This window comes from Perca flavescens, chromosome 3 (assembly GCF_004354835.1).
Source record: "Perca flavescens isolate YP-PL-M2 chromosome 3, PFLA_1.0, whole genome shotgun sequence".
In the NCBI taxonomy this organism is placed as follows: Eukaryota; Metazoa; Chordata; class Actinopteri; order Perciformes; family Percidae; genus Perca; species Perca flavescens.
In genome coordinates, this window is record NC_041333.1 from 25432827 (window position 1) to 25502858 (window position 70032).

At 40.6% G+C, this 70032-nt stretch overlaps 3 protein-coding genes across 6 annotated transcripts in view; 2 read left to right on the plus strand and 1 right to left on the minus strand.

The window, feature by feature from the left end:
* The first annotated feature begins 11494 nt into the window (after window positions 1-11494).
* Window positions 11495-43513, plus strand: fli1 (Fli-1 proto-oncogene, ETS transcription factor). 4 transcript variants are annotated; one of them, XM_028573843.1, is made up of 10 exons: window positions 11495-11672; window positions 13537-13621; window positions 23276-23487; window positions 23809-23963; window positions 25080-25283; window positions 32209-32277; window positions 38912-38971; window positions 39292-39351; window positions 40113-40160; window positions 40306-43513. In XM_028573843.1, exons 2-10 carry the CDS (start codon window positions 13583-13585, stop codon window positions 40833-40835), a joined length of 1377 nt encoding a protein of 458 aa, XP_028429644.1. In that variant the 5' UTR covers window positions 11495-11672; window positions 13537-13582; the 3' UTR covers window positions 40836-43513. The 4 variants fall into 4 exon arrangements, with proteins under 4 accessions (XP_028429644.1, XP_028429646.1, XP_028429647.1 ...); XM_028573845.1 differs by having other exon boundaries at window positions 23812-23963; XM_028573846.1 differs by lacking the exons at window positions 11495-11672; window positions 13537-13621 and adding an exon at window positions 17881-18035.
* Window positions 43514-48869: 5356 nt separating this feature from the next.
* On the minus strand, window positions 48870-49991 carry kcnj1a.1 (potassium inwardly rectifying channel subfamily J member 1a, tandem duplicate 1). The gene has a single exon (XM_028574593.1). The coding sequence runs from the start codon at window positions 49989-49991 to the stop codon at window positions 48870-48872; it is 1122 nt and encodes a 373-aa protein (XP_028430394.1).
* A 14388-nt stretch (window positions 49992-64379) lies between these two features.
* Window positions 64380-70032, plus strand: part of kcnj5 (potassium inwardly rectifying channel subfamily J member 5) — a 27213-nt gene continuing 21560 nt past the window's right edge. The window contains exon 1 of the mRNA XM_028573825.1: window positions 64380-64631. The gene's annotated coding sequence lies outside the window, so the exon portion shown is untranslated. The remainder of the gene's footprint in view (window positions 64632-70032) is intronic.

A 70032-nucleotide genomic window follows, 5' to 3' on the forward strand; every position in this document is an offset into this window, starting at 1 on the left:
TGGCGCCAGAACACCACCCCTCCCCCACGACCCCCCCAACACACACTCAAACACTCCACCCAGTGGCCATCTTGACCCCCTCCCCAACACACACACACACACCACCACTCCAGTGGCGTCTACTGCTTGCTATTCCTCTTCATTAGGGCTCCAGAACGAGATGCTTGTCATGTAATTAGCAGAGGTTTTCTGAATGCCTGTGTAACACACGCTCTCATTAGAGAAGTGAGAGAAGGCTGAGAGGGGAGAAGAGAGGTGGAGAGGCAGGCCTGGGAGGCAAGTAGAGGGAGAGCTATCTGTAAGACAGATGGGGGGAGAGAAAGACAGGGGGGGGTGGGAGAGAGAGAAAGAAGCATTCCAGAAAAAAAGTGTTAATAGCAGCAAGAAAAAAAGAAAGTGACATGATGAGGGGCTAGATTTCTGATTTGAGTGTGCCAAGTAGGGATGTAAGTGACAACTAGTTGGTCTGGACAAAATGATAACGACTTGCCTTAATCAACTAGCATTATCATTAATATTCATAAAATTACGTAACCATTTTTCTTGCAGTCATTCGATTTAAATACAAAGAGATGAGAATCAATAACAAAAGTGAATAAAGATAACAGGACATACTCAAATGAATACATAAACTATAATGGCTATTCCTTCGAAGAATTACCAATTATGTTAATGTTTGTCCTCCTTGAGGTGGCATACACCTCTTACACACACCACCTAGGATGATGAGAGTTGGGGACCTGGTTGTGTTTCAGTATGTCCCTGGTCATTTGTTGTGAGAAAGAGGTATCATTAGCTCCACTACATCCTTGTTGTGTTCACACTGATAACAACATCAGCGCTCTAGTAAAACTGTCGGCTTTGTTCAGTGCATCCAGCCTGTGACGAGGAGTGTGGTTCAGGCTGCAGAGGAAGGCTTATCAGGGTGATGAGAGGGAAGAAGGAGCTGCTTGTCGGTGGCTGCTTTTCAACAGAGTCTGTCTTGTGTCCTGTGTCTGGTCTCCTTCCAGACACAGGACCTTCATCTCCCTACCACCAGACCTGTGCCATAACATATTTGACTACCTATTATGCTTTATTTTTAACCCAACCTGGTTAACAGGTGGTTAGCAATAAATTTGACAAAAACTTTTATCAAGTCCAAGCTCCAATTACGAAACAAATGCTACAAGATTTATTTATTTGACCCAGGTCTACACATTACCTGTATTCTGAGTAAATATTTCTTCCCAAGCAGGATGATTTAAGGTATCTACAAGACATTTTGTATAAGAATTAGGACTAAATGGCACTTTGATTAGATTGCATTCAGTACACACTTGTTGGTAACTTCTCGTTTCATGTGCTATAACCTGTATCTTTAAACTATCTTTTAAAGGCTTAAAATTTAAATCCATTGTATATTAGCCATTTAATATATGCAGTTTATCTAACACGGTCAGTATATTGTATGATTCCACTTACCATAAATCCAATAGTGTGGGTGTGTTTGCTCACTGGCACCTGTTCTCAATAGTTGAATGCCACTGGTAGCTGTGTAACTTTTCCAATGTTTCAGAGATATAGCCAAGGTAGGTTAGCTCAGCGCTCCACACAAATATAGTTAATTCACATGCATGCTACAAATATGTATGTGTGACGTGTGGGTCCGATATGTTGTGGACAACAGATAAGAGACGGATCACTTTCTTGAGCAGCTCTTTACTGTTCTTCACCACATCCATGTTCCCGACACTTCATCAGCTTCACATCAACACTTCCTTGTTCATAAGTCACATGGGACTGAACTGACCAATGAGACGCTAGGAGACTGAGGCGAATGTAAAGAAAACAACAGAGGTAGATTCAGCCAATTACCGTTTTAAAGTTGCTGCTAATATCTGCTAATAACAACAAATAGGGGTGGGAGATATTGACAAAAATGAATATCTCGATATTTTTTTTCAATATCTCGATATCGATATTCAGACGATATTTTTGAAATCCTTCTAGAAGTTAAAAGAAGCCCTGTTCGGAGGCTATTTTGTTGGTTCTCTTGGGAAAATGTACAAGCAAGATGAAATCATAACAATAAACAAAGGGCTCTGTTCTGTAACATATTGCACACAACCATGTCCTTATTGGAAGCAGTCCTGGAGCTGGGACAGGGCCGGGTCAGACTAGGTTCGGATAGTCCTACTTGGCTGTATAGTCCTTCTGACCGGGATTTATGCTGGGATCAGGAGTTGGATGTGATCTGACTGGCCCAGGTGAGGGAGAGGTGCAGTTCTGTGTGCTTTTTTGATGTGTTCTTCCCTCTAGTAACACAATCTACATGCTGGGAGAAAGCTGGGGGGGAACAGACTTTAAGGACGCCTTGTAAAAGTCCCCTGTATCCCGTATCCTGGTGATCGCGCTGCAGTTTGTTCACTATGGTTAGCAGTGAGCCAAACTTGTGCTAACGTTAGCATCAGGGGCTATGTAGACGGCAGTGTGCTGTTTTCGTTGTAAATAAAATGGTCAGTATATTACCGACAGGGCTCCAGGTCAGGTGAGCTGTGCTGGGAAACGATCCTGCAGTTGGTACTCCATTCATTGTGCACAAACATGCAGTCCTCCGCCTCTGGTCGTGCCGGAGTTATTTTCTCATTCTGCCGGTAGATAGCTAGCTCGGCGTGCTAGCGCCGACAACAACCTGGAGGGCTCGGTCAGGATATGTCCTCCGGGATGTTATGAGCCGCCTGGAAGGCTCTCGTAACGGCTGTATTGTATCGTGGTCCTGTATTGATTAGTTCAGTGTGGCTGTACGTACTTGTATAAATATACACCAACAGGAGAGCCGCTGCACTATCGCACACCGCCATCTTTGTCGACATGAGTGAACGTCATAACGCACAGGTAAGAACTAGTAGCAGCTTACTCTCGTGCAGGACGATCGTGATTTTGTACAAAAAATACAGTCAAACAAACCCCTACAGTATTAAAATCGCTACATATAATTGTTTAGAAGGTTATAGTGTGCGCTATTTGTTTTCTCTTTAACTTCCTTCAGCTCTTTTCATGTTTGGGGGGTCGGATTGTACAAATTATGAAATATTCGATATCCCAATTTTGCATATCGTCCATACAACAATTTGGATATTGTAGCGACCCTGCAGGACTAATATGGGAGAGATTCGGAGGGGGGTGTTCATTGGGGGAAGATGTTGCCCTAGTTCAGCAGATTGGTCAGGTTGGTGAGGAGGCGGGAAGGTAGGGGGAAGTTTTAGGAGAGGGAGGAAGCTAACGAGGTAGTCGGGGCCAGCAGCTCTTTTGTTGTTGTTTTTGGGCACTCTTGCAACCCTGTTATTAGCCTGTGTTCGAAGGTAATAAAGCCCGGTCCATCCGGTTAAACTTCGGCCACTGTCTCCTCGTCATACCTACCGGCTGGTAGGTATGACGGCTGGCTACCTAGCCAGCCGTGCAGCAGAGCCGTAACGCTACAATATTATTTTCTAAACGATATATTGCCCACCTCTAACAACAAAGCAACAATCTCATGTTATATATTTTTAGATGAGTAGTGTACTTGGCAATCCCAAATCCCAAATGTTTCCAACAATGTTCAAACCCAAAGAAATCTGTAATTTTAATCAAGGACATGGCCCTTGTCATTTGGTCACCATCGCCTGTGAATGGCGTCATATTCCCTTTGCACGTGTCAAGCGTTGTGATTGTCTGCTAGAAGCAGTTTTTTATCCAGTTGTAATCCACATGTTTATGATACTGAGCTAACAGCAGCTCGGCTCCAGCCCCTCCGCCAACATGCTGAACATTTAGCAAAACACAGATTTTTTACGTGAAACTTGGTCCGTTTGTTTTGGGTCCGAGGAGATCTTTGCGAATAATTTGGCTCCCAGTAAAATCTGCCAACGTCTTGATCTTAAGTTATCAGAGAAAAAAGGTGAGAAAAAGTTAACGGCTCAACTAAAAAGCGTCGGAGAAACACAGATTTTTAACATGAAACTGCTTTATTCAGTGTTTTTACTAGTTTCAATCACCTGGGTCCGTTTGTTTTGGAGAGAAGGAGACCTCTGCAGATAATTCGGATCCCAGTAAAAACCTCCGGAACGATAGGAATCCTTACCGGGTGAAACTGACTGCAATGATGGCATTCCTCTATCTTTTAGTATTGGTTTGATTCAGAGACCCTTAGCACTAGAAAGTTACTTTTTTTTTTAAGACATGAGGGACAAAAACTTGATGTAGTACTGACTTAGAGGATGGGTTGCTATGGACAAAATACACACGCAATACACTGGTATGAGCAAATTACGTTTAACCATGTATCCACCTAATTTAAATAGCTCCCGTTACTGTATTGTGTAAACAGTTGACTTAATTTAATATTTTAAGTGGTGTTTTCTTTTGCAGGGTGCAAATGCTTCCTGAGACCAATTTCCAGATACACCGTCTCTGCGACCGGAGCTTAGCAGTGCCCAAGACCATTGTGATTGGTTTAAAGAAATGCCAACAACCCAGGCCGTTTTTTTTTCTCCTATCCACGAGTGTATGTATGGAGGGGGCCAGACCTTACTCCGCAGTGCTGTGGAGTAAGGTCTGGCAAGTGAGACTACGCAGAGCCCGAAAGAGTTGGCACAGCAGAAGCAGGTGTAGGCACACACGTTGTTATGAACAAGATGGCACATAGGTCATGGGATGTTTTTTCAAGGCTGGATGAGTTTCGAACATGCTCAGAATGGAGAAAAAAGAGCCAAAGTCAAGAGTATGTCATCAGTAGGACAAATCATATCTGTTCAGAAGGAAGACTGTGTGGAGAAAATGCAGTGGTTGGTTGCAGTGCTTCCCCAAGGTTCTCAGCAGCAGGTTCTCTGCATGCATTTTTGACTGTAAGGTTGGGTCCAAGCTGTTAACAATGCGTTTTTCACCTTCTAGTGCATTGTGGTCACACAAAAAGGTTTCTAGCACAAGACTGCAGCTCATCATGTGTTTTGTAAGAGAAATCCAAATCTTTAGCAAATTGCTTATAATTCCCAGGTCAGTCAGCAGGTGAATCATTTTCTGCCCTCATCATGTTCAAGATTAGAGAAATGGTATTTCCAACAGAGTGTTTACCAAGTGAAAGTACTGAGATAACTCAGTCCCTCAGGTCTAGATTGGGGTTCTCTCTCCTCCACTTTCACTCTCTTACTCCCATTCTCTAGCTCCCTCCATCTTTGTCTCTCTCTCTCTCTCTCTCTCTCTCTCTCTCTCTCTCTCTCTCTCTCTCTCTCTCACACACACATACACACACACATGCACAAGCAGCCACGCAATCTCTGGCCCATCTCTCATCACCACTGTCTGGCAGGGTGGTGTTTCTTTGTTTCTCTCCAACTTTTCACTCCCAGTCTCATGCGCTGATTCCCATTTCCAACCGCCAGCCGCCCCCACTCACCCACACCTCACTCACCCCTACTCCCACCTCTTACTGTGCAGAAACAGGGTTATTTTTAGAGCTCAGTTGATGGTTTAAGGATGTTAAGTCCATATTGTGCCGTGGATTTTCAGGGAGGAAACAGGCGGTTTCTCTTTTTGCCCCCTAACCTTCATTTCATTTCCTTCTCTGCATCCTCTCTTTCCTTCTCAGAAGCCCTCTCTGTAAAACACCCCCCTATTAACACGCTTTCTTTTTCTCTCTTTCTCTCTTTCTCTAATCACCCGATTATCAACACACCATCGCCATGCTCTCACCTTCCTCCTCACGTACACAATTCTATCATTTTCTCGTTCTCTTTCTCGTCTTCTTTCTCTCTCTTCCTAGCAGCAAACTGTTTTTCTTCCTCTACATGCAATCTGGGCCTGTCATCATGCAGACTTCTCACCCACTCTGCTGTCTGTCTATGGATGAAGATGCTTTCAGTACGGCACCTCACTGTGCTGTGTTACCAAGCCTTCAGTTTGTGTTTGTGATGTGCGCAAAACAGCCCAAAAACAAAAGTGCACACACAATACCGTGTCTCGTAAAATTCTCAGACTACATTGGTAGACTTTTCTGTAAATCCAAACTCTGGTTTTGTACACTTGTCACTTGTATGCAGGCTGATTTTTGTCAAATAGAGAATTCTAAAACTAGCCTATACACCAGAAGATCTTGCTACAAGAATCTTAGAGGTCCACGTAAGCTAATAGGAAACATATTATTTTATTAATAACTTGTTTAAATTACAGTTATGTGAGATAACTTAAAGGTTCAAACGTTTGTAACTTATTGAGAAAGGTTTCAAGCACTAGCCTGACAAGACACACTGCTGCTCTTACAATTGTTTCATAGCTCAACTCTGCCCTCTATCACTGGGTCTCTGAAATGCTGATACAGTACATCTTCAACGATCATTTTATCAGTGGCATTACACAAGCCAAAAACTAAATGTCTGCGTGGTTTGGAATGAAATTCATGTGAAATTTTGATGTTTTTTTTTTTTTTTTTTTTTTTTAACATTTTATCCGTTTCTGTACTTTGCCAAATTGAAACAGAAATATTTAAACCTACTTTTTCCTCAAACACTACCTGACATACAGTTTGAGCTGTTGAGGTCTTCTGTCAGAATGCAATCAGAGAGCTGGCATGGCCACCTACTGGCTTCTGTGCGTCTCACCAGCCGTCTCAAATAGCCCTCACCATATGTTAACACTTTACTCCCCAAATACCCATGATGACAGCTTTGCTCTGTCTCTTTAAGACCCGCCGTGGAATGCTGTGGTTTTGCCTAGGCATTTGGGGTAGTGCCCTCACCCACACATAAACACAACCCTAAAAAGTGACTGTGACTCACTCTCCTTCTCCTTCTCACTGTCCCTCTCCTCTTTCATTCTCAGATGCCTCCCTATCCTTGTCTGCCCGTGTGAGGATGTTTCTTGTGTTGCGACATGGACATTAATTCTGCTTCACTTGAGTGTTCCAAAGAAAACAAAGTCCTACTGCCCTCATCTACGTAGCTGGTAATGTGTCAGAGCACGGCAGTTTCCTGTTTCACATCTTTGTTTGTGCCACAGGTAAAAACGGAGGGTGCCTTTGTTATCTTTGGCCCTAATGATCCCACAAGGCAGCTTAGAATAGGAAACAAACATCTTATCATGCAGATATTTGGACACAGTATATGTTGTTTTTAGATAAATCACAGTTACACGTATCAAATAACATTTAAAAAAAACTACTTAAAACTTAGGTTTCCTTAAAAGCTTAAAGACTTTTTAAAATAAAACATCACCTCAGCTAATCTACACAAAATGTTAATCATCCCTGCTTGTTCATAATGTCTCCCATTTTAAACAAAAGGGTACCAAAGTCCTCAATTGGCCGCTTCTAGCTTGAGCCAGAGAGCCCTCCAGTGGTCAGAGTTGGCAGTAGCTTTCCCTATGAATAGGATCAATAGGCAAGCTCCCTTTATTAGATCCAGATTTGACCGTCTGAAGGCACAGATGAATGATTTTTGTAGTCTGGTGAGCAGCCCACATCGAGTTCAGCCTGTCAGACATGTCTGGGGGGACGTGGGGGAGGAAAGAGAGACACAGGCCTCAAAAGCCTTGAGAATGCGGGACAGGGGTGAACCCTAAACCTGAGAGCTCAGCCCGGGCTAGCAGCCTTCCAGGGAACAACACTTTTCTTATTGAGCCAGCGGGCCAGACCCAAATGAGAGGTGACAGCATATTCATTTCACTCTGTGTTTTTCTTTAAGGGCTTTTTAAAATGCTGCTGAATGATGAGCGGTCAGTGGATTTATAGTGCAAGGGATGATTTAGGCTTTCTAAATGGCACTGCTTTCCTCCTGCTCTCGCTCGCCCTGCTTTTTTCCACAAGAGCAGTCATTTTCAGAGGCTTTATTTCAGCCTTATGTTGTTCATGTAGGGATGACTACCTCCTGGCAACCGAGATTCATTTAAAACGTAAAGTGAGCACCTTGTTTCCCATGCCCAGTCTGGACCAGAGGCAGGGTGTGTCCACACTTACAGCTGAATTGACAGAAGATAAGTGGTCTGGGAAATCCATGTATACACTGTCAGAAAAGCAAAATTCACCATGTTTTGTAGTGTTAGGTAGTGTAGTGTATATGGACACACTGTAGCTGTATAAAGCAGAGAGCCAGACACTAACCCAAATACACCCTCTTTTCTTTTGATTAAATGCATACCAGAACATATTATATGCAATGATAACATGCATTTCGTCTCGACACCACATGTCCTTCCACAAACCACCACTCTCCCAAGCTCTCATCTAAGCACAACCCCCGGGGGCAAGAATACCAAGACTGAACGGCTGAGGTCACATAGTGGATGTATCCGTGGTTTGCTCTGGACCTGATGAGTGGCAACACATCAGGAGGCATTGGGAGGTCGTTAATTTATAGGGATGCTATTACCTTCATAAATGCTTGCCTCATAAAATGACTGCCTTGCTTTAATTTAATACTTCCCCTTGCTAATTATCAGCACACACACAAGTGGGCTGCTGTCTGCACTCTGTGTGAGCTTTTTTCAATGGACAGGCGAGAGTTTTGATACGTTTCTTTGAATTCTGTTGTTGGGTTGTATCTTTTAAAGTTTGGCAAATAACAACAACTCTGTTCTTATCTTTGTCTTGCAACAAAAGAAGCTGTAGCTTTGGCATCATTGCAGTCTGTCATAGTGTAGAGAGGGGGTGTCTGTTGTGTTACCAACACATCTCCTGTTTCTCAATTAGGCCTCGGTTAAATCTTTAAAACTGTAATTCCATACATAAAAAGGATACAAATATTAAGAACTCCCACTCTTTTTTAACATGAGCCCTGTGCTGTTCCATGTCTGGCCCATGACTGCCTGGAAGCTTGCGTGAAAAGATTTGCTACTCTGCCCTGCCTTCTCTGGTGCCACACTGCCATTTTCTCTCTCCCAGAGGAGCAAAAAAAAAAAAAAAAAAAAAAAGAAAAAAGGGTCTGGAATGAGACCGATCTCCATCTTCAGATCATCTCTCGGTTGCTCTTTCAACTAAATAAATAACTCATTACAGTTCAGAGTAAGGAGCTTCATTTACTCTGGGCGATGTAATCGCAGATGTCTGTAGGTTGCCCACATCATCTCAAATACAAGTGTTTTTGGTGGAATCCCAAGAGAATGAGCTCTGAAATGTTAACATACCAGTGAGGAAAGACTGGCAGTGGACTGCATATGGGAAACTGTTGATGGCAGATTGTTTGGCCTCACTGCAAAATGAGATTAAGTTTGCTAAAAAAAAATTAAAAAAACAGGAGTACAGGAGGAGATTCTGTCAACAATATGAAAGCATATATATTCTAAATAATCCTGAAAGACAATCAACAGGGAGTCTTGTGTGAGCCCCAAACCAAGAGGCATAATTACCCCACAGCCACATTCCACATGTAATGTCAATACCATGGCAAAAACAAGAAGTCCCGGATGGTGCAAGACTCAAGAGTTGATGAAACAACCAGACAATTTGCAAATATATTCAGTTTTTTTTTTTCAACTCCTTAAAAAAACTCAAGAAAGAGTGTTGACACATAGGACAAGGCAATCAGAATGTTGACAGTCACAGTGGATCAGTTGAACTACCTTTGATAGGTTTAACAGGCACTAATAATTAATTATATATATATATATATATATATATATATATATATATATATATATATATATATATATATATATATATATATATATATATATATATATATATATATATATATATGTATATATATATATATATATATATATATATATATATATATATATATATATATATGATATGAATTGACTTAGTGTAGGTCTAGTACTGACACGTAACAGTTATATCCGAAATTACTCTTTGTCTTCTTTTCAGTGCTGTAGTAGATAGCAACCTGTTTCTTCTCATTCTTAAGTGAAAATGGGATTTAACTTAACATGTGATGTTTTCAATGCTGAATGAGTTCTGATAGTAAGCTCTTGACTTATAACCATCAAAAGCTGCTTTTGGTTCATGGGCACACTTCACTTAGTCTGGTGTCCTATTAAAACAGCTAATGGCTCTACCTTTATTAATATTAGTATTAATAGCTAATCATTTTTTTTGGAGAATGTAATAGTTGCTGTTCAAATGTGTTAGAAAACTTCTTCTACTGTATCCTGAGGAAGGCAACACAGCAGTCGCATGAATGCCATTTTTCAGTAAAACGGATGTTGGGATTTCCGTCCATTGTTTCTTGCTGGGAACACTATGATCGGTGTTGTTGTTTTTAATCATTGCATTAGGAAGCGGTGCCACAAACAGAAGGTCTAGCCGGTGATGAAAGAGACGACCTTTTTACCAGATGACCCCCAGCACTGTAACTTCCAAATGTTTCCAGACTTTTTTTCTGTCATTACCTCACTATTTACCAAAAAATAACACATAAAGTAGGCTAATCATAATCAAAAAAATATTTTTATATGATGGATGCGTGTTGCAAATGAGCACATGCAATAGGCCTAAAGTACAGCAACAGATCCCACAACTCACACTCATCTTTGGCATGTGTTAGGGCTTTCCAATGCAAAAAAAAGAAAAGAAAAGAAAGAAAAAACGTTACAGGCGACTTCTCTGTTTCACTTTGGTTGCTCTGCGTGAAATAGCGACCTTGATGAGGCTGTAAAATGCTATGGTTGGGCGACTTTCCTCACCGTGAATTGCCCCACATCCTATGGGGGAATCTTCGAAGATGAGGGCAGCAATGTGAAGGAAATGAAGTTAGTGAACTGAGTGGGGTCAACTGAGCAGGAAAAGACAAACCCGCTGCAGAGGAACTCGTGCTGCTGGTTGTATTCCTGCGGGAACTGTCACCATGAGGACAGACAGGAACATGAATGAATGTCTGCAGAGAAACTCCTGAGTGCATGTTGCCGATGGCTATTAAAATTCATTGTACTGATTTAAAGTCAACACAATAGCAGGCTATGTATTCCTACCTGCATGGATATTTTTGCAGAGAGCTGTAGAGGTGTGAGGATCAAAAAGATGCTCTATATGTTCCAGATATAGGCTACAGCAGATCAAGCCTGGTCCTTGTGAATGATCTTTTATTGGAGGTGGGGAGCGGGTCAGATAAAGTGCTTTATGTCGTTATAATACATCTAAACACAATTTCCCACCTTTTATTTGCGGAGAGAAGGTGAAAGAAAGTACAATTATATTTCTTAGAGGAATATTATGTTTTTGTAATGATGTTTGTGGGGCTTTTGAAGTTCTCTGACTGTCCACAGAGCAGTTTAACCACATACACCACCGCTGTTCCGATATCTGCAGTGTTGTGTGAACTTAATCACAAATGAATACTAACTATTGAGACATCTAAGACTATATGCATACAGACTTTTTTTCGACACTTTACCAAAATACTTTATAAAGCAGATTTATGACGCTCTTACTCTCTCTGCTTTCCCCTTATTTCATGGTTCAGTGGCCTCACACGGCAGGCAAGGGGAGGTTTTCTCTCGCTGCTCATTGGTCGCGACTCTCCCATCTCAGCAACATTTCCATGCATACACCCGGCGCTCCTTTTCAGCCCCTTTCAAAAATAACTCACTGTCATCATTATTAGAAAACGGCTTTGGCTTTGCCTGGACGGGACTAATTGTTTAGAATTGGCGAAGGAGTGATTTGATCGAAAACGACATAACGACCGAGAGAAAAACGACAGGTGAGTGGGAAAAATAACACTTCGCGTTTGCTGAAAGTCTTTTCTCAGACAAACTCTGCAGCAAAGGTGTCCATGCAGGAGGACTATAAATCTAACCACTTGTTTTATTGCTATTGTTGATGCGCAGTCACATTGTAAAAAAACAACAACAAAAAAAACAGATTGTACCTCAATTGATATAAAAAAAGAGCGGATGTTTCGGAAAGTGTATGAAAACTGCCTCTATTTCCAATATTGTTTGTCTTATTGCTTCACTCTTGACATTCAAAGTTTAACTTTTTTTTTTAAGGTCTGAGTTAAATATGGGTTTTGCAATAGAAAAAAATACTGAACTTTTGTGAGATCACCTCTTCGCTGTATCACTTTAGAGGGTTTCAGTCTACATGTAAGATGAAAAAAAAAATGGAATGCGTATTAGCTCAAAATCAGTTGGCTCTCGTTTATGATGGATAACAGCAAGGTAAGATGCTTAAAATGTAACACTAGAGGGGTCCCGGCCCACGGGGCTGTCTCGGAGGGAGGTTCACGCCGTTATTCACCAGTCCTCCTCTGCCTAATTGGCTGCAGATGCGGTGTCCTATGCACTTTTTACCGCGTAGAAATTGGATGCATTTGGGGAACTTTATGAGGCGAGCCCTGCGTTTGCCTGCAGGAGCCGAGAAGACAAAAAAGCAACAACCAAAAAAAAACAACCAAAAAAAAAACACATTGGTCCTCTACATTAAGCCGTGCCACGTTCATATATAACCCCTCTCTTTCTTGGCTAATTTATCATGGGGCAGGAATTCAATGAAAAGAAGTAGAAAAAACTTCGACGTGAAATTGTGCTGTAAAAAAAGATAAATTATAGTGCTGTTAAACCCCTGAGCGTGTGTAGGAAGGTATAAGTCCCCTTTTTTTATTGTATAATTTTTCTCTTTTTTTCCCCGTTGAATTTCCCTGTCAGGTATTGGCACAAGATCACAAGGGCGCGTCTGCATCTAACACTAATTACGCTCAAATGCAGAGTCGGTAAAAGGTTCACGGTTGTATATTTATAATCCTCCTGACAGGTCAGAGCACACATGCTACTGAACAGGAGAATGATGTCCCATAGGCCTTGTTAAGATATGCTGAACTTTAGTGGTGCGTCCTGCATGTCTATATACGTTCATTTGCTTTATCACACAGTCTATATAACAACCATTATGCCGCTGCCTTCCTAATAATTGCACAAGGAGGGAAGGGCTAAAGACACCGTCCTCTAAGTGCCCTTTCACCCTAGACTTTGTAAGCTGCACTTATTAAAGCGAAAAGTGTTTCAATATGTGGTAAGCTTTAGGGGAAAACGTGATGGGGGTTGGGATGGGGCCCTCTTCTTCTTCTTGCTGCCCATGCTCCTATTGGGCGACTTGGAGTCATTCATCCATGTTACCAGTAGGTTAGTGGTGTAGGCTATGCATTGGTTTTGTTAATGTACGCACAGTGGTAATTAAAAACCTACCCGTGTCTAATACCTCTGACCACTGTGGAGAAAAACGAGGCATCGATATGAATGAATCAAATGGTTATGTGTACAGTCAGACATACTTTGACTTTCCCTTTATTTTGATGGAAGTGGTTACACATGTGTAGAGGTTCACAAAACCCGCGGCACTGTGTGAATGTAAGCTGTCCAGCGCGCAGCTGTCAAGTGTGTCTTACTGACAACAAGAAAATGCATTTGTGTTTTTTTTTTTTTTGTCGCTTGAAAGTTTAACAATATTTCAGATAACCAATAAAATAATAAATAATAGGCTACATATAGAAATAAAACAATACAATCGAAAAAAAATACTAATGTTATTACGTTATTATTTATTCTCTATATTTTCCTTTTTCTCAGGGCCCATTGGACACTAAGCACCCTTGGGCCTGTCTGTCAAGTAGACATGTTTCAAACTGTCCCTGACACGTCGTCTTACGTCAAGGTAAGACACCACCGTCTCTTCGATCAGGTAATGTTGGAGGGACAAACTGGGGGTCCTTTCATTTTTTCTTTTTTTACTCAGGCTGTGATGTCCAACCATATCTCCTCGTATTCAAGTCATGCCAGTCTTAGAGTGTCTTAGAGTGTAAAAACAATCAGTGATGATTATCTATAATTATTTCTATTAGAAAGAAGTATTAGGTTACATGTTTACAGTTAATTTGCTGATGCTGATTTTAAAGGAGACAAATAAAAAAAGGCTTCTTCTTGCAAAATGATAATAGTAGAATAGAAGAGAAGAAGTAGCTTTGCACAGATGCCATGCTTATTACATTTGATTGCCACCTTGTTATGTAGTAAACGGCTGCATGTTTACGATGTAAAGTCACTTGTTGAAATGTGGCTATTTTGTGGTCTATCTGAAGTGCCAAGATCGATTCCGCTTTTGTCGATGTTTTTTTTTTGTCTTAAAAATGCTGCTGTTATGGCTCATTATTATGTTTGACGTCATGAATCTCTCTTTCTCTCTCTCTCTCTCTCTCTCTCTCTCTCTCACATACTCTCTCTCCCCTCCACAGTCCTGAGAATGTAAATAAAGCAAACAGCACACATCTGGTTTTCACATAAAAAAAGGGCATCGCGTCACACATGGCGCAGCGTGAATACCTGCAAATGCTACATTTCTGAGGCACTGACGCCATTAAATATTTTTTATATAAAACATTGTGTATGACCATGTAAAGTTTACCGTGTACTTAGTCAATTAATCTGGCAGCATGACTTTTGCTCACATCCATCATAATAATCCTCCGAGGGTGACTGCTCGGATTGTGCCTGATTAAAATGAGCCATTGTGCAGAGGCGAGCTGAAGTAATATCTTCATAATCAAGGAATTTTTCCAAGGGCGACCTGTTAATGTTTTGAAGACTTATTCCCCCTTTGAATAAGGGCTCTTTTCATCCAGCCACAGCGTTTGTGCCACTGCAGAAAGACTCGGCGTTTCAGGCCTCAGAACAATTCCTGATTTGTTGTGAGAGTTGAATAGCGCGGAATGTTTGAGGAGAAAATATGCTCTTAATTGAGTCTTTCTGCTCCCTAAAAAAAAAAGAAAGGAGGCCAATGAGGGACAAGCAGGTTAGTGGGACTTGAGCATGGAATAAGTTATCTTTCAATTTTACAGTGCTTGCATGTCATATCTGCTTTGATTTGCTGTGGAAATGCAGCCTAGATTATTTCTGTTTGTTCTGATTCCAATAATGTTGTTTTTCTTATTCTGCTCGGATTCAGGGTAGCGTGTATTTTTTGCGTGCAAGTGCTGCACTCACTGGCTCACTCACATTCAGGGAGATATTGGTCAGAATGTGGCACGCCTCAATACAAAATCTAAAGAAATATTCCTCATTCAAGCGAATCCACGGCCCAACATTTGGTTTTGTTTGGTTAAGGCCAGGCGAGACTGGAACTCTCCAATAAAAATAAATCTCAAATTAATTATGGCCTAGAGCGAGGGGCCAGACAGTTCGTGCTTATATGTGCTGCAGACTCCATTTTTTGCCCTCGGTATTTTGACCGAGAGAAGGAATGATCTGAATACAAGTCTGATGTCTAATAAACAGCAAAGTTAGCAGGCTCACATTGACTGGGGCTGTTTTTTTATTTGGAAAAGTCTCTCACAACACTCAGCACTGGAAGTAATTCCCCACCCCACCTTTGACTTATCAAATGAGGTACCCATGTGCAACCTACCATTCGGAGACTACACTATAAAAAAAAACAACAGAAAAAACAAGCATGTTGACTTGTTTTGTCTTGAATACAGTATACTGTTAACAAAAAGTTGCCTGATTAAAGAAACCTCATAAAGTTTATGTCCCTGTTTATACAGTATTCCCCTTTTGACAGATTGTTTTGACTTGTTTGGCTTATGCGAGAAATAAAACTCCCAATACTCACTTTCTCTAACCAAATTCTCCATACATCAAATCTTCCTATGAGCCTAACAATTGAAAGACGGCTCAACATCAACGCTGTATAGTGTCCGCCCACCTCTGGCTGCTTGCCCTAGCGGAGAGACAGAGGAGCTACTGGCTCATGGTGTAAGGAAGAAATGTCTGGCTGTCTAGTTTCAGCGTCAAGCCAGATGTTTTGTGGTTCACTGTATAAACCAACCTGCATCTGTTTATTGGCCTCCCAAAATGTTTGTTACCACTGTATTCATTATGGTCTTGGTAGGTCCTGGACCCCTAGTCTTCCTAATAGGTATGAGTGGGATGGCAGGTATTTTAATACAGAGAGGGAGTGCTCTTGTCTGAGGCAAGCTGTTGGCGAAATTTTGTTTGATTAGAATATCAGACTTGTCAGGTAAACACAAGGAGTTTGTGTCATTCGAAAAGCATCCTGGAAAGTATTTCATAACACTGCATGGACTATAGTAGAGGATAAACTTTCCTTTTTATTAATGGAACCTAATGACATGAATCCAAAGACCCACATCACAGTATAAAACAAAAAAGTGGGGTGTTTTAAGAGATGTGGTTCTATTACTGGTCATAAAGTCCTGTATGGTGAATCACCAACTCTCCTAAATGTGCCACTTTATCACTAATCTTCCTAAAATAAAATGCCTCTTTGAAAACCTCAGACATTGGAATGTATAGAAAAACAGAAAAATAAAGAAACCAAACCAGTCACTGAAGAGTTAAACAAGGTGTCTCCCTTAATTACACGAGTCTGAACTGGCCTCAGGCAGGAGAAGCCTTGACCCTTAGCAGGATCCAGATGTGGTGGTCCCAAGGGTGGGGGCCCTCGGCCCGACCAGACCCCCAAGTCGAGAGCAGACAGGCCGGCCCTGCTGTCAGTCCTTGTGGAGGCGCAGTCTCCGTTTGGCCACTCGAACCCCAACACTGCAAAAAATATTCATCATCATCATCATCATCATCATCATCATGATTTCAACTAAATCTTAGTATTGTTAAGCGTTATAAAAACTGGCAGTGTAATGAGATACATTCACTTTGGTTCAAAGAAAAGTCTTTTCCTATCAAATGTGATTTTCTTGATAGTGATGAATTGATCGCTAATCTACTCAAAATGAATAACTGAAACAGTTAAAATAGTATAATCTGGAACGTGGATTTCCTTTAAATCTAAGTTATCTACTCGTTAGATTTACATGTTGTATATATCACTGAAATGCTGAATGTGCTGTAAAAATGGACGTTTCTTGCAGTGTTATTGGTCTGGTCACGTTCTGAACTGGCTCCATGTCTAGCATCTGCACTAAAATTATGCTTGAATTGATGAGGGCAATTTCATAGAGCAGACGAAAAGAAAAAAAAAACCTATGTGGGGGTAGGGATTAGGGGATTTCTCTTTTGAGGGCTCAGGCGAGTAGATACATCATTGAATAGCAATGGCAAATTCAATAAGAACAACAATAATAAAAATAATATTAACAATTTGCATTTGAGCCCCCTTTTCAAATGCACTTTTTTTGTAATGCAGGCTGCTTTCATCCATTCAGTTGTGCGCGGAACAGCAGACGCACACGTGTAGAGCAGACCCTCAGACTGTAGTGCGGTTAGGAACTGAATGCTTGGGTTTTATTAATGGTGTCTCAGGAAAACTTCACAGAGAGTTGTAACATTAAAAAAGACAAGGTTGCCACAACTCCTGCAAAAGGTGTTCAGGTTTCTCTCCTGTCTTGATTTAGAGCATTGTCAGCAGTAAGTCTGAGAGAAACATCTGTCCACATTCAAAGATAAACTTCATTTAATGTATCACTTCCACTATGGAATTTAGGATAAAACATAGAATATACTGATTTACAGAGGGATGGAGGCATGGCGATATGCACGTCTGAAGTGTAGGCGTGAACCAAAAAAAGCGCTCTAAAACGTGGGATCACATAACTTAAGAGTGTCCTGCGACAGTAAACCTCATTATCGAAAACCTCAGTTAAATGTGTGCAGAAATAATTCATAAGTCGGACAAATAGAAAACCCTTCCACACCATATGTGACACAACTGGGAAAGCAAAACACGAGCCTATTCTACAGCAGGCTACACAGCAATGGCTGTGCGCAACGCAGGCAGTCATCCTGTAAATATTTCCGAGCAGAAAAACATAACAGTGGAGCGAACACTCAATTGTTTTCCCTGCTTATCTCTCTGGGACAGTATCCTGCTTTTTTTTTGAAGGCAGGGCTTTCGGTGACACACAGCTTCCTTCTCAACCTTCTCAACAGTGGTGACTTCACTTCCCAAATTTAGAGGAAAGAAAAAACTCAATCCGGTAAAAGTGTCTCTTTCTCTCCGCCGCATACCGGGGGCTGGAATTAATTCAGGACCGTGTCATGTTTGGGATATTGTCGGGGTCCGCTGAAAATTGGGCAAAATGGACGGAACTATTAAGGTAAGGGTGGAGAACGGGGTGTATGAGTTTGTGGGAGACTGCTTTTTCGGAGTTGCGCCTCCTTTTTTTAAGCAATGGGTTGAAATGCCCCTCTGTGTCGGTCTGTGAGCTGGGACCTCCAATCTGACGACGATGAGCGGCTTTTTTCTCTCGGTCTGAAAGCGGTAACCAGATTTCCTTCGTTTTCCTCTTTCTTTAAAAGTATCCCTTTCTCAGTAAGCTGTCTGGTTGTGAGGATACGCTACGGTGTGGATTCAAGGCTAAATCAGAATCACGCTTTGGATTTTGGGGACCAATAAGCGCACAATTACGCACCTCTGGAAAGGCATAGGAGTGGCTGTTTATTTCAGAACCTACGCTGAATGTACTTTCATATAGGTATATGTAATCCACGAGTTCAACGATTTGGTTTAGTCTGGGCAGCGGGGATTGAGCAATAGCCATGGCAAGATGTGCCGCTGGATACGATGTGTCGAGCTGCGCAACAGCGGTGTGGCACGTCGCCCGGCTCGGTCCGAAGAAACTGCCGTGGGTCAAAAAAGTGTGGTGGATTGGTTATTTACACAAGAAATAATCTATCTTTGTCTTTGTTGCTGTTCAATATTGTAACGTCTCACCCTCCCTTGCGCACAAAGTTTTGTGAAAGTGTAAGGAAAGCTGTCATTTGGTAATTGCATGCGGTAACTGCTATGTTTGCAACACTTAAAACCCACATGCTTTACAATGATACCTTGGCTTGCTCCTTATATAGTTACACAACTGTTTTGAAACGGTATGTTGGTAGTCAAGAGCGCTGGTCTATATTAACTTTGGCTACTGGCCCCCGACAGTCAAATTCCAGATGCATTATGGCTGCAGCCACCAGATGTTGAATGGCAAGTCCCTATTAGTTCACCCCGCGATGCGTTCAGTCTGTGTCCTCCGGTGTAAGCTCAGAAGAATGCAGCAGTCTGCATTTGCTCGTATTGTTGCTCTTTCTTTGAGAAATGTAAAGTAACGGGTTTGTGGCGGCTGGGTGTGGTGTGAGTTTTGGAAGAGTGTAAACGTTGGGCAGACAAAAATGTCAGGCTGCATATAGTCACTAAAGTCCCTTCATTCACCGCTCACAGCGCTGTGATTGTTTTGTTATGTATCGGGGACGAAAGCCATGCTGGAGGAGGACATTAATGTCTCAGCCTGGATGTTTGTAACAAAGCAAGAGTTTTGTGATAATTAATGTAATCATTATTGAATCCTTGGGAGTAAATGACTGGCTGCTAGCTGCATTCATGCTCGCTAAAAGAAAGGAAGGGCTCTCTAGCCATGAGAGCTTCCTGCTCCACACAATCTTTTCCTGACAGGTTTCCTCTTCCTCCTTAAACAAAGGACAGGAATGCCCCCCTCTGGGTTGCTCCTGCTAGATGGCTGTGTGTGTGAACGCCAAACAATCACACGTGAAGACTGGATGTGGAGCTATTGCATATATCCAGTCTGCTCCAGACGCGTCGTGAAGCATTTGGAGAGATATACTTGGTTGATGTAAACCGAACAGAGGTGGCTCCCAGCAGGTGTCACACGCACACAATGCTTCTAATGGTGCCGTTTAACAGCTTTCCCCCCACTCTGTCTGTGGCACTGCAAAACGATATATGGCAAAAATAGAATTCAGATTTCAGAAAAAAAAATTATATTAAGAACAAAAAACTTTTTGACTCAGGACTTTTTAGAGTTTTTAGTGATTATGTTGAGATATGGTCATCGGGAGTAATTAATCTAGATTAAAAGTGGAAATTTATCTGTGGACATTGTGAGAGACAGAAAACCGCCTGAAGCTCTTTGGCAGTATGTGTGTGTTCCATGCAGATACTGGAAAGAAGGCACTTGTCTGTCATCCTTGCAGCTTCTCTTCATAAGAGTGGTGTGATCCTATTTAAAAAAAAACAAAAAAAAACAAACATCTGCAATCTTAAATAGGCACACACCACTTGCCAATCATAGTTTCAATTGCACAGGCTGATATGTCACTGTAAATATAACGTGCAACAGTCATAATAGCTCAGTAAGCCCTTATCAGGCTGCAATGAGACATTCCCTCACTCTTCTACACTTTATCATCCACAGACTAGCTGGTCTGTTCTGCTCAGATAGTGAGTCCTGCTGCCAGGGTTCAGACTATGATGGATCCACTGATGAAATCACTGGAAAATCTAATTCTGGCGAGATGGTTAAACGCTCCAGAGAAGTTTAGCTTTTTTAACCACCCATTAACCTGAAGAGTAGTATTTCATTGACATAGTAGTATAGGCTTATACAAATTTTTTTTTTTATTTTATATGTCTCATAGACAAAGCTGGTTCTAACTGTGTGAAGTAAAAAGATGTATCTCGTGTTTTAGAAGGCGTTTGACTTGACTCACTCCTCACCACATTATTTAAATAGAAGACAAGTGCTTTTTATTCCATGGTGTCTACAAGCTGTCACACTTTGTAAATCTTTGTATCCATACTTTGATTGGTGCAGACACAGACAGTAGGGGGTTTGTGGCATTACAACATAGGGCACTACAGAGCAATTACAAATTAAAACCTTTTTCCACTGCAAAGGTCAACATAACTTGAGAAAATGAATGATAAAGAGCGAAGGCCTCACCTGTAGCATCTGCGATGCTTTCAAATATCAATTAGAAGTATTTCAACTTTAGTATGCTAATTAAGGAAAAGCACAGATTGAGTGGCTGCCAATCAGTATCAAAGTATCTATTATCCAAGTCCACAAACATTATTATAGGCACCCTCTAGTTGTACCTATTGTAAAACTTTTGCTATAAAAAGAGACATTTATCATCCAAACAGGGATAAGTGAACTATTTCTACTTGTATGAAATGTCTTAGAATGGAATGATACTGAAGTTATGTGAGATCCTGAGGATTTTGCTTTCATGGAAGCAGCATTTTAGAGAGTGCAAACGGCTACATGTTGGAAATACTGATCAATGAATATCAAGTAGCATTTTCCCCCCGAAGCAGATATGTGGCATTTTGGAATGAAATAATTCAGTCCTCGGGAATTAGACACGTCTCGTTCTAAGCTGTGCCATCAGATCCTATCAGATCCAGATGTGCATCAGACCCAAGCCTAATCCCCAGCAGAAGCATATGACTGTAATGATTTCACTTGATTTTCTGACTCATTGTTATTTTTGTGTTTGTATGTTTTTAACAATGATGCATGGACCAATTATAAGAAAGGCTGACTCTTTAAGTTATTGATGAGCAGGATCCCCATTCTGTGCCAGCTAAAAGTTGCCTGGCACCGGTCTGACATGGTGACATTGCCCAACTGTGTTCATTGTCAAACACTTAGTGGTGACAACTGTATGTTAAAAGGTAAACCTCAAAGTACACAATCCATGCTTTACTTCCAAGACATTACACAAGGAGCATGTTGTAAACCACGTAATATCTTGGCCAGCCGCAAGTTTCTGCATTTGTTTTCTTTAATAAACTTACATTGCTCCAGCTGAGCTACAGCAGAGGGGTCAGTGTAGCAGTGACCCCCCCCCTGCTTCTGTTGAGTCTTCAGCTGTGGAGGGAAGCCCAACGCTCAGACAAGACAGACACATCAGGGCATGACAGGGAAGTTTTGTGTCCAAGTTAAGAACTGATAATGAGCAAGAGAAAAGGATTTCACAACCAGCAATCTGGAAAGATTTGGTTTATAATATTTTTATTTGTCAGCCCATACAGTAAACATGAGAGTTTGAGAGCCATTGCTTTTGTTTGTTTTTGTGATCCAATGTTCAACCTTTACTGGTAGAACAGCTATATGTATTAAATGATAATGTCGGTAAACCAGTACGTGGGTAAAGCCAAGCCTTACAACTCTGTCATACTCCCTGATTGAAGGCATCCTAACATCAACAGGAAGCTACAGTTGCTCCGTGGGCTGTGTACACAAACTGCTTAGGATGCCAGACTACGATATGACCCATAACTACACATAATTGCTGTAAACAAAAAAATACACTGGAGATTAAAAATTTGACATCACAGGTTTCCGGGTAGTGTAAAATGAAAGACTGGAGTTGTATTTACTCATGTTTGTGAGTTTATTGTTATCATTCTTATTACAAAACTATGTATTACTACTGAAAACAATTTGATATTTTTGCCTCTTTGCTTTCTTTGCAGAGAATTAGAAAAACAGATTGATACCACTGTCATATCTGTCTGTTAACCCTTGTGTTGTCCTCGAGTCAAATTTGACCCATTTTCAAAGTTTTTTATCTCAGAAATATGGGTTTATTTCATCCAAACTGCCCAAAAATAACATGGATGCATGGAAGTACGTTGTATGGAAGCCATAAAACATTCTTCGCAGGTAACATGAATGATTAATTCCATTGAATTTTATAGCATTTAAAAAAAAGAAAGAAATGGTTTTACTAAACTTTGACATAAACTGTGATCCACTCAACATCCTCTGATTTTAACTATTAGTCAAAATAATTGATAGTTTCTGAGTTTTTTTAAACAAAAAATTTAAATTAGGTTCATTGACCGTGAATTTTAAAAAAGCGTTGGGGGAAAAAAAAGTCACAAAAATGTTTTAAAAAGTGTCAAAAGCACAGAAAAAATGTCGGAAAAAGTGCAAACAAAAGGTTATTTTCAATTTTGACCCAAAAGGACAACAAGTTAATGGTCTACGGGAAGACAACACAAGGGTTAAATAAGAAACTGCAGCCAGGAGAAGGTTAGCTTAGCATTAAAAAGCAGGGGGAAACACTTAACCTGGCCATGTCTAAAAAATAAAACACGTGTGAACCTCTAAAACTCCTCAATTAACACTGAATATCTTATTTCTTTTATATGTACAAAAAAGTGTAAAGTTGTGTGCCAATCAAACAGCAGACTCCAGGAAGTCACTGTGCCCAAAATATAGCACATAAGCCCACATAAAATCATTTGTACACTTTAGAAGTGTTGGTAGGTTTATTTTGTTACATTTGGATGGAGCAAGGCTAGCTGTGTCCCCCTGCGTCTAGGCTTTATGCTAAGCTAAGTCAACCAGCTGGTGGTGGTAGCCTTAAGTGAAACGGACAGACTTAAATCTCTACAAGAAAGCAAATAAGCCTATTATTTTTTTTTTAAATGTATATTGGTTAGGCTGGGCTGTATATGGCCTATTTGGGAGCTCACATACTGGCACTTTAAAAATGAGTTGAGAAAGACATACCAAGTATGTGTTCCTTCCACCTACAGGAGGCGCTATCAGTGGTGAGTGAAGACCAGTCCCTATTTGAGCCTCCGTACGCTGCTGCTGCCCCTCTCCCGAAGACAGACATGACTGCATCTGGCACACAGGACTACGGCCAGACCCACAAAATCAACCCCTTACCCCCACAGCAGGAGTGGATCAACCAGCCAGTGCGGGTCAACGTCAAGAGAGAATATGAGCACATGAATGGATCCAGGTATGGCATGACAACCACTTAACTTACATGCTTTAGTGTTTAGTGAGATATGAGTTGTATCTATCTTTATTAGACATATTAGACATTTGGTGTTCATTACTACAGCTGCTACTATACATATTTTCATTTGTCATTTAACAGACCATTTTACCAGAGCTAACCTTCACTTGATGCCTCTAATCTTCAGTGAACTTTTCCCTGGCTAGTGTAGGGCTTATCTATTCCATTCCAAAGTCAATGACCGAAAAAAATAAAAATAAAAACACCCAATTTATTTAGCTAAATATTATTTTTAACTTCCTTGTATGTGTGTTTGTGTAGCAGGGAGTCTCCGGTGGACTGCAGTGTGGGTAAATGCAATAAGCTTGTGGGGGGTAATGATGCATCTCAGATGAGCTATGGAAACTACATGGATGAGAAGAATGCTCCTCCCCCCAACATGACAACCAATGAGCGGAGAGTCATTGTACCCGCAGGTATGTAATGATAGAAAGTATTTATATATTAAAAATAAATCATATCCTACATGATTTGATGGTTAAATATGTGTCTGCATATCTCTGTATATCCACTACATATTTATACAGGCGCTAAATATTTGAGGTGTTTCACTTTGGTGCTGCTTTGATTACAGACAGAATCAGTCTCTGTTTTGGTATAATTTTGCCAATGCTGTAAATGTTTTATTAGTCCCATTTTGATTTAGCTGTTTTGCAGGGTAAAGCATTGCTCCAAAGTTTTACATCACTCATGGGAGCACGGCTGAATGCGTGCAGGTAGAGATGTCTGTTTGTCTGCCAGGCCTATATATTTCTTCACTGGTTTCACAAATTTGATCTTTCTGTATTTGCAATAGCACAGTTCAGGGAGTAACAAGTGCAGCTTCAGGGTTATAGCCTTTAGAAAAGTAATTTTAAGACGTAAGTTAATTACGTTGCTACACGTAAGCCAGAGAGCCAAAGAGAATGACGGTGCTTTCCCAAATCGAATGGAGCCGTGGTCAACTTTCCATTGTAAAGGCTATTGTATTCAAATGTTAGTGCTAAACTGATGAAAACGTCCACTCATCTATTAACTGAATAGGAGCTCCACATGGAGGCCCCTCCTTAACCTCAAGTAGTAAGTTTGGGGTTTCGTTTCCAGATTGGCTGTGCAGTATATCAGACTTAGATCAAGTAGTACTTGCAAATGCAATGCAAAACATACTAAAAGTTTGAACAATCACAAGAAGGGCTCTCAGAGTGAATATACTACTCTGTGAAAGATTATTTACCAGAAACCTAATATGAGTCATCTGGCAAATCCTATTCATTTGGTTAAAATAAGGCAAAGAATATTATTATTGAACAAGGTCTGCTACTGATACATAACTCTGTTTATAATTTATACATTGTCCCCCTGCCTTTACCTTACATGGATATGATGGACTCCCAACTCTGTCTTCCCTGGTGTCAGTCCAGTAACAATTAGTATGGAGTCAATAATAAAAAATAAAAAACCCTCTCCTTCTTCTTCTTCTTCTTCTTCTTCTTCTTCTTCTTCTTCTTCTTCTTCTTCTTCTTCTTCTTCTTCTTCTTCTATGTTGCTTGCAGACCCCTCGTTGTGGTCTCAGGACCATGTGCGCCAGTGGCTGGAGTGGGCCATCAAGGAGTACGGCCTTTTAGAGATCGACACAGCCATGTTTCAGAACACAGACGGCAAAGACCTCTGTAAAATGGGCAAGGATGACTTTCTCCGGCTCACCACCATGTACAACGCCGAAGTGCTTCTCTCTCATCTCAATTACCTCAGGGAAAGTAAGTACACTTTGTGCAACTCAAGTGCTACTAAACAAAAAGGTGAATTGAGAGGATTGAATTCAATGGATTGAATGAAGTAATGGGGTTTTGAAACAAGTTGTTTGACAATTGATAAAAAACAGAAGAGAAAATTTACAGCAATTTGACAGCATAATTGATAAAAAACAGAAGAGAAAATTTACAGCAATTTGACAGGATAAGGACAGTAAAAGGACACTATTTTTGGTTGTACATCCTGCTGTTTGTGCTGAAGTTGAAGTCTGCACTGGCTTCCATCTCATGCCAAAGAATGGAATTGAATCAACTTTCAGTCAAGACACAAGTCTTTTTTTCATATACTCTTCTCTACTTTTGGATGAGAAGGGAGAGTGAAAAAATGCTAAACCCCAGCAAACGACATGACACTTTGTTTGTTTTGTCACCGCACTATAGTCATATTACCGTCAATAAACAATAGAATTGCTTTTACTGGAAACTCATTTCTTTATAATGGCTACCCAGTATTAAGCAGAGCTGTGGAAACCAAAGGGGTTTCTCTCCCTTCTCGAGATAACCATCAACTACACCCCCCACTTGACTTTGCTCCGCCTTATTCCACACGGTCCAGAAAGATGAAGCCCAGGTGCATTGCCTCAGGAATCACGCAAGGCCTGTGTGTTCAGCACAGTAAAGAAAGTTGATCTGCAATTTGCAATGGAGGCAACTAAATTTGAGCCTGTTGCCTTTGAAGAGTTCCTCGGTGCAATCCTGCTTCATATGTTTCGGACGGGGAAACAAAGCCAATTTTCTGAGGCAGTATGCAAATTACATTTTGATATAAGATGTAACATCTGGCATGCCTGTTGCTTTGAATACACAGTGATGTCTGGTTCAGACAATAGGTATGTCTACCCTTTACTATAAAAATAAGCAGATCAGGAGTAATGTGATTGTTGTACATACAGAGAACAGTTTGTCCCATCTTTGAATTCTTTGCATTAAAGTATGTGCTTTAAAATAGTGAGAGCTGTTTCTACTGTGGCTGCAGAATATCATGACAACACGCTGGGTGGAGTGACCGATGGCTCAACTAAATTTAACATTACTCCCAAAAAAATTGCGATGGGCCTCCGTGTGATGTAATGGGAACTTTATTTTGTGGGTGTCAACAGTTTTCTCTGTGCACGGCGTCTGGGCAGAGAGAGATGCTTGTCATGAGTATAACAGCCTCATTGTGCAGCAGTGCAGCGGGTGGATCCGTCTGACTGCCACTGGGCACACTCCGCAGAGCAGTTTTCATTATGGCCACTGGCTGCATGACTTAGCCACGGCTTAGGCGTGCTGTACCGCGACTCTGCCCATTGCTGCCCTTTTTTTTGATTTAAACCCTGTGTGTTTTGGAGACAGAGGAGATGTCTCGGGAATCCTCTCCACTTGCCAGTTGAAATTGCTTTGGATCCGTTCCCGACAATCAAAAAGATGAATGCTCCCGTCCCGTGCCTGCACTGACTGACCTGTTTTGGGGCAGCTCTCTGAGAAGCAAGCAGTGTGTATTATTGACACTGGGAGCCTAAGGGCAAGAGGAACCATATTAGTAAATGAACGTCTAAGGAAGACTGAGATGGAGGAGGAAGAGAAGGAAGGTTGAGGCTTTATACCGACCCTGCAGGGCTGATGATTTGGAAACTAAAGCCGCTCTCTCTTTTCCCCCCGCAGCACAAACAAACACAATCATAGACAAGGAGTAACCCCGTCCAGAAAATAGACCTCTGGCTTCACTCACGAGATTTGGAGCTGAGCCGAGCTTCGAGAATACAGAAAAAGAGAGAGGAAGGGAAATACTGAGCCAAGCCCTGGAAGTATTAGTGATTAAATGTCTTCCTCCAATCCCATTCAACACTCTTCCCTGTATGACCCCCATGCTCCTCCAAAAAAAATGGATGGTCCAAAGGGCTACTACTGCAATCATTTCATACACATCTGTGTGCATCATGTGTGCGTTTGGTTCTGTTTATTGAACCTCTGATTAACATTCCTCAGAATCACTAAGCCCTGTACGTACACTAGGCACGGGGCAGGGACACACATCCCCACCCTACAGCCATACCATAACAAAACATTCCTGCCACGTCATGTGCGTGAATATCGTTCAGACACCACACTGGTGCAACCGCGGGCACAATCTGAACATCTGTCTGGCTACCCAGCTGCTTGCAGTAACAAGGGTAGTTGCCCATGCATTATTTTGGCCTCACTGTTGGTCACTTATCCAGATTTTTATAAGTAATGGCCGCCCGCACCCCAATGTGCTTTCAATTTTGGGTGCAATTTGAGAATTTGTTCAAATTAGTCTGTCAGGGAGGGACCGCGGACTGTTTGCTTTATCGCACCCATGTAGGTCGGTTTGATACCACATGTGCTGGAAACGGAGCAGAGCAAAAAACCTCAGACAACGAAAGCCGTATCCTCCAACAGACAGAGATGTGAGAAGAAACAGGGAAAAAAATGGAAAGGAGAGTGAGGAGGTAAAGTAAGGAGACAGAAAACTGAGAGCAAACCTACTGTGGATCTGAAGAAACAGAGGAGTAGACACTGGATGAAGAAATATGCCCTTGACTGAGAGGTTTTACATTTGTTATTTAAGGACATGGGCAGGAGTGTGTGAGCAAGAGAAACAATTATAGAGAGTGAGTGTGGGACCAAAAGAATAAGTTCAGGGGGCCGGGGGACTATTTTTTAGAAGTGCGTGGAAACGGTCCAAGGGGGTCATGATTGACTGTTGTTGGAGAATAGCAATAGTTCTGTTTCCCAGCTGTCGCCGTTGCTTGTGTGTCTGGATGGATTTACAGTGAGTGAGTCAAAAGAGAGAGCGAGAAAGAGAGGGAGAGAGAGAGAGAGAGAGAGAGAGTCTGGGCTTCTGCACTACCGCTGATGCTCGCTCCAGAGTGGGGGACATTCTCGAGCCCTCAATAGTTTATACAGACCATAAACATCTGGGCTCGAAGGCTGAGTAGGGAAAAAGGAGGTCTGGAGAGCTCTCTCTCTCTCTTTCTCTCTCGCTCTCGCTCCCCTTTCTCCCCTCACAACATTTTTATTGAGCTCCGCTTGCATTAGTTCCTTCTATTGGCAGATTATCACTGGTGCACAGGGGCTCAACAGCCTGGCTGCGCGCCCTTTACTGTTAGCTGTCCGTCTCTTAGCCACCATTACCGAGCAGTCTGCGGCTGCTCACTTGACTGCTGGGGTTTAAGCACTTAGCACTACAGGAATTTATGTGCATATCACATTTGCATAAGTGGAGGTGGATAATAAGCAGTTGCTAGTCATGTAAACACTGAGATGAGCTCAGCTGTAACTGAAGCTAGCTGCTTAGATGTGCATAATAATTGCACTTGCAACCCAATCGTCAGATAAGAATGTTCATTTTGGGGCAATTCTGCAAAACCTTGATTCACAGTCAGTGAAGTTTTTTAAAGATTACTTTTTGGGCATAATCCCAACGTGTTTTAGAAGATCCGCCAACACACCTTTACAACATCGGAATTGGTGTCACTGTGTCCAAACATTCCTGTAACTTTCCGAAACTGACAATCTGAAATTCACACAAACTTCATGCAGCGATTGATCAGGTGTGAGAGAAAGTCAGCAGGGTTAGCACTCTTTTTTCATTCTTCACATGTCTATTTCTGGCACTTTTCTGAGCAAGCACCGCAAGATTTATGTCCAATGCCAACATTTAGTGCCAATGCAGGAAGTATTGTGACCTTTATGTAGCAAGGTGAGAAGCAAAGTAGACGTCATGGTGTTGTGTATGTGAATTTCATATGCAAGTTTGTGCCAAGTCACATACCAGCAATGAATGTTTGCTTTAAAAAAAACAAAACACGGTTCTTTCCCCAAGCTTACCCAAGTTTTTGTGCCTAAACCAAACCAAACCTTAACGATAGTCTTAGTAGGTCAGAAAAAAAGTCATAAGAAACATTTTTGTAGTATTACAATACTTACGCAATAATGGGTTTCAGTAAGGTAAGGAGTAGTGTAAATGATTACAATTTAAGTTCTTGTTCTACATTACTGTTACTAATCTCAGTGACAATTTGGCATTTTATGGGTCGGCTTGTTTGCTGTTTATTGAAGGATTTATATCAATTTAGTCTTCCTTCAGTTGACTGGACATATTTGCTTAGGACAGGGGCTGGAGGGGGTCTTTGTTAGCCTCTCGTAAGCCTTAATTCACGAATCACCTGATTTTGGTCAGGGTTGGAGGTGCTCTGTGCATTACTCCGCAGCTCGGTCGCATAGGCATCTCAGCATTAACGTTTTTATTTCATTTTTATAGGCATACCTGTTATTTGTCAGGGCTTTGCATCTTCAAATGTATTTTTGTGATCTCACAAGTGTTAACTGTCTGCCTGGGGAGAGAGCAGACTGCACTCATGGACGAAGCTCACATATCGTACAGCAAAAACAACAGTGGGCCCCACTGTTGTTCTTTTTGCTGTACGATATGTGAGTGTGTAGTGCTGTTGCTGGAAAGCTGGACACAGTCTCTGGAAATATTGGATTTCACCTCTGGTTTCGCTCGGTCAAAGATATTTTCACTAGAGTAATTAGTAAAGTAATGCAAATACAACATAAATAATTGATTACATTTTTAAGTAACTTTTAAGTAACTCCCAATACTGCCAGCAAACAATGTCATTGTCACAGTTGGGGCGTCAGCTCACAACACGCTCATGGGTCATTTTGGAAGGTGATGACAGATAATCTCTTTTAGTTTGGATGACTTGTTGGAAATATCTCTCATGCACTATGGATGGCTGGTATGAAGACGGGCAGTGGTGCTACTCAGTGCAGCTTTATCCTACAGAGCTAAAAGGATGACTTACTGTTTGTTGGCTGGAGCCCATTTGTCCTCCTTGAGGTGGCAAGATTCCCAAAACTGGGTGACTGGGACCCTCAGTTTGACGACAAAGCTCAGACCACATGTTTGAGGCAATGGCATCATATAGCTCTGCGGAATAAACTGCATGGGCCCGATGGAGGTCAATCACAATGCTCAATTAGCCCTTAAAGATCTCAACATTATGGCCATGCAGAAACTGAAGGACAGGGCATTTTGAAAGAGCCATTGGTGATAGGAAGGAGAGAAAAGAAAATTGTTTGTGGATGTTATGTAATCTTACAGACTCTAAGCAGATGTGACTGCAAAGGGAAAGAGAGAGTGAGGGTCTTAAAGGCTGAACACTGGCCAGTCCTCCCACTGTGCTGTCAGATTACCAGGACGTTTGTTTTCTAAGAGAGGAAGAAGCCGTCCAAATAAATAGGCAGCACAGCCAAGACTCCCTCCACCAAACTCTGTGTCAGCTGTGGTGTCTCTCTCTCTCTCTCTCTCTCTCTCTCTCTCTCTCTCTCTCTCTCTCACTTGCTCGCCCATACTCCCTCACAAACTCTCACTCTCTACAGCAGCCCTGGGTTTCTCTGTGGGATGGTTTGAGGTTTTCTCAGCAATGCTGCCTGTTTGCCTGTCTGGGTCAGCCCACATATGTGGCACACAGCAGGAAAAGGGTTAACAGCCCCTTCCTCCTCACTTCTCTCCCTCTTTTTCTGTATGTCTGTCTATCTTTCTCTTACACTTTTTTCCCCTCAATCCAAAGCTTTTGGTGGCTTGCTTGCCCCTGTGCGCTTACACTCTGCGTGTGGAATTATTTTTGTACGGGGAGCTGCGTTTGATTGCTGTGCAGGGACCCAGCCTCATACAATGGCTCCCCTGTTCTGAGGCCCCCAGGTTTCTAAACTAGACCCAGAGCATTGGGGGTGCCGTGGAGTAGGTAGTACTGGGAGGGGTGGGGTGTTAGGAGGTTAGAATACATTTGTGGAGCACCCCACTTTCCCCCCCCCAGCCACCCCCTAAAAAAAACAGACCCCTAGTCTGCCACCATGGGCCCCTTCATCCCCCCAACCCCAACCACATCGCCAGCAGCACAGCAAGTTAAGTAGGAATTCTGCATCGAATCTCAAGAAAAGCCCATCACAAATTGAATTTTGCTTTGGAGTTTTTTGTTCTTTTTCAGAATGCCCCCATTCAGAAAAGGTATCTTCCTTACTCAGCATCTCTCCGTTGCCGTCTTTGTGCTAAATCTTAACACTCACCATGCAGTAGCTGCTCTTGTGTTTTCTCTGTGCATTTTTGGCTCTGTTTTTCCACTCGCTGATTTATGCCTTGGGGCAGCTAAAATTAAGAGAGCATTTTGGTGCCGCCCAGGGTGCCTGTGTAAGTGGAGGAATGCGGGACAGAGTTCTGCTCCATAAGGTGAAATAAATAGGCGGCCATATGCAGACTCTTGCCTCTCTGACTTTATTATTCAGGAATCAGGTTTGCAGTTAAAATGCTCACAGGCTACAGGGTTTTTTCTACAATTTAAAAAGACTGACAGTGTGCTGAATTTGCTTATTTGAGACTAGATTTATGTATCATGAATTCTTTTCTTTCTGAGATTATTTTTGAAGACAAAACAGGAAAACAATTCAAGAAATGAAATGGGCTCTATATGAGCTGAGCCATGTACTGCCACCTGCTGGCTAATGTTATACACTTTGAACTTTGTGTCAGGCTTTCAGGGTAGGGGTACACTTTCAAATTACAATTTCCCTTACAGCAAAGTTATCATGATTAATATACAACTCTGTAAATATTCTGGAAGATCCAATGGCACTAATAATCACAATGTTAAAGCTGAACCTTAGAAGTGAATTACTGTATAATGTGTACTTTTAATCACTGGATGCTCTTATGTAAGAATGTATGAAAGTTTGCATATGTCTTATTCAGGTTTTTAAATGCTGGTTTTGGGTATAATCGTTCGTCTTTATGCATTACAGGACTGGTGGATGAGACATTGTTTTGTCTTACTATGCTCTCTTTTGTCTCACTTCATTACAGGTAGCTCATCATTATCCTACAATACACCATCTCACACAGACCCATCCCCACGTCTGGCTGCCAAAGAGGGTATGGACCATATTGTTTTCATTCTCTATGCTTTATCCTAATATCTATCTGTGCATATTCGGGCTAATGTAACAGTTTTATATCAAGGGGGCAAAGTGAGAATGTTAGACTACCTTAAAAGATAAAAAGAAGAATGGGAGACAAAAACAGAGAAAATTGATGAGAGGTCAAATTCTGCTTCACAGTACCTGCCAGCTTCAGACGAGCAGATACAAACAGATACACACAAGCGCACATACTTGACAATACAGACCACTCATACGAATCCAAAGTGCATGCAGTCACCACTTGCCACAGACAAAGCTCTGTGCAGGTGCACCTTTTGTGTTGTTGAAAAATATGAGCCAAGCTGCTACAGCAGACCACGCTATTCAGAATCGCTACCTGAACGCTGTGACAACACATAGTAGCTCCAAGGGTGGTGTCAGAATAGAGGCGTATTAACAAGACAAAAGCAGTGTGCTGATGAGTTCAATCTACAGCAGCAGGGGCAAGGACAGGCAGTGAATGTGGTGATTATGGGAGAGAAGCAGGAGGTAAGAAGTGTGAATGAGGTTGTTTGTTTAGATAGACAGGCATCACAAACAGGTGCTGAAGCAAGTGTGCGGTAATCATGGCAGAAGAGCCTGATTGGCTGCTTTAGACCAGACTGGAGTGGAAAGGAGAGCATGTGTGTGTGTGTGTGTTTTTTGTACTGTGTGTATAAGTGGATTAATGGCAGAGAGGATGACAGGTTAAAGGGAGAGCAGCCATACTTTATGTGCTGGATGGACTGTTGTCATTGTATTAAACTCGCCACTTCTTGTCATTTTGCACTTTCACACATTTTCCTCTACAAAATCCATATACAATACACAATTTATGAGATTACTGTCACTATGTGTTTATGAAATTTGGTTATGAAATACACAATGTAATGTACCACGTATTTTATTTTTCAAAAAAGAACAAAAAATCTGTACATTAGTTAAGGTTATTCACTCACTTGTTTTGAACACAAATCAACTTGACTCAAAAATGTAATTCAATGCATTTTTCTTGATATTCGTCAAGTTACTCTTTTTTTTTTGTCAAGATATGGACACTTCTTTCTCAAAAGGCACATTACCTGAAAATAAACAGGACAAATTGGTATCAGCTCACCTTATCTTGAGATTTGTCATGGAGAGTTTATTTTTTTATAAATGTGAATAAGATTTTAGGAATTAATGTAAACATAAAATACGCATTTATATGGACTTTTGGTTTGTATTACAGTATTATCATGTGAGCTGCTTGGTGATTGTTTTTACAGGTGTCACAATTACTGGATCCAATTTGTTCGTTGAATCCGCATTTACATTGAGAAATCTGTAGTATTGTATAAATGCAGCAAATGATACCTGTTGCATTGTTGGTCATTTTGCACCAGTAATATTCTTGCAAAAGCAAAGCTGAGTTTCTGAGAACAACGCCCAGAGCAGCTCTGGATGATTGTCTCTTTCCTCTGGATATGTTCACTCTACAAACATTATTTTGTGCTGACACAACACCATCTAGGCGAAGGCTGCACTGCGTATCTTTGAAAGAGAAAGAAAAAAAAGCTGCACATCCTTTACATCGGCTATATGTTGTCACCACCATAGACGGCAGCAAGGACTGCAATAACAGTGATAGCCTTGCTCACAGGATGAGGGGCCCTATCAAGGCAGGAGGAGAGGAAACACTAAGTCTGATAAGTGTCCAAGAATGCCCTCTGCCTCTCTCTATCTGCCCCAGTGGTGAGCATTAGCAGGCCATGTACTTGTTCTAGCCCGGCTTCAATGCCAATAGACCAATGGGCAGGCCAGATACGATTCTGCTCAGTCACCCCTGACCCCGGTCTTCCTGGTTCTCAGCGCCAGGTATTTGGACTGGCAGGAATACAGGGTCACTCCCTTCAACAGCATTTCCCTTTCACAAGAGGTGACTTCTATTATGGGCTCCTGTAACACTGACTGTGCCTCTATAGTCGTGTCCTGTGATCCCAGCCAATGAACAGCTTTCAGCTGAGGAAAGCATGCCTCTATAACAGGGTCACTTTTCAAGAATTCGGAAATACAACCAAGTTATGAGATTGATATCCGTCCAATTTAAAACGAATTGTTCTGTTTTGAAATATTTGTACTCACCCTAAAATGATGAAACTTAATAACCACATTAAATATTCCAAAATGTTATTTTCATTCTTTCATTTGCAAAATTAAGTGAAAAGGTGAAACAATATGAAGAAGAAAAAAATCAACATTGGAGTTGGGAGTTAGTGACTCAACAATAAAAGAAGTATAACTTCAGGAAAAGCCTTTATCGACATTGTCTCAGATCAGCATTGCCAGATGTTCAAGTTCATATTGCCTTTCGAGAACAGTCAAATACCATACAGACTCTTTGGGGTAGAGTAAGCATGAGCATGCAGCGGGAGACAACCCTTAATCTGCTCCAGACTCTGTGGTGTAAAATGCAATGTTATGAATAAAAGAGAGCATATAAAACACGGAATGCAGCAGCTATGAAAGGCTGTGTGTGTGTGTGTGTGTGTGTGTGTGTGTGTGTGTGTGTGTGTGTGTGTGTGTGTGTGTGTGTGTATGTAGCTCTCAGTGTTTATCTAAAGTCTATGTCTACTATTTGCCTGTGGATAGGCATGTGTGTGTATGTGGGTGGGTTCCTGCATGTCTTAGTGTAGCATGTGTTACAGCATGTGTTACAGTGTGTATGTTGAAAAGTACATGTGTATTGTTTGTGATAATATCTTGGCGTTAATGTTTGCACATTAGACAGCTTTTTTCCCCTGAGTCTTTTTACCTTTTTCAATTATTAGCTCCTGTTTTTGTCGCTGCTATGACATTTTGGAATTTTATTATTGGCAGCAAGGACACTCATATTCTCCGCTGCACCTCAGTGAATAAGGAAAGATGATGATTCACTTCTGTGAATGTTTTTATTTTGCAGCCAAGTCAAAGTGGCAATACAACTATAAGGGAGCCATTAAGTGTTTAAGCTGTCCTACATTTATGACTTTCAATTGCTTCCCTTTGCATTGCGAAAATAAAAATAAAAATAAAAATGAAAGATGCAATTCTCTCTTTAGAACACAAACAATAACGTTATATAGATAACTTGCATATATGTTTATGTACAGCAGTGTTGCAGTCCCCTGTTGCACTGGACATATTTTTCCAATGCTTCTCTGTTCTGTCACTGTCTCCTTACCTTGTCTAACTCCTGCACTTTGCTATCATTCTCCTCCTCTTATGGGTCCTTCCTCACACAGATGGCTTTTAAAGCACCTGTATTACGGGTATTAAAAAAAGTTTGCCTTGTCTGGGTCTCTCTCCCTGGCTCAGACTCCAGGTTAAAACAGTCCATGACTCGACTTTCTCCCTGTCCTCTTTTTCTCTGTCTATCTTACCCCTCTCTGCTCAGTTGTTCTTTCTCTCCGACTCATGTCTCCCGCTGTCTTTCTACGTCTCTCTGCCTCTCTCTCCCTCTCTGTCTAGCACTCAGGCCTTGTTTTGACTAACTGGTCCTGCAGTCGAAGTCTCCCAGGAGCATGCACCACACCCCAGACCAGAGTGGAAACTGGCTCAAGTCGCAGTCAGAGCGAGGCCTGGAAAAATGAAGGAGAGAGAGGGGGGAGGTTGGGGAAGAGGCAGTTCTGTGTGTTCACATTTGGGTCTGTGTCTCGGTTTGCGTGGCTGGCTCGCCCCGAGTACCCCCGGCCACTTGGGCTTTGTTCAATTTACATCTGCTGCTTCTTCTGCACTTCTGCTTCCCTACCTTTCACTCACTCCAATTAACCCCAACATGAAGTGATTGTATTGGTAAAAACCTTGAATTGTCTCTATTGTTGCCTTGCATGCTGGTAAAAGGAAACTTGTTTTTGAAGCTTCTTATTGTCTGCCAACAGCCACAATAAGGGTGTAGAAAAAATGTGGATGAGTCCATATTACTGGGCATCTCCTCCAGCCCATACCAGACAGTAGCTGGGTTTGCAACCATATTGTTTTCTTTTCAAATTACAAAGATGTGCTTCGTCTGACTTTTTTTCGTCTCTTTCTCTCTTCTTTCTTTTTCAAGCCTTTTTATGCGCTTAGACACTCTGTCTCCATCCTCATCTGTCTGCTTCTCAATAATCTTTCTCTTTCTGTGACTCCCTCACCTTCTCTCTCATCTCTCCTGCATCCATCTCTGCTTCTACCCGACCATCTCCTCTACTGTGTGTAACCCCTCTCTGTACGCAGCCTCTGGAGGTAGCCCCGTTTTGTATTTTTTGGGGTGGTGGAGAATGGATGTAAGGCGGGGGAGGGGCTGGCGGTGAGTAGAGGGGAAAAAAGGGCCAGTAAAACAAAGAGAGGTTGTCTGCAGGCGAGGCAGGCAGGAAACGCAAGTCTCCCAGGACTCTCCCCCAGTTACTGCTCCTTGGCTATCCTGCCGGCCCACACCAGATTGAACCTGACAGGCCTGCTGAGCCACGGCAGCCCGTTTGTTATTTGTCCCTCTTCTCCCTTTTTTTTGTTTCTCTCTATTACACTCTGATTTCTTTCATTCTTTTGATCATATTCTAATTTATTCACTTTTCTTTTGCTTTGTTGAGAGCTCATATCCTTCATTTCACTTCATCCATATGTTTTTGCCCCATCACTTGTATTGACTTGCACTATTAATCATTTGGAATATCCCACTTTTTAGTCACAGAGACCAAAATCGCTCTCACCTGCAAACAGGAATAGGCCCTTTGCTGAAACATCTGGGGTTAAAAGTTAGACATCACGAGGTCCCTGAGCATCAGGAAATTTCCATCGGAAGATTATGAAATGAGTAAAACAATGAAACACTTATGTGGAAGGTTTACAAGGCAAACGTTGCTTTAATAATTAGATAGATAATAATCTAGGATTCATTTGAATTTTATTTAGAAAAACCAAGATGTCAATTTGTCCTGAACCATAGGAGGGCAGTATTGTACAGTGTTTAAAGATGGTCGTACATGAGGTGGCAGCTGATGATGAAAGTTGGTTGTTGTCACTAGATGTTCCTCTGGTGTGGCTGTATGAGATTATATGGGTCAAGATGGCACACAAAGCCGTAGTGTGTATTGTAGTGAAGACATTTATTTGTGTCCGACACGTTAAGTCTGAAAAGCCGCTCTTACAACATGTCATCTTTAAAGTGTGTTTTACAAACCAAATTTATGGACTTTTTTTGAATAATTATCATAAATAAAATATTTAAAGTTCAGGAAAATACAGGGAAATATATTAGTACATTTTCTAGTCTTTTTTTCAATGTTTGATAGCTTATCAGCATGTGAGTTATTTGACTGCCCTGGTTAAAACACAGTTAAGAATAATATGCATACACACATATTAATGTCTGGCAAACACCTACACACTTGAAAGTCTGGGAATAACACACTCAATCACTTCTGAAATGTCAAAACATATTCTAATGATCTATTCAAGTTGATAATAATTTATGCATGTTGTGTGTAAAAACAAATTGCTGTAAGCCATACCTTTTCTATGTTTGAGATGAGGACCTGATGGTCCTTATTAGCCACATAATGCTTCATATTTATTTGCATACTTATTTTACACTGGCCAGTTATTAGTAGTTAGTAATGTGGAGTCTTCTTTGTTGCAGTAGGTGTGAGTGTTGCTCATTCTCCTACATTAAGATTTATGGATTCAAACCGTCAACTTTGATTGTGAATTAGCCTGCTTCTTAAAAATTCAGCCAACACTGATGGGAAATGGGATTGTCTCTTGACCTTCCAACAACTTCCTTCCAAGCAAAAACCTCTGTCATCACTATTACACTATTTCTATCTGCTGCCCTCTGGAGAAACTGCTGACAAATAGATTTGCAGGTCATGATAACACTGTGAATAGTCAATAGTACGTTACACAAAACACAAGCTTATCTAGCTACAATATGTGTCACATTTCCCTGTTTTCTGGCAACTGATTGAACTGTTTCAGCCCGCATAAATATAAACAATTAAGGATGCTGGCCAGGTGCACTGTGAGTGTACCAAGGTGTTTTTGAAACATTGCCAGGGGAAGAATACATCCTCTGTTTTATCTGCTCGTGTCAGATTGAATGATTGTTACTGGAACCGGTCCAGCTTCACACTCAGTCAGGTTTGAACTGGCAGACACACAGCGGAACTCATGGAAACTGGGCCAGTTTGGCTGTTTGTCAAGGTTTCATAAAAGCCGCTTGTGGGTGAGGATGAATATCATGTGCATGTATTGTGTGTGTCTCTGTTATACGTTAATTTGCACCAGTCCCTTTATTTGTGGCCAGAGTGTTGCAAGCTGCTCAACCAACTGTGAAAGATTGTGCCATCTACATTTAAACCATCACAGCGAGCCAAACAAAACCACATTAACATGTCCAGATATCCTGTGAGGAGTATCTAGAACCATGTTTGATAGATTTATTAATGCTATTTGGCACTGGTCTCCCTGTTTTTTGCTGTGACAGTTGCAATCCTGTGATAGGCTAGCACACGATGAGCTGAGACGAGACACTGTTACTGTAGTAACAGACACACAGTTTGATAATAATTCTAAATAACTTTGTCTTCCCTTCTTTCCTCACTCTATGTCAGACCCTTCATATGATGCTGTAAGGCGGACAGGATGGTCAAACAACATGCATAGTGGCAAAGGTGAGGACACAAAAATAATTTTTGACTCAACAATACTTATAAGTATGTATGGCTGTAACCTGATGTGGTGAACTTTATCATCGGGGTACTCTGTGAAGGTTAAACACCCAGATTAAGTCTACATTCCACTAGAAGTAGTTTCAACATCCACAGAGTAGAAATGTGTAGGACAGACTCCTAAAAATTAAAGCTTTTGTTATTAGAGCAGGAACAGACAGTCAAGAGAACTTAGTCCAGCTGCCAACTACTGCCTTATTTACTTTGGCCTTCAAGATGTGTCACATGGTTATCTGTATCACTGATTGCTTCTCTCTCTGCAGGTTCACCGGTGGTTACACAGAATGTAACCAAGTCCACTGAGCAGCCCAGACCTCAGCCAGGTAACAGCTTACCTGGTGTTTTTTATTTATTTATTTTGCAGCATAAGCATGGGATTAAAGCTAATTCACCAGCATGGATATCAGCTTTCCTTTATGCCAATTGGCGCGTTTAAAAAAGTTCTCTTTATGTTGATAGTCAAGACAGTCAAGCATTATTATTCTATCTTCATAAGATAATAGTAAGATTGTAAGATCTCTAAGTATTTGCTTCGTTTACTGTTGGATTGCTATAAATTGGTAGTACCTGAAAGGCCTAATGTGTGAAAGTTAATTGTAAGTAAGCACAAATCAGGGAGAGTAAAGTCGTCAAAGCCTCAGAAAAGTGAAAAACTATTGCTTACAAGTGGTTCAAAAGCAATTTAATAATGGACTGTTTGGAATACAGCCTACCACAAAGCTTTGAGTGTTTACTAGTATGTGTAGTTTTTTTCTTACCTCTCAGCCACACATCTATTAGCGTGTGTAATTGGTTTTCCTAAACAGCTAATTATCTAGAGGAGCACAGTAATCCAAACACACTAATGCAAGAGTTTATCACATTATGCTTTTTCATTTTGTCATTGTTTTGCATTATGTTGATTTATGTACCCAACCTAAAAGGGGACATTATGAGCAAAAGTAATGTGAGTGATCATTAATGATATTATCAGCTGTTGCTCAGTGACGTGCTTATTTTGTCTTCAGTCTTCCATATTAATTAGTTTATTATATTGTCACAGTAATCACTGTGGAGACCAACAATGCCCTCCTTTCGTTCACAGATCCTTACCAGATACTGGGTCCCACCAGTAGTCGCCTAGCCAATCCAGGTAAGATCAAGTCTTTATAATGCAGTTGTGGAAATGTCCTTTTATGCAAGCCTCACTGTATAGATAATAAGTTATGTATGGTTCATAATAAATGCTCTTGGATGAGGTGGCATGTTTGATCACTATTTGTGTATGTATCCATCAGGTTCAGGCCAGATCCAACTGTGGCAGTTCCTCCTGGAGCTCCTGTCTGACAGCGCCAACGCTGGCTGCATCACCTGGGAGGGTACCAACGGGGAGTTTAAGATGACGGACCCAGACGAGGTGGCGCGGCGCTGGGGTGAGCGCAAGAGCAAGCCCAACATGAACTACGACAAGCTGAGCCGTGCACTGCGCTACTACTATGACAAAAATATCATGACCAAGGTGCACGGCAAGCGCTACGCCTACAAGTTTGACTTCCACGGCATCGCTCAGGCGCTCCAGCCGCACCCCACCGAGTCCTCCATGTATAAGTACCCCTCGGACCTAGCGTATGTGCCTTCCTACCACGCCCACCAGCAGAAGGTCAACTTTGTATCCCCACACCCTCCATCCATGCCCGTCACCTCCTCCAATTTCTTTGGACCCACCGCTCCGTACTGGAGCTCGCCCACCGGAGGCATCTACCCCAACCCAAATGTTCCGCGCCACCCTAACACCCATGTGCCATCCCACCTGGGTAGTTATTATTAAACACCCCACCCTGACCATCCACCACCCTCTAAAACCTCTCTTTGCCCACAACAAAGTCCACATTGCTGACCAATGATGGCGAACCAATGAAAACTGAGTTGATTGAGGCATTTGTCCTCTGAAGAAATTTTGCTCCTAAATGAAGGATAATAAAATTAAAGATTTTTTTTTTTAATTATTTGTAAGACTCTATAAACAACTGGATGATATGGTCCAAAATGGAATACTACTTACTTTTACCAGACTAGCAACTATTTGTTAATGCTTTTTGGACGTGTGTCTGAGTTTCCTGTACCTTTCCCATCCTCCTGAAAGCTGCATCTACAGGTGTCTTTTCCAAAACCTCCCCAAACCAAAGCAGGACAGGAAAACAACTTGAGTCTGTCTCCCTCCTCGCCACGCTACAGTACCAGACATGGGCCTATTATTTATGGGTCTCAATCTCAGTACATTATGAACATTACGCTTTAAGCATCTGCCTTTTCTGCTTGTCTACAGTCTTGTTGGGGTTTCTTATTCCCTTCACATCAAGTTTTCTTTTCCCACTGTCTCCGTCTGCTCGTATGTCCATCTGCATCTTTTTATGTGTGTGTGAAGAGTCTTCCGGAATTCGCTGGACAAGGAGGAGCTCTCAATAAGATGGACTTTTCTCAGCACTGAATGAAATTTGGCAACTGGAATATGCCATTCACAATTTTATTTATCCTCCAAACTGGAAGGCTAGAGAAGAGTTAAATGCCAGAGAAGGAAGCGCTGTATGTTTTGCTGACCTGGGTCAACTCATTTACTTAAAATGCTTTTTGTGCGTTGTGTGCGGAGTTCAAGATGGGCATGTGTATAGTTGACTCCACTGTGCTGGGGAAGCTGAGTCAAGATGTAATTGAAGTAATTTGCAACAATAATTCAACCCAGGTCATATGTTTTCAGGGGGCCACACACTAGGCTATTAAATGTTTGCCATGTTGTTGCCTTTCAAGCAAGCCATTACCAGATGTTTTGTTGCTCGACCATGTCAGTATTAATGTGAATGTCTTCTGGTTTGTGAAACGCACGTAAAAGCGATACCCTGCAGCAAAATCAAACTTTGTCAGATGTTTTCGTTTTGTTTAATGAAAAAAAAACTTCTCTGAATCTAAAACATGAAAGTGCCTTTTTTTGCAGATGAGATTATGTAGATGTTATGTAGATGTTAATACAGTAAGACTGTATTTTTTATCCAAAGTGACTTACAGTGTATCTAGTTTTAGTACATTGCATTATGAGAAACTTAACCCTCACAGTGCCTTAACTGCTGTTTTATACCATATGTTTTCAAGTCATTATACACAAAACAGCATTACATCTTAAAAGGCGTAGTAAGATATGTGTTCATCATCTCCATGTCTCACAAGAAATCTGACAATTTTTGATTTTGAAGTGCACTCTGTCAATAACGGCTGCCACGGTGTCTCCTTCCTCCTTGTAGGCCAGTCAGGACCGTATAGGTCAGCACAGAGTGGCTTAGCAGTAAGTCATGTTAATAGACAGTTAAGATGCATTTAACCAGGGCTGGATCCTAGTTTGAGAACAGCAGCATGTGTGTTTGAAAGTTAGTTTCTCACTGATCTAAAGCCCAGCAAAATGCACATGAATCTCAAGTCAGGATTTCATCATCATGTAATAGTATCATGTCAAAACATATCCATCTTCAGGTGTTCAAAACTGTTAATAGCGAAAATATTCCTCTAGAGTAACTGAAAAAGGACACTTGAAAATAAATTACTTGGGACTAAGTAGTTTATCAGAGAACAAAACCAATAAAGTATGACGAGATGAAACAAAGAAATCCTCAGATTCGCAAACGCTGTGCGTTTGTCAGACCTATTTTTTATTATTTTATAAGCATCAGTCAACTAGGCATTAAAGCAACTTACTGTATAAATTATGCAGAGTTATTTTCATATGTGACACAGTATAAAAAGTCAAGAGAATTAATACGAGTTGACCTCGGTCAAAAATGCAAACCTTTTAAGTCCATTTCTGCTAAGTAGTTTGTTCCGCATTTTAAGCGTTTTTTATATCTGTACATTTGGGCAATACATTTTAAAATTTTTTTTTATTGTTATTATTTCTGAAATTTGGTTGTAACATCCTAAGTGTCGTTATGCGCACGAGATCTTTTCTTGTATTCCCAAAACCACAAATGCCTGCTTGAATCATAATCCAACAGCCAGGAATTCTGTATATGCAACATGTGATTATGATGGATCTTTTCCATTGTGAATCATGTTTTATACCAAAAAGCCCTGAAATTGATAGCTTTTCTTGAGCATTAAATCATTTCAGGTATGTTATGCAATACAATACATTCAGTATTACAGTAATATCCAAAACTAGCTTCTCCTGAAAGTTTATAGCTTTAAAAGAACAAAAAGGGAACTTGTCATTTGTAGCATAAAGAAAGTATTGTAATGTACCCTTAACTTCCATGTTTCACAAGCATTATAAATGAAAAGGGATCTGTGCTACTTCATATATGCAATGTATTTTGGACATCAAAAATATATATATATATATATATATGTGTGTATAATTTTACAATTAGCCAATGTATTATTATTATTATTGTCATTCCTGCAATGTATGAAGTGATACCTTTTGAAAAAGGGCTTTTGTATAGGAAAATGTGACAAAATAAATGTTTTTACCTCTCAAGTTATGTTACATTGCCTGCCTGTGGCCTCACCAGATGAAAACAAAGCTGTATTTCTTTTAGTAGCCCCTTTTGAGAAACCATGGTCTGCAAAAGTAGTATAATTATGATTGTGACATTTTGCACAATACTTGTTTCGTTGTGTCAATGTTCTGACAGCTTATTACACATTTACAAAGGGTATTATTCCTGAGCCTAGTTACATTTGTTTATGACTACTGTGCATAACACTTGCATTCTTGTATTTAGCTACAAATATTTATATTTGCAGATAGAAAACAGCTTTTCTGCCCCTTCTTATTTAAGCCAGTTTTGTTTGTTTGTTTGTATCTGCGTCAGGATAAAAACAAAGCATGCATTTTAAAAGATTATTATTATTATTATTATTATTATTATTATTATTATTATTATTATTATTATTATTATTAATAATATGATTATTATTATTACGATTAAGCCATTATGGCAAGTTGTTTGAGCTTTGATATCAGACATCAGGTTCCTCCACTAGTTGGCTCTTTGTCAGTACTAGTTGGACAGTTGTTTGTTCTAGTTGGATATTTTGTTGAACTTGTTAAACAAAATATTTTACTTGTCACTTTTTTTCAGCAACTTGTGGAGCATTTGTCCAACTAGTCACAGCAGAAGCCTTACTAGTAACGCCGGGCAGTGTACTAGCACCAAAGTCCAAACTAGTCCGCTTTTTGCACACTAGTGGTCCTGTGGACCTGTTCAAGTTAACCAATGACATTTTATCTAGTAAACATGAATTGAGTGTATGCAAATGTAGGAGCTACAATTCTCTGCTAGTGAGAACCACAATTGCTAGTGAAGCAATACGCTTTTTTTACCTTACTAGTTAAAAGTGCTCTAAGCGATGTTGGATGGCGTTACTTCTTGTTGACGTTCAAAGTATTTTCAAACAAAGCTCGCTCCTCCCTCCTCATCCTGTTCCCTCCCTTCTGTGCTTCAGCGCAATAACCCCCTGCCCAAATCCTTCTTGTTTGTTATTAGCTGAACACTGGAACACGGTTTGTGTATGTTTGCATGGTCCAGGTTGGACCACTTTGTTTTTGTTGGCGTGTGTGGACCCTAGGCCTTGTTTTTAGGGGACCGTGTGTTTAGGGGACCGGCAGCTCGTGGATAGTGAGGAGATGTTTGTGTATGTGACAACTAGTGAACCTCAAAATAGTTACTACTTAACTAGAGATGTCAAAAAGCCTAATGAGATACATTTTGACTTTATTAGTTAACTAGTGCGGTCCAAAATGTTTACTATTACTATTACTATTTTGAGCTTAGTTAAAGATGCAGTAGGTAAGACTTATAAAACTAACTTTCTGTCATATTTGCTGAAACTGACCTTATGTTCCAGTAGAATAAAGCAGTAAATAAAAAAAGAAATAAAAAAAAGAAGAAAGTCCAGCTCCTCTGGCACCACCTCCAGCCTGTAGTGCGATTTGCAAAAATCCACAGCTCCCTGTTCATTTACACCAATCAGGGCCAGGGGGCGTAACTAACTGCATGTCAATCACTGCTCATGCACAGCATTCATTTTACATTGTGGGGGGAGGGGCTTAGGAGACTGTTTGGCCTCTAGCAGAAAGGGGGGGAGGGACTGAGAAGTTGTTGATGTTCAAATTCTTTGGCTAGGTCCTGAAACTTCATGATCCTACCTACAGCACCTTTAAGTGAAAGCCAAAATGCTTACTAGTAAACTAGTTGAAGCCTCTTTGATTGATCTTACTAGTTAACTAGTGAGCCTCAATATTTTTGCTAGTTAACTAGTGATGTCAAAAAAGTCTACTACACTAGTGAGATACATTTTGACTTTACTAGTTGTAAAGTAGTAGTAGTTAAGTAATGAGGAGGCACAAGGGGCTTTAAGGCTTTCTGTTGGCTCTCCAGTAAGAACTCCCTCTAGCCAAAGTTTAACCCTCTAAAGCCTGAAGAGCTTTCTCTGTTGATATCAGCAGCTCCTTAATACACTAACATGAATCTTTTTTATATTAACCACAATGACAATAATTTTCTGTTTAATAATTCTCTGCTTGACGTATTTTTCCTTTTTGACTTTTCCACAGTAAAACACATATATGCAGTAATTTGTATTTCATGAATCATGATCATAAATTATAGCATTAGGACAAAAATATCAAGAGTACTTAAATTGACATAATTTTACCTCAAACTGCTTTTGTTTGGCTGTTTTGAAATGAATAAGGTTTTTCTGTTTTGATATTTCAAATTTGTGTCTTAATAGCAATATTGGCACAAAGGTATCTCTACAATGCAGTTATTTATTTTCACAGGTCATTACATGTTTGAAGTGGCAGATTTACCATTATAAAGTCAGCTTTAGTATGGGATCAAATGTCATAGGATCAATTCCTGATTGTATGGGATCCTCATTGTGAAATATGGTATATGTAAAGACATACTGTTAGTTCTTTACAGAGACTAAATGATAATTCGGTTGGCCGGTCCTGGATTCAGCGGTGGCGGCCCTGGCTATCTAGTTTAAACACTGACCAGAATCCTTGTCCCGCCTGCTTCATTTGCATGCTCAAAATGTCTACTAGTTAACTAGTAAGGGGTAATTTTGACCTTGCTCATTAACAAGGTACACATATTTGATCTTACTAACTACTAAGGTCCAAAAAGAGTCACTACTTAACTAGTGACACTGACGTTTTCCTCACTAGTTAACTAGTGGAAGACATTTTGTCCTATTAACCCTTGTGTTGTTCTCGGGGCAAATTTAACCCATTTTCAAAGTTTTTTATATCAGAAATATGGGGTTCTTCTTTAACCTAATTGCCAGAAAATAACATAGATGCATTGGGTGTACGTTGTATGGGACCCATACAACATTCCTTGCAGGTAAAATGAATGGCTGTTTTATTCAATTTCATAGCATAATCTTTTTTATAAGTGGTTTTAAAACAGTATCCTGACTCAACTTTGACATAAACCAGTCTATGATCCACTCAACATCCTCTGATCTTTACTATTACTCAAAATAAGTCATAGTTTCTGCCTTTTTTTAAATTCAAAAAGGTGGTATAGTGTTAATAAAATTAGGTTCATTGACCATGAATTAAAAAAAAGTGTTTAAACAAAAGCGCCGAAAACGTCGGAAAAAGTGCCAAAAAAAGTTCATTTTCAGTTTTGAACTGGAAGAACAACAAGTTCATGGTCGACGGGAAGACAACTCAAGGGTAAGAGAACATACACTCAGTTTCTGGTTAATTTGGTACACCTAAAGCTCTTGTACAGTCTTGTACAGCAGTCCTGCAATAAAAAAAAAAAGTAAACTGTTGATATTGATTTGTATTGTACAGTATGTATTGCATTATACTTATAGACATCTTTTTTTCACCCTAATTACCACATATTAATGATGATAGAATTAGCACAGTGTTTTAGCTGATTGTACCTGACAAACTTGCAACTGAGTGTAACCTATTTGAATTCAAAATCATAATTTTCAGTGGGAAGACAAGGGTGGAAGGAAGCTGCACCATAGCTGCTTCTTTTCGAGATGCCAGATTTTTGCTATAATGATCACAAGTTACATTTTATCATTGTAAACAGAGATAAACTCTGTTCACACCCTTTTCCATTCCATCAGGTTTTGAATCAGCAGATCACACAGCCAAAAACTGTGAGCGAGGGAATAGGTGTAAAATCGCTTTAGGGTGGTGTGCTTCAATTTGAAAGTATCCTCAGGATTTGAGTCTTTGCATCATTTCAATCTCTCTCTAAACACAGCTTCAAATGATAGGTGTTTGTGTTGGTCATTTAACAACTGGTGTGTATGCGGAGTGTCTGTTAAATGACAGCTACAGCCGTGCAAAGTGTTCTATTAGTTTGCATGAACCATGTAGACAAAAATACACATCACAGACACATCGAACAGCCAACAAGGGACAATTGTTGACTTGTTTTTTATCGGAATATATCTGTAAGGCATCACCTGCCGCTTAGTCATTCCACATCATTCACCTGAGCCCTGTTTATTACTCTGTCATGTGCTACAGCAGCATACCTGCAGACACAAACATAAGCACATGCAGTTCTTTAGTGAGGTCTTGGTAAGAAAACCTGTTAAAGCATGCAAGCGTACAGTATGTACTGTTCATTTCCTGTTTTCATGTTCAAAGCCTGCAGTCAAAGCAATGGATAACAAGCAATCCCAAACACTTTCACTCTGTTGCGTTTGAATTGCTGTTTACTGTCAAAACTTCTCTTTGTTTACCGATAAAAAGTCATGACAGACGTTGGCACCTCTCATTACCTGCTTTGACCTTTTTGATCACAGTCCTTGTATAACATTCCAGCTTGGTGAAAATAATACGAGGACACAGACTGGTATGCAAAAATGTATTTCAGTGTATTTTTCCCCTGAGATCAAATACAATAAGACTTAACAAAGATTTATTTTCATAAATACAATTTCTTCACTCACAAAGAAAAACACAGCTAGCATACATAATGGACTTTATTTGGGGAAATTCATTTTGATCAGTTAGGGGTTCAGTGCCTTGCTCAAGGGCACCTTGGCAGTGCACAGGAGGTGAAGTGGCACCTCTCCTCTCTACCAGTCCACACTTCGCACCTGCTACCCTCCTGTTATCAAGCCAAGGCCCTACGGACTAAGCTGCTGCCACCCACTTTGAAAAACGTGGCCTGTGAGCCCAACCCTAGCTAGTGCTTCAGTGTTTGAATAGTTAAGCATACTCTATTGGTTTCAAGTGTCTCTTTGTGTACAACAGCCTACAGTAACATGAACTATTGAACGAACGAACAGTGCATTCAAGTGCCTAACAGTTTCACACAGGACGGTACATTTGTTTTGCTGCCTCTCAAACTCAGTAAACCTGATGTATACAAAGCCAAAGGTAAATTAGAACCACTCATCTTCATTTAAAGTAATATCACATGTGTATATTCCATGTAGTAGTAATGGGAAAACCTTTTGTTTATGTTTTTGAATTGTTGTCTCACCATCTTGTATGACCTGGCATCCCTTTTTTTGGAAGCAGACAGTGGCAGTTGTGTGGTTTTACAAACAAATAATTCACAATAAGTGTCCTGACCCACAGACGGTTTTCTTATCTGTGTTAGACACAATACAATAACAAAAAACAAGGCTTTCTTTAGTTCATATTTAAATGCAACAAAATGTGTTGTCTACCATTAGCATAAACCCACCTGCTGCCAGAACCTGTTTGACCTTTCAAGACTTGAGGAGTTTGTCAGTGAGAGGTATGCGCCTCTAACAGTCTTAATTTGTACCAGTCTTAATTTCCACTGTCCATTGCAAAGTATCTATGCTCTCACATCTTGGTTACATTCGGAAGCTCATTAATTTCAATCATATCAAAGCCCTGGTTGTCATGTCCATCTCTGGAGTAGTGATGATGACCCTTGATGTTGTGGAAACATGAGGCACAGTGTGCAGTGGCCACTGGCTCCACCTTGGCGAAGTTGGAGAAATCTACTCGGTACTTGCCCTCCTTGCTTCTGGAGATGATGGGCAAGAAGTTGTAGCCCCACATGATCTCCTGAGGAATAAAGGAGGTCCGGACCTGGCAGGCAGAGCTAGTAGTCTCTGCGGTGCAGTCTAGGAAGACGACCAGCTCAAACTCTTGATTGTGGAGCGTATCTACCGCCATCTCGAAGAAGGGGCTGCTCTTGTCAATGATGTGGTAAAGCGTGAGAGGACAGACAAAGAAGAGGTTGTCCTTCCCGGCGTCCACTATGAAATCAATGTTCACCTGGTCCATGATGATTGTCTCCCCGTCAGCTCTGTTTGTTGTCCTCAGCAGCTTTCCATAGATATGGCTTCCAATCATCAGTGTCTTGCGTAGGTTGGCCACTCTGATTGACAGGGAAAGAAAACCGTTTTTGGGGCTGATGACAGCCATGTCACTGAATGAGATGGTCTTAGCCCTCTTTTTGGGTAAAGAGATTTTGGACAGGATGACTCCACACATGCAGCAGTTGATGATGGCTCCGAATAGGGCCTGGATAATGACAACGGCCACAGCACCTGGGCAAAGATCGGTGAGTGCTCGGACACCATACCCAATAGTTGTCTGGGTTTCAAGGGAGTATAGGAACGCTGTGGTGAGTCCATAGACACCTATAATACATGGACTGTGGTTTGATGGGGGGTTTTGCCACGTCAGGTCTCCATTGTTGAGGGCAATCCAGTACCACAGCAGGCCAAAAATTAACCAGGTGAGGGTGAAGGAGGCAGTGAAGAGGAGGAGGACATAACGCCACCGGATCTCCACAGAGGTGGTCCAGAGGTCAGCGAGGAACGATAAGTGTGTGCTGTACATGATATTTCCGAATTCAATGTTGCAGTGACCATCTTTGGTCACCAGTCTGTTCCTGCGGCATTTTCGCTCTGCCAGCCAGTGCTCGATACGTTTGTTCACAAAGCCAAACATTTTCTACAAGCCCCCAACCTTTAAGAAAATACAACAGGAACAGCATGTAAGTACAGAGTAGAAAACAAATCATTAAGCTGTTGTGTGAAACTACAAGAAGTTAGGATGCACTACTTATGAAAAGCAATTACAATCTGCTCATAGCTGACTTAGCAAAACCGTCACTGCACCTGGGAACCCAGCTGAACGTTTGCAGTCCCTACAATGGCAGACAATGTCCATATATAAATGTACAATACAGTTCCAATAAAATCAGTGTCAAAAATGCTTATTTATTTATTTATTTAACGAGGAATACCTCTTGAGATGTATCATCTCATTTTCAAGAGGGTCCTCGATAGGAATGGACAGTACATAGGACAAGACATTACAGTACAACATACACATTCACTCACATACTAACCTCCCCAACCCCACACCCCTGCCCCAACATCACCAAAATAATCATTACAAAATGTATGAATAGTAATTAAGAACAAAAATATGGAAAACTAAAAATTTGATAACCAAAAAACAATTACACCAGAAAGCAATCAAGTTTTAATTAAAGCATTTACAACAATTGCTTGTTTGCAAATACATGAACAAAGATGTCTTGAAAGATCTCAAAGATGTGATTAATCTTAGTGACCCAGGCAAGCTATTCTAATCGAAGGGAGCTTTAAATTTAAATGAACGCCTGCCACTTTCTTTGAAAATGCGAGGCACATTAAAGGATAAAAATTCAGTGTGTCTTAAACTATAAGTTGCTTGGTAAGGTGTTAAGTATTGGTTCATTATAATAACTTGATAGGGCTTTTTATCACAGTCCCCATCATTTAACCAGTCAGCCAGTCACATGCTGACTGGTTAAAGTGTTTAAGGTCAATCAACCTTAAATACTGTAATGTACTCCAATAAAAAAATAAATAAAAAAGTCAAGATGACACTGCCTGTCTGGTCTCAAATGGTGTAAGAAGGTGGATATGCAAGCACATATTGTGCTGAGGACAAATAATGTATATATGCAGTTGATAGTTTCATTGGAAAGTTGTTCAATTAGGGTAGTTTTAAGAAAACTTATTTCATAATGAAGTCCAGTGAGCACATTTCCAATGTCTGTATACTGTTAGTTTCTTTTCTGTTTTACTGCTTCACGTTTTGCTCCTCTTTGTTACTTAACTGACTCTCACTGAGGACTGCTTATGCACAGTCTCACAAGCAGCTCTCTTCCACTGCAGTTTTAAGCCACACTGAAAGCCTGTAATACTGGTTGGATGCAGCACTGCAGTTAAGACCTGAAGTTAGAAAAAACGTTTCTAATGAAGTGTAACACATAAGTGTTCCAAATAAACCATATTATTTTGGTCACGTGCAAGTGTCTCAACACAATATCAGCTTTGTTTGCTTGGTTTCAATGCTGCAAAAATGAACGTGGCATTGAAATAATTAGGCAAACCCAGCTAGAAGGCCAGCTGCTCACTGACATAACAATCTTTGACTTTATTCAAGCTCTGAGTTCTCATAACTCTGGTGCTTGATGGATAGTAACTGGCAGTATTAGCTATACAGAGGTTTCCAAACAAGCATGGCCTCTGTTCTCGCCAAGTCATGCAAACTACCCATTTGGATCATGGCGTGCTTGTTAGTGAGTGTGAAGTAGAACAAAACGATCAGTACAGCAAGCTCATGTTTTTGTTTTCAACTCATCATGGGTCACATGCAGTTATATTTGCCAAAATGAAATCTGATAATCGCTCTGTGTAGCTTGTTTGCAAATTGTAATCATTTTATTATAAGCAGACCTAGTCATTTCACACCTAATCATTAGGTCAGCATGTTTACATACTTTAAGATAAGTATGCGCTGAAATAATTTCAGGTAGTTAGTATTTAAATTGTATGTTTGGCAAGGTACTAGAGAATAACTACCTTTAGAAATGGAAATGGCCAATGTGAAAAAGTCAGCTCTTAAGGAACATCCACACATAGCTTTAAATCTAAAAGTCTGTCATGAAATGTCATGATTCAGATTCAAAGCATTTCAACCTATCCAGAGTTTGAATCACAGTTTCAAAGTAAATCAAAGATTAGCAATCACTCTACTGTATATGCAAAGGGTCTGTGACAATATATATATATATATATATATATATATATATATATATATATTTTTTTTTATTTTTTTTTTATTTTTTTTACTTTTTCTCCTATTTTTGCTTTGCACAGACATTTTTATCACCTTTTGATCACCTTTAATGCTAGTCATTGACTTACTATATTTAGCCATATTTAGCCACAAAAAAAATAGTCTCGTAGCATGCTTCAGTATAAGTAATAGTGCTGCTTCTGTCTACAGATGATCAAGCGGAAAATAAAAAATGTAAACATGACAGTGAAAGTTCTTTAGTCTTAACTCACCTCTGTAATTTGATGAATAGCAAAGTCCAGCTCGCCCTTCTCTCCTCTCCGTTGGTCTTTCTTGTTCACAGTTGATTGGACAGTGTAGGTGTGTTCGCCTCTAATGCCTGTTGAAGCAACACCTGTGTGCATTTATACTGTCCTGTTTCGCTGCGTAAGAAAGCAATCAGGTGATGTTTATGCCCACACAAACATCAAGTGTCTCTCCACCCCTAAACACACACACACACACACACACACACACACACACACACACAGATACATACACGCACGCACGCACGCACGCATGCACGCACGCACGCACGCACACACACACACACACACACACACACACGCACGCACGCACGCACGCACACACACACACACACACACACACACACTCTGTCTCTGGCTCTAATAGGATGTTTACCCCACAGATGCCTAGCACCAAGGGCCAAGCTGACCTATATCTGCGAAACTCCCAGTCCACCACAGTATAAGAGTGATTATTTTGTGATATTTGAATTTAAGCTTCATCCCAGTTGCACACACTTTGGAAAAAAGGGAATGTTGACAATGTATATGGAAAACCTATATGTACTGCATCTGCTTGGTTCGGTTCTCTGCGGCTCTATGACAAACATATTGTGTGTTGTTATTTACTGTAGACACACAAACCTTTCTTGGCATGTTTTGGGGAAATCTTGTTTTTTTCCAGTTGTTGTCAGAGTTAAGTAGTGACTGTCGGAAGATGTGAGCTGTGAGCTGCAAAGATGATTTGAGTCATTTGGAGGAAGGCACACCACTTCTCATCACCTGATATCAATAATCTGTTACAATAATCATGTAGAATAATGTATGTGTCCTAGAAAAGAGCATATAACTCACATCTGTTTATGTATGTATTCCTTCACTTCTCTGAAAATGATCACCATAAAAATATGTTTAACAAATCCCAGACACAGTGTTGTCACTATGTCTCCAACATCAGTGCTTCAGAGCTCAGCACGGCACATGTCTTCCTCCAAGCAACAAACATTTACTATTTCTTACCCACAACCACAGAGCTGTGTTGTGATTAATTGTAGGGATCATTTAACATAAATAGGTGATGGAGTGAGACAACAGAAGCTGCAGAGATGAAAAAAGAAGATGCTTTAGATCCAAACATATAGCTTTCCTGGGTCAGCCAGGAACCAAATCAGTTCACGAGTCCAAGATGTTCTGAATGCTCAGGGGAGACAAATTGTGAATTGTGATGGGGAGTCATTTTTCACCTCTTTTAAGTTTTTTTATTCAAGAGGTGATTTGCCCATGTGTTTAAACAACACCTTAGTTTTTATTCCTTTTATATCAGACAAATGGCCTGTAAATAGCCACCAGACCACATAGATGCACTGATTGTTAGCCTGGTTTACCAACTTAAAAGCTGAGGCAGCTGCATTTGATTGATGGCAATGCAATTTGAAACTATTACTGCTGCTGGTTAATAAATGTCCCCCCATAAGTCCCACCAGAAAGCAGCACTGAAGAAGACCATCAGCAATTTCAACATAACTTATTATCAGGGGCAGAGCTGGGGTGTGGGTGGGGGGGTTGGCTTATGGGGCTCCAGCTCAAATGTTTTTAGGATTTTAAAATTCCTTTGTTTTTGTTTTGTTTGTGTGTCATTTTCCTTAGTCTTTCTGACTGGACTGGCAAATCAACAGAGCAAACACCCTGTTACTGGGAAAACATATCGCCTTTCATTCTGTGAACTAAACCTATTTTTAGCAGAGTTCACAGAGTTACAATTAGTAATGTTTACGCAAAATTCCTACACTGCCTAAGTTATGTAAAAAACAAACATTAGACAATTGTTTGCCTCTTTTTAGGTGGCAGTAGTATAATCCTCAACATTTGTTTTAGTTCTGAATGACAAAAACAGTTTGAGAACCAATTATAATAATCACAATTACCATCTGTTTAGCCACATATTTACACAAATAAGCACAGTTTTTTTTTTCATCTCTATTATGTTGTTTGATAATATATAAGTCATGAACTTTACACAAAGGTAAACTTGGAATTATATATTTTTTACCACTTGGGGGAATCAGAAACAATTTGTGAATTATGATCTCCACCTCCTAAAGATGGAGATGATCATTTAAATGTTACTTTTAAAAACAGTAACTCAATGTTTCTTGGGGGAGTTTGTGAGAATGATGTACTGTATTAGAATGGGTCAGAAAGTTTAAGAAAAAAAAATCTATGGATGGTAATGATATGTCACTCATTAAAGAAGTAATTGAATATGTTCTCAAACCATTTACTTATATATGTAACAAATCTTTTGAAACTGGTACTTTTCCTGATAAAATGAAAATAGCTGAAGTGGTTCCAATTAATAAATATTGGTGACAAGCATATTGTTGCAAATTATAGCTATTATACCTGTGTCTTTACTACCTCAATTTTCTAAAATACTTAATAATCAGACTTGATGACATCAAGAAATATAGTGATCACCAATATGGGTTTAGGAGCAATAGATCAACATATTTAGCAGTGATGGAATTTATTGAAAATATAGCAACAGCAGTAGATAAGAAACAGTACTCTCTCGGTGTGTTTATTGATTTACATAAAGCTTTTGATACAATTGAGTATTCTTTACTTTTTCAGAAATGTGAACTTTACGGTATAAGAAGCAAAACATTGGATAAGAAGTTTTTTAAATTAGATTTTAGACGAGTAACCTGTGGTGTTCCACAAGGGTCGGAATTGGAACCTAAGTTACACCAGACTATTCCTTTTTTTGTTTAGCTACGGTGGCAAATTGTGGGAAACAATTGTTTCTTTCATGTATGTTAACCGAAATAAAATAATTAATCATGATGATCATCATCATCATCATCATCATCATCATCATCATCATCATCATCATCATCATCATCATCATCATCAACAACAACACTGACATATTACCATAGTTGCTCAGTTCCACATCCAGCAGATACGGAGCAACATTATCATTCTTTTGGAGTCATATTTATTGTCATTTGACAATGTAAGTCGAGTATTTACTCTTCTTTTATCTCTGATTTTCGTCCCCATCAACTCATAAGGGTAATATCTCGCTCTTTAGCTGCTAAATACTCCACTATATTCACCTGTTGCTAAATTTGTCTGTCTGCTATTTTGTGCTGCGGGTAGTTTATCGGAGCTCTTTCACTGATAACAGCTGCCGGCTGCGGCCCAAAACGGCGTTGATGAGAGCAGGGAGACTGCCTTGAAGTGAATTAGGCAATGGTTATGGTTAAGGTTAAGGTTATGGTTAGGGTTAGGGTTAGGTTTAGGGTTAGGTGCCTTGGAGGCAGCAGTCGCAGCCTCCAAGGCACCATTGAGCTGTAATGTTGCAGGCTAGAAAACCAAAACAATGAGCAGAAAGACACTCTAAAGCTCCTTGGAGCTGAGAGGAATTTCAGAATCATATGATAATTGTTGGTGGTTTATCACTCAGAGCGAACCCTTTCACATGCAAGTATTCATGTGTGCCATTGTTTGAATTAAAATATTTATTGTTGCTGAAAAAAAGATTTTATTATACCACTGTTAAATTCTGCAAAGTCACAGAGTCACACACAAAATAGCAGTCAACATTTATTAGATGAAAACAAAGAATTTAATTACGTCTACCAATACATGATATACACTTCAGGTTAGTGGGAAAGAGCGAATTCAAAAGTCAGAGCCATATACATAGCGTATACATTGAACAGTGTGCCAGTGTGTCCAAAAACAATATTGATTTTGTTGTTACCTGGCGCACAGGCCCTTATTGTGCTGTGGGTTCCAGCCCCTCAAATCAGCAGTGGGAGAAGTTAGAAAAAGCCACTTTTACAATAGTTTTTATTAGCAGTCAATTGATGATTTCAATTGACAACACAGGGAAATCAAGACCAGAGATCTCATTTTAAGTCTGTTTACACTTGACAGAGGTCTCCTTTTGCAGATGTTGAACATTCAACATGTTGTCATGGCCCTTTAAGGCTCATATCCTGTCTCACTAATGCACATTTGTGGCAGCCTTAGCCTGAGCCACGATTGCAACTATAACTTAAACACTTGCACACTACTTAGTCTGTTAGTAGTTATGTGAAAGAATTCAACGATTTGATTTGGCTATTATTTATTAAAGGAACCCATTGCTATTGAACCCATTCTATTTTAGAATTTGTTTTTTAAAGACTTCAGTTGCAAACCACATCTAACTATTTCAAAAAAAGCGAAAAAAAACAAAACATTCCACTGCAGTCAGAATTAATTTTGAAATGTAACATTGAGCATCAGGCTTATTGTTAAGTTTTTAATTAGTGTTCCAGGCGTGCTTTGCAACACATGACATTTGCTATGTGGCTTCATATTCTATGAATTGCTTCGGTTGAACTGAATAGATCTATACATGGGGATGATGGTAGTGCGTGCGTGGGGAAGCAGAATGTGTGTGTGTTCAGGGATATGAGGGGGACGTACAATGATGGCAGCCATTTTGCTGGGTCATCAGGTCACTGAGCATTCATATTACATATACATCATTCTCTGAGTAAAAATGGCAAAGTGCTTAATGCCAAGCATTTCAATAACAAGCTGTGCAATGTGCTTGTGAAGCATTTGCCTCTTGCGATGATACAAACATATGCTGCAGAGTATTTCTCAGCCGATGCCAATGCCCGTCGCTGCCTTAAAGTCAGCATGCATTTGTGCAATACCACCTTATGTGGACAATTATGAGATGTAGGCATGCAGAAAAAAAGCACAGATCTGTGCATCCAGTATTGATTTCTTTGGGTACAATGTGCATAACAGTGGAAGCATTAGGACTTGGGCTGTCAGGCCTGAATGAGAAGCCTGGTCAACGAGGTTTGTAGAGATTTTCCACTACAGGACAGTCCACCTACTATTGGGCTTCATCAAAACTAATGGAATTGTGTATGTTTTTACCATGCCATACTTCATCCCTTCATAACCACGGTTGATCTCTAACACTGTCATAACCTATTTCAGCTTCACAAGCAGATGTGTGATTGCAGTATGTACAGTAGGCAATGAAGTGTAAGATGTAATGCATGGCATAAACATTAAAGGGCAGCTATGTCAGATGTGTTCTGCAGGGCTGCAGGGCAATCAGTTATAGTTATTTGTTTCTTTAAGAGCAGGTGTGATTCTATGTGCACTGTGGACATGTGTAGAGATAAAGGGACACGTAAAAACCTCGGGATTCATGACCAAGAATGCAAACTAAAAAAAATGTATTTAAACTTAAAACAAAAAGTAAGGAAATTTGTGTTGGTGGATTATTTCTCTGTGGTAACAGTGCTTTTTGGTGTGACCAGTGTGTGTGACCAGGCTGGTGACCAGCATGAGGATGAGGTGCCAGGCTGTTGTGGCTGTGTATGGTTCTTCCGCACGCTACTGAGGCTCCAGTTTGTGAAATTAATAAATTGTTAAATTGCCAATATGTCTTGTTTCTTCAAACTTCAATCATCCAATCCACCAAACACCAAGCGAGTCAATGGCAGAATAAACTGTTTGACATTGGCAGAGAAGATTTGGCAAATTTTTCAAGAGCGCAACCCACATACTATGCGCTGCTGCTCATCCCACAAATGCATGTTCCTTACAAATGCGGCACCATTTGAAAGGGAACTAAACAGGTTTTCCAACGCTAAAACATTTATTACCAAAAAGCTTTGTTACCACAGAGAAATAATCCACCAAACACAAATTTCCTTACTTTTTGTTTTAAGTTTATATATTGTTTTCCTAAACAAACAACCTGGATTTAATGTTGATGTACTGTTTGGCATGACTTTATATGATATTAATTAACTGTAGGTGTGTAAACTCCATGTAGAGGGTCTTTGGGGAGTGCCCCTTCCTCTGCTGAATCAATCAGCAATTTGGAGGTTTCCACGGTCACAGGGGCATTACACATGTATTTTTGTCCTCAACTCAATATTCTCAAGTCACACTATGATATTGTCTTTCTTCTTTCTGCCATACAGCCCACCTCTCAAAGGACTTCTGCCTGATTTAGCAGCCACTTAGCCTGAATAAGCAACAATGAAGGGGAAAGTAAATATGAAACCCTTTTTATAAGCTCAAAATCACCTCTCTCAGTCGCTCAATTCACCTCGCTGCTCTGCTTGGCATGGTCATGTGTGGAATGAGCTTCAAAACAGTTATGTAAGATGTAAAGTGACACCCAGCGACAAAATCCACAAGAGAACACTGACCTATTGTTCTATTCGAGGGATTATACCTTTGGGGATACATTCAGCAACAATATCACAATTCATGTATTTATACTTCTTTTATGGCTGCTTCCTGTGTGTGTGTGTGTTTGTGTGTCTAAAAAAATTTATAAAAACATGGTGTTACAAAGACCAATCTCTGCTTTGCAGTGGTTAAAATGACGGCCTGACAGCACTTGACTGAATATTGAAAAAACACAGAGTGACAAGAGAAGGTGTCTCTAAAGTTGTTTATTAAGACGCTCACATGAATGTCTTGGAGCTGGGTAGCAGAGATCTTTCTGTCTGCAGGGATGCTCAGAAGGTATACAAGACTTTGTCTCTCATTAAGAACTCAATCTGACAGCAGTTCCCTGCAGACTATATGTTTTTAACACACAGCCATTAGAGGAGGAGGTTGCCCTAAAGCATGGATGTCAAAGCTTTTTGACATTGATGGACTGAAGCATATGGAAGAATGGGCCAGTGGGCAACAGACTGAAAAAGTCAAGTGGACTATTTCATTTTATAAACAGGGATTCCAAGAATTGACATCTTCATAGTGTTGGAATGTTTCCCCAAATGATAGCTTTGATAATTTAATTAGGTAGAATATTAGTCACACATGCAATTGGACTGTTAAACTCAAATAAACATGCGCTTGCCATAAACATTAATTAAGGAAGTAGAAAATAAATAAATAATAATAATCTGTGGTCTGTGAATATATACCGCTAAGTCTTCTATTCATAGAGCAGAGCAAATCAACCCACATGGTCACACACAAGACTTGGAATAAGCTGCAAATGTTTGCAAGTGATGACAACAAAGCAAGATTAATTCAATTTTGAGTTTTAAGATTGAGGGAGCAACTCTAAGCATTCACCAATTGTATCAGCCACTTATTACATGTAGCTATTACAGAGAGAGACCAACAGAGAAATGCTGCATGCTTCAACCTGCTTCAGACGGTCAGTAACTGATGGATTGTGAACAATAAAAAGCAGCAATCTGCTGTTTCATTATTACAGCTTGTAAACCATTGCAAATGTCTCAGATCTGGCATATGCTACACTGTAAGAGTGCACAATTCCAGAGTAGCAAAGATTCAAGGATGCCCCCAAGATAGTTGTAACAGCTAAACGTCTTCCAAGCGCAGAGCCTCGGCCAGTGATTGTGTTTACAGTTTTTTCCAACTATGTCTCCTTTTTTCAAAACTCTACACACAATTCCTAAAACTGCACACACAAAATGCTAAATGCCCCACATCTCCTTCAAGATGAAACACTGCATTCAAAATACCATAAGCACATCTCAAAATGAAGCATTTGCATCAAATGGCAAACACTTTTTTCATAATAGTAAATTTTTGGATATACCATGTACACACTGTTGTTCTAAATCTAAGGCTCTTTTGTCTTTCCTAGGCTTATATCTACATTTACAATGTTCTAGAGTGAAAGTAAATCTGCTGAAAGTGGTTGAAAAGTGCACCTGTAAAAAACAATGTAATTTTACAGTAAAACAGAAAATATTTATTGGGCAAAACATCACGTTAGTAAGAGTAGCACAGTGTTGTACTGTATACATGAGCATGAAACAAGAAAACAAAAGTATAAACATATGTAAACCAAAGATATCATTTTTAGAATAAAGAATATGTGTGTGTGTGTGTGTGTGTGTGTGTGTGTGTGTGTGTGTGTGTGTGTGTGTGTGTGTGTGTGCGTGCTTGTGTGTCGGGGCAGGGGGGTGTGTGTGGGGGGGGGACAGAATTGTATGCACTTTGTGCAGAACAAAGTCTGATTGATTAGTAATGCTGAAACCTTTGACCTTTGTATAGGCCTATACTAAAGCAATGATTGGTTAGTGTTCAGTTATGACATAATGTGTTTGCAAATGTGAGGAGTGTGTGTGTGCCCTGGTAAATAAGTGTAGCATTTTGATTGGTTGTGTTTAGAAATGGATAGCAAGTCACTTCCTGTTAGATTTTTGTGTCTTAGGTAGAGAATTGTGTATAATGTTTTGAAAAAAGTGTTTTATGCAATTGAAAGCTTAGTGAAAGGCTGAGAAATAGCTTATGGTTTTGGAGATTTGCTGTGTAGTTTTGCACTTTGAGTGAGAGGTTTCCAAAATCGTGTGACATGAAAAGATTTTGTGTGTAAGCAGTTGGAAAAAACTGTAATCACTTATTGCTATACCTCTGTCCTCCACATGGTGTCACCGTGTCTAGACTGTGTAGTGATGTTCAGGCCAGGATCAGACACACACTGTTCGACCAAATCATAATATAGAATATAAACACTTATGGTGGATTCTTGGACACAATGGCATCTGCATGCCAAAATATTCTAATAAAAACCTTGACGAGGTTCTAAATTAAAAAAACATTTTCCTATGAGCCAATGAGAAATAGTCCAGGCTTTGTAGTTGATTAATGTTTAATATAAGACTAAGTATGTCAGTTTAAACAATGTTTTTGAGTGGATATGATGTTGTACAATGCCTACAGATCTGCTTTATTTTAAATCCTTAAGTCCTTCCTCTGCACCAGATGAAAACATGCATACTGTACATTATTTCTAAATTATGTATACATATATAACAAGCACAATGTTGCGCTGTAGATGTTCACACTCACATAATTCATAATTCAACACTAATAGATGTAGTCATTCCCTAAAGTTAACCTTCCCTTTAAATGGTGCTGCATTAATATATGACATAGGGATTACATAATAGTTTCTGCTTTGCTCCTAAATCTGCATTTGTCTTGCACGTTTTATGCGTTGAGCCAATATGTTAACATTGATGAATTTGTTTAAGGTAAAGCTCTGCCAGCTCGCTCAGATAGATTGTTCAATAATTTACACACATTCCATTGCAAACATACCTTGTCTCTTCATGCATTCACCAGCTCTCCATGCTATTAAATGTCGGCCTCCAGCTTTGCTCTTTGTGTAAGACCAAATGCAAAACAGGCCCTTGGTTTAGCAGTTAAATATTTTAGATAATACCATGCATAGTGCACGTTAAGAGCAGCTTCAAACACAACTTCAGCATTGCTGCTAAACTATTCAGTAGTGACGTATGACACATTTGTTCTCTTTCTTATGGTATATCTCAACACACACTCTGACACACATGCTCACACACCCAACTTCCTTCATTATGCCCTTGTACTGATATGTTTACTGGGGTTGTCCTCTGATTTCCATCCCTGCACCTTTGAGTTCCTGGCTGCTAGTAACAATGCAGTTCATCGCGGTGCCATATGCTCTGACAAGAGGATCAATCAGAGCTAATAAAGCCTGGGAGGAGGTGAGGGAAAGCAAAGAGGGATGGAGCCAAAGAGGAAGTGAATGGGAGAGCAAGTTTGGGGCTGGTGAGTGTTTGGGGTTGCCAGTGCCAAGGGAGTTAAGAGAGGATTAAGAAAAATGATACTTCCTCCTTACCTCCTCACTCCATGCAAGGAAGAACTAATTCCTCCTTCCACAGTTATGACATCTGAAAAGGTATTTTATTTTGCATCTGATGACCATTGCCTGACACACATTATGGACTACGAGCTGCTGTTGCTGATCTGCTATCGTGAACTGTTGGGAATGGGCAAATCTATTATTTACATCATGTATTTCCCTTTTACAATCTCTACTTCTTTAGATTCAAGCCACAGTTCACATGTGATGCCTATTTATTTTTTAGTCTGCAAGAAGAATACCAAAAATAACACATTCCCACAGTGATACAGGAACCAGAGTTCAGTTTATTTCATATGGAAATCTTTTTACTGATGAATATTAAATTGGACTTAGAACATATATAATACTATTTGTATTCATCCTGCAGTCCACCTTAACAGTAGAAGCCACAATGTGATCATTCTAATGGATCATCTGTTAAAGTGCCAATGAAGAGCCTATTATGTTGTGTTAACATTATGCAAATTTAATGTCTAATGATGTACACTATGTAACACACGTCTTCTTCCAAGCACTTGTAACAATGAATGTGCCAAGAAGCTTTATTAATGTGTGAATAATCTAAGATGGTACAGTCAACTGAATGGATTTCAGCAGAGCCAATAAAGGTGAAGGGAGGGGGCTCTGCTTTGATCAATAATGGTGTCACATCAGGAGGGGAAATAATTACACATGCCACGGATCTGAACCACAAGGGGCTTATCCACACGCAGGATCTACGCAGCGGTAATGCCCAAGGACCTGAATTTTTACAATTAACATCACCATCACTTTGTAATCACAGATGAGATTAGCACTGCTACCTCGGGAGCAAGTGTGAGCGTGGCCCAGAACTTGTATCCCATAGCCAAATCCCAAGCTTCTCATTATTGCAGCCTCGCTCCTTGATATGTTCCATAATCTGCTGTGATTGGCTCCTCGGCTGGTCGAGGCTGGTAAAAGAAGTGTCTCCCAGCCATCTCGCTGTGCCTCTGCGATTCAGCAGGGGGGGGGGGCACATGCAGGAACAAGGGGGGCTGCAGAGTCATAAATCTCCCAAACTCAATGCAGGAAGTACATGTAGACGCTGATGTAGAAAGCTGCTTCGGTCGCTCCTCCCCCCACCTATCATCGTCTCTCTATCTTTCTCTCTCTTTGCTCTCACTCCATTACTCCTCTTCTGTTATGTCATGTCTACATTCAATTTTCTCTATGCCTAATAACATCTCAATGTCAAGTAGGCTATCCATCCATCTGTCTCTGTCTGCACTGTGTGTCCTCTTATGTGCACACTCTTCCCTATTGCAGTAACCGAAAATAATTTCAAATAGGGGGGATAAATGAGCCAACACGCTCCATTCTGCTATTAAACTTTATGAATTTGTTTTACTTTTGACCCATGCCTAATAAGCAAACTGCTCATTATTATGGGCAGTGTGAGGCAATTCACGCAAAATTCAGATTAGTCAGGAGGCATCATTTAATGTCTATTATGAACTGCAGTTGCAATTCATGTAGGGAATTTAGAGAAAGTGACACCAAACCTGATTTGTAGACGACATCTGAGGAGAAATGATGGGTCAAAATGTCCCTTTGCCCCTGTTATCTTTACCTAACGGGTTTTCCTCTGCACTTGCTCCCCTTTACCTCGTCCTTTTCACGCTTCTCTCTTACTTATTTGTTACTTCCTTCCTCTTCTGCTCTTTCTTTGTCTTGCTCTGCATGTTTTTTTTCCTCCCAAAGACTCTTTTCTCTGCTTCCACTTTACATCTTTCTCAGACCCTGAGGGTTTCTTCAACTGCAGTTTTTGAGCAATTGATTATACTACACTCCTCTCCACCATTGCTCTTTCCCTGTCTGCACCCCCAACACATACTCTCGTCTCTCTTTTCCGACCTCTGTGTACACTGGACTTTTTACGCATATTGTTTCCTACTTGTATCATTGCCGTTACAGCAGAGAGAAGGGAGCCATGTGGTGGATGTATTCTTTCTCTCTCTCTCTCTCTCTCTCTCTCTCTCTCTCTCTCTCTCACACACACACACACACACACACACACACACACACACACACACACACACACACACACACACACATATGCTGATGCTTTGTGCAAATAAACACTTTTATAAAGGACAAATCATGTGAGACAAGAGGTCCAATCTCTGTGTGGAAGTGAAGAGAGGAGCATTCAAGAGAGAGCACATGCATATTTCCATCCTTTCCATCTCTTCTCTCACCCACTCTGCCTCTCTCTCTCTCCCTCTCCCTCTTTCCCTCAGATACAAACACACACACACACACACACACACACACACACACATACACATGCACAGACAGACCCCCCTCTCACACAGGAGTCGATAGAGAGCGGTGAAGAGCAGAAGGAGCTGGGTGGCAGGAGAGATGCAGGAGGGTTGTTGTTGATTGAACAAAACCAGGAAAGGAGTGCGCAGTCCTGGGGAGAAGAGCAGCTGTGAAATGCCTCGAAGGGAGCCTGCTAACAACTCCTGCAGAGACCTGAAGGTAAGCCTTGTGCACCGCTGATGGAGAAAAAGCAGAGGAAGAAACAGAGATACAATAGAGGAAATGGGTGTTTTTTAAAGCCGCTGATGCATGGTACGACCGTGGCTCTACGTCCAAGCTGCCTCCTCTCAATTTGTCTGTGGATGGCATCGCATGCTGTGATTGCATTATGTGTTTCTCTGCACAGCCACAAATCCCATCTGGAGTGGCTTGCCAAATAAAAAAGAGTGCATTACTTGAATGAAGATCGAAAACTATGAGAGTCAGGTAGCTAGAAACAGGGAGACAAGGACAGATAGCATGTGAAGATCTGAGACAATGCAAGCCACTTTAAGAACAAGAGAGCAGGAAAAGGAAAGTGATGATGGGAAAAGTGGCTGGATTACCCTCCTCCATCAGCTACAACCTTAATCATCACATCTTGCCTCCTTCATCTTATGTCACTGCAGAGATTCATAGATCATCGCCATGCATCTACTTGCCCTCATAGTGGGGGCAGGGTAATTAAAAAGGCAATGAATTTCTCTGACGCAAGCAGAGAAAAGCCTGTCAACACTCCTGCTGTGTGTGCATACTCGTGTGCTGTGCTAGTTCTCTCAGTGCCATGCAGGAGTTTTACAAGCGCAGCAGCAGGAGCAAACCTGGACTCAATGTGGATTTATATGTGTTACTTGTGTGTGTGTGTGTGTGTGTGTGTGTGTGTGTGTGTGTGTGTGTGTGTGTGTGTGTGTGTGTGTGTGTGTGTGTGTGTGTGTGTGTGGAGGAGGGAGTAGTTTATCTCCAACATGCAACACATCATATTGCAGCTCTTACATATTTCTATACCTTCAATAGAAGCGTGAGATAAAACGATGGACGCAATGTAGTCACAGCTGTGGGCAGAGTTTATTTATTGAGATAAAATAATTTATATTGATTCCCTTGAAACACTCTCTCTGGGCTGAGCATTATGGCTTCTTCTTTTAATGTCTGATGTACACCACTATTTTCTCCTCCTTGTCTTAGCAGCCATATTAATTGAGCGCTAGTCTATATCCATGACTTTCCACTCCTGGGATTGCTCCGTTGCCGTCGGAAATTCCGCCGGATTTCACTCTTTTTAGCCGGATGTCCATTTACTTCCGTTTTGTTTGTGTTGGTATTTTAATCTCCGGTCGATTTATGAGGACTATAGTTAACTGCTCCTCAGATCTCTGCAGGATAAATCCAGACAGCTAGCTAGACTATCTGTCCAATCTGAGTTTTCTGTTGCAACAAATTTTCCCCAAAACAAGTTCCTTCCTACGTTTTTTCCCGGTGCATAGCACTACCCATGACGATTGTGATTGGTTTAAAGAAATGCCAAGAGTGGGGGGCAAGGTGGAGGGTGGGGGTGTGGCCTTGACCAACTGTCACTTTGCTGGTTTGAAAGCCATGTCTCTCTCTCATGGGTGGGCCAAATTTTCTGGGCGGGCAAAGCAGAGAAAGGGGAGGTAATCTTGCTCCTTATGACCTCATAAGGAGCAAGATTCCAGATCGGCCCATCTGAGCTTTCATTTTCTCAAAGGCAGAGCAGGATACCCAGGGCTCGGTTTACACCTATCACCATTTCTAGCCTCTGGGGGACCATAGGCAGGCTGGGGAAATGCATTTTAATGTTAAAAAACCTCATAAAGTGAAATTTTCATGCCATGGGACCTTTATTGTTGAGCACAAATCATTATAATCATCTCCACATACCTGTCTCTCATTCCATTTTGTTCTTTTGCTCAGCCATCATTACCCTCTAAGACAGAGCAGTGGCATAGGGACTCTGGGATCAAGGGCCTGACAGAAACGCTTGATAAGAAGAAGAAAAAGGGTGTTGGGGAGCGCGTCCAGCCACCCAACCTCACACATCTCATGTCTCTCTCCCTCTGTCGTTTTTTTCCCATCCCGGAATGCTGTGTGGACTAGCTAGACCCTCCTGCGCAGCGCTGTGGAGGAGGGTCTGGCAAAGCGAAACTAATTGAGCGCAGTTTCCTCAAAGCTCCTGTCCTTCCTGGTATTGTCTCATCAGGGAATGTCAAGACAGCATCAAGGCAGTGAGTGGACTGAATCATAATTTTTTTATATCTATTCTCTTGCACACCGGGGAGGAATAGTAAATGCAAGCCATCTCTGCTCTCATCATTAACCACGTTTTTATAAATGGTACATTCTCGACTCAAACCCATCGGAGCGAAATGGAAAGCCCAGTCTAACAGAATGATTTCTTAATACTGGCTTTGCAGCAAAACCTGCCTATTTGTCACTTGAGGCTACTTTTATCACTATAATCTACCACGACTCTTCTCACAGCAGATTGAAACGTGGTTGGTTATTTAAAGAGAATAGGGTAAATTGTGAACTTCTAAGATGTAATGGATTTTGATGGATGGCCTTTTGACCTTATTATCAGGGCTATGCAACTCAGCGCTGTGCACCTTGCTCCCCTCCTGCTCGGTTATTATCCATATCCTGATCTCACTAACAAATGGACAAAAGAGGGCAATGGGCAGATGTAATGCTCTGCAGGATATTAGGAGACTCAGATAAGAAAACACTGTGAATAATTAATTTGATCTGTTTATTTAGTCAAGACTGTGTGTCTCGAGGGGATGTAGGGAAAGCTATGTTCTTCAAGCAGATCCACACTCTAATGCCGCAGCAGCGCATGTGTGTCAAGAGCTTAGCTAGGCGTGAAGATTGTTTTTGTATTTAATGCCCAGGAAAATATGTGTGCATGTCAGAGTAATGCATTAAAATACAGTACTTTTTGCAGGGCTGTTGATAGACCTATATGAAGATGCCTAATTTATGCAACACTACTGAATTAATTAATGTAAATGTTTATACTGTATATTCTCCTTCACTTCTAGTCTGTACACTTCCCTGTATGAAAAATAACCTTGTGCTTTGTGAGCTGTATATGAATACAATCCAGTCTCTTGGTATTTACATGTAACAGATTAGCAGCATGTTATTTCCTACACAATCGTTTCATCCCCCAAGTAAAAATCACTGTTTATGCTCTCATAAATCTGTTACAGATGCAAATCAAGCCCCTGTGTCTACTGTATTTTTAAAGAGTCACCTACAATGTTTTTGTACCAGATTTATGGTGTGTCCCACTCACTGATGGGCAACAACTTCACAATGCATGTATTTCTCCAACAGTCCTGTCACACATAAAGTTGATACCGTGTACATAGAGCTGCTGATCCGTTCTACATGCAGTACAAACAAACCTTCACAAATATCTGCCCTTATCTCTTAAGTGATGACTGTTTCAGAGATCACCTCCTATATACCAACATGAAAGTGTGCATACACATGCACACACCTCCAGAGCCCCCCATTTAGATAAGAGATAAGGGCAGATATAGTTCCCTATGCCAAATATGCAAATATAGTTTGCAGGCTCTTGAGGGTTTTATGATGCTGTCTAAAAATGACTGCCTTCTTCAGGTTGCCTTGCTCTGTGTGCTCTTGTCTGTCAGTGTGCTGATCTGCACCATTTATACCTTTCAGGTGGTTTGGAAAGAAAATCATTAATGTAGCAAATCTACCTGCAAACCAAAAAGACTATTCAGTGTAATATGTCACAGATTACATTTTGACAACTGTAAAACTGCACTCCAGTATACATGCCATGTCCAGGTTAAATAGCTGTCAAACTGCCAAATGGCTCATGTTCTTATCTGTCAGCAGCGGAGTATTTGGAATAAAATGGAGGTTTTATTTTGTGGGTCTAAACCAGCCTGCATCTGGAGGTATTTTAATAAAGGAGGATCCCTCTTATTATTCATAAGGACTTGTTTGTTAAGCATGGCAGACAGTGGCAGAGATGCGTTAATGTCTCGTGTCCAGCTGATAAGCATTCAGGTCAGGCCAGTTTAAACTAAATCACATTTGAGTATTGTGTTACAAGATCCCTGCATTCACACAGTTTATGCACTTGTAAGTATCATACATCCTATATGCCGGCTGATTTGGATATTGTTTAGTTTTTATAAAATAAGAAAACAACACTACAACCACAGTCTCTTTACAGTAATTGGCTAGTATAACAAATGCCCATGAATACAATTTGCTTACATTGATGCACAGAAACACTGGCAACTCAGCTAAATGCACACTGCACACTGATTAATGTGGTGCAAGGACAATTTAGCATCACATACAATGCAAATAGAGGACATTTGAAATATACAGACACTTCATTTTGAGCATTTGTGAAAAAGTGATGTTGCTTATGACTGTTATTAAGATTTTTTTTTACAGGTTTTGCATAATCATCTATGAAGCACAAGCATCCATCATCCAGGGGAAGCACATCCCCGTACATTTGCAGGTCAATAACACCAATAGAAGTGAGAAATACTGTGTGGTTAATAGGGCCTGTAAAGTGGCAGCATGGATGTTTTTTTTTATTTGACATCTTTTAAAGAATAGATTATTGCTGAGCACTTTTTTTAACACCAACTTGCTTCATATTTATACAGCTAAGACTTTAGGTCTAAGGTTTAAGGTTTAAGCTCATGACTAAAGCACACCTAGCCCAAGATGGCGCCGACCACGGGCACTTCGGTGTTATGGTGCGCTAGGGCTGGGCAATTTATCAATATCATATCGATATAGTGATATGAGACTAGATATCATCTTAGATTTTGGATATCGTAATATCGTGATATGACATAAGTGTTGTCTTTTCCTGGTTTTAAAGGCTTAAAGTGATTTTCTGAATTTACCAGAGTGTACTAGCTGTTCTATTATTTGCCTTTTCCCCACTTTGACATTATGTCCACATTACTGATGATTATTTATCTAAAATCTAAGTTTGAACATATTTTGTTAAAGCACTAATTGTCAACCCTAGAATATCGCCGCAATATCGATATCAAGGTATTTGGTCAAGAATATCATGATATCTGATTTTCTCCATATCGCCCAGCCCTATGGTGCGCTCTGTTTTGTTTCTGATGTAAATTCAGTTTTCTGCTGTGACACCCTGAGTTCTTTCACCAGAGATTAATTCATGAGCATCAGGGAAACAACACTATCAGACTTAGATCCCACTTTTCTTGCATCTTCCGTGGACATTCTCGTCACTTGTCAAAGGTGTGCTCACTGTGGACCATGCAGTGAAACGACGGAGGAGGAGAGGTAGACGTGCTGGCATGCTGGTTCGGCTCTGCAGGCGGAGATTTTGCCCTCCACTACATGGAATTGAGGATAAACAGTGACTTCTCTACATCTGTCTCTTTGTGGTTCACAGAGACATGTTACTCAGCTCCAAGCTGGTCTAATGGTTTTTAACATGCAGGGTCGTAATCTCATTTCATTCTGACTTGGTGGTGATGACTATAGAGAAGGAGGCTCCTTGAAGGGACAGGCACGG

Bases quoted from the DNA above. Each gene is read 5' to 3' on its own strand.
- fli1 (XM_028573843.1), top strand. From the start codon at position 13,583: ATGTTTCAAACTGTCCCTGACACGTCGTCTTACGTCAAG. The intron at 25,284-32,208 runs GTAAGTACACTT...ACTTCATTACAG, and splicing joins TCTCAATTACCTCAGGGAAA to GTAGCTCATCATTATCCTAC. The intron at 39,352-40,112 runs GTAACAGCTTAC...TTTCGTTCACAG, and splicing joins GCAGCCCAGACCTCAGCCAG to ATCCTTACCAGATACTGGGT.
- kcnj1a.1 (XM_028574593.1), bottom strand. From the start codon at position 49,991: ATGTTTGGCTTTGTGAACAAACGTATCGAGCACTGGCTGGCAGAGCGA.